The 60,948-nt window shown below is 35.5% G+C and overlaps 4 protein-coding genes and 2 long non-coding RNA genes across 7 annotated transcripts in view; 3 read left to right on the forward strand and 3 right to left on the reverse strand.

Moving 5' to 3' along the window:
* LOC113776740 (SNF1-related protein kinase regulatory subunit beta-3) overlaps positions 1 to 3,292 on the reverse strand; it is a 6,538-nt gene extending 3,246 nt beyond the window's left edge. The window contains exons 1-2 of one of the 2 annotated variants that reach the window (XM_027321812.1): positions 3,202 to 3,292; positions 2,737 to 2,794 (exon numbers count right to left, since the gene is read on the reverse strand). The gene's annotated coding sequence lies outside the window, so the exon portion shown is untranslated. Of the gene's footprint in view, positions 1 to 2,731; positions 2,795 to 3,201 lie in introns of both variants that reach the window. The other variant, XM_027321805.1, reaches the window with a different exon arrangement.
* Positions 3,293 to 20,050: 16,758 nt separating this feature from the next.
* LOC113761733 lies at positions 20,051 to 23,850 on the forward strand. The gene is made up of 2 exons (XR_003467153.1): positions 20,051 to 20,330; positions 20,476 to 23,850. It is a non-coding gene; the product is annotated as an uncharacterized LOC113761733 (long non-coding RNA).
* Positions 23,851 to 34,848: 10,998 nt separating this feature from the next.
* LOC113773211 (pentatricopeptide repeat-containing protein At2g28050) lies at positions 34,849 to 38,856 on the forward strand. Its single transcript, XM_027317808.1, has 2 exons — positions 34,849 to 37,069; positions 38,624 to 38,856. The coding sequence occupies exon 1, from the start codon at positions 34,849 to 34,851 to the stop codon at positions 36,559 to 36,561; it is 1,713 nt and encodes a 570-aa protein (XP_027173609.1). The 3' UTR covers positions 36,562 to 37,069; positions 38,624 to 38,856.
* Positions 38,857 to 39,021: 165 nt separating this feature from the next.
* LOC113751290 lies at positions 39,022 to 41,000 on the forward strand. The gene is made up of 3 exons (XR_003464808.1): positions 39,022 to 39,350; positions 40,543 to 40,601; positions 40,700 to 41,000. It is a non-coding gene; the product is annotated as an uncharacterized LOC113751290 (long non-coding RNA).
* Positions 41,001 to 42,945: 1,945 nt separating this feature from the next.
* LOC113764038 (NKAP family protein CG6066-like) lies at positions 42,946 to 46,510 on the reverse strand. The gene is made up of 2 exons (XM_027308078.1): positions 44,682 to 46,510; positions 42,946 to 43,286 (listed from the first exon to the last, which is right to left on the reverse strand). The coding sequence occupies exon 1, from the start codon at positions 46,438 to 46,440 to the stop codon at positions 44,689 to 44,691; it is 1,752 nt and encodes a 583-aa protein (XP_027163879.1). The 5' UTR covers positions 46,441 to 46,510; the 3' UTR covers positions 42,946 to 43,286; positions 44,682 to 44,688.
* Positions 46,511 to 52,874: 6,364 nt separating this feature from the next.
* Positions 52,875 to 58,394, reverse strand: LOC113751808 (P-loop NTPase domain-containing protein LPA1 homolog 1). Its single transcript, XM_027295957.1, has 8 exons — positions 58,084 to 58,394; positions 57,733 to 57,902; positions 56,305 to 56,633; positions 55,829 to 55,910; positions 54,865 to 55,284; positions 54,073 to 54,783; positions 53,744 to 53,851; positions 52,875 to 53,485 (listed from the first exon to the last, which is right to left on the reverse strand). Exons 2-8 carry the CDS (start codon positions 57,895 to 57,897, stop codon positions 53,096 to 53,098), a joined length of 2,205 nt encoding a protein of 734 aa, XP_027151758.1. The 5' UTR covers positions 57,898 to 57,902; positions 58,084 to 58,394; the 3' UTR covers positions 52,875 to 53,095.
* Positions 58,395 to 60,948: the final 2,554 nt, after the last annotated feature.

A 60,948-nucleotide genomic window follows, 5' to 3' on the forward strand; every position in this document is an offset into this window, starting at 1 on the left:
ATTATGTAATGTACATGATCAAGTGACCTCAAGGCACCTACTTATTTAGAGAAAATGTTGATCTAACCTACCCATACAACTCTCAAAAAATATTGTACTGGGGACAAAAATATCATAGCGCATTCTACTGCATTCAAGAAAAAAGAATCCAGCTTTGCAAATATAAAAAATCCTACATAATAGATCTTCAAGCTGTCTGATGCAGGTTAGAGCTCGTCAGGTGATATGACAGCATCATTGACATTGATATATTAATTCTAGATGCTCGTCCTAAAATTTCCAACAAGCCAAACATCTGATAATTTTCTTTTGAATGTCAGTAGATTGATGAAATCATGTTTTCTTCCCACAATTTTCACATAGTTAGAACTATCAGCATCTACAAATGCAGGTCACACAAAAGCCCCAGTAATGTTAAATGCCACCCTGTGTTATGTTCATTAGCATGACATATTGTCCTTTACTCTTCTAGTTTTGCAAAGTCCTATGCATAATGAAAAATGTGAGACAGGACAAGCATAACAGAAGCATTTATATTTGGTCCCCTTGTCAGAAAAATGACCAGGTAATAGGAACTAACCAAAAGCATGATAAGTTCCAAGCACTCAAATTTTCCACTTGTGTTAGCCACCTAAAAGCTTGGAAAAAATTAGAAGCATAGCCTATTGGGAGACCAAACAATGGACAAGAACCCAAGTGTCTAAATTTTTTAACCATATAAACTTAACACAATTCCTCAAAATGATTTTATGATCCAAATAGGGAAAAATGTTGAACTCATTTAGCAGTCAATTAATTTAATAAGCTAAAATACAATATTTAGCAGTTCCATTACACTTTGAAATGCCACAACTAATCTTCAAGGCACAAGCTATACAAATAAGACAAGCTCATTTAGCCCATCATAGTCCACTTTCCAAGATGGTCCAACATCATCCGCTACACAATCTTTTCAATTTACAACAGCTGAAAATGTTTATGCAATTAGACAATAGGACCATGTGCTAAACTTGGGTACCCCTCCCATTCCTAATATTTTGAACAGCCTATCCACCTGCAATCAGGAATTGATCTGTGTCTATCTATGAGCACTTTTCAAGTGCCATCATATGACTTAGGTAGGATGACAAAATTAGTCCAGTTCGGAAAGGCTAGATAGAAAGATTTGTGCTGACTTGTACAAATATATATGCAGGTAATCAGACACATGAAAGGCAGTAATAAAGTAATCAATAACCTTACTCGGCTTTCCTATTAAAGTTGCATAGAAAACAGAAGTCTATGATATTCCTCAAAAATCTGTCAGCCAGCCAGCCGTTCATATAATGAATACAAAACAATGGACTCCGTGAAAAGCTACATGTGTAACTCACATTTCAAATAAAGATATTCATCTTACATACAGGGCATCAGTTCTTGCAACACCTGGAAGAATTTACTTGATGCAAGTAATGGAATGTGTGTGATTCTTTATGACAGCTGTTTCGCCAAAAGCAAGAAATTGACACGTATTAATCAATTTGACAAGTCAGAAAATATATCTTGCTAACTTAGAAGAGATTCTCGCCGCATGGTACCACAACTCAGTTTTCATGCAACTCAAAACTGTCCTTGAAAAGAGTATAATAAGCCACTTCCACCTAGATAAGCATGTCATTCTAAAACACATGGAGCAGGCTAATATGCATAACCGACAATGCTTTAGAGAAGTTGACCAAGAGATCTAGGGAGACTAGGTACATGGCTTTATTTATATCAGCATTGTGTCAATCAGAATTAGAAGTTAATTAAAGCCATGTTTAGATATATGCTAAAATTGACAAACTAAACATCCAAAAATAATATATAACCAAAGAGTGACAAGCCAAAAATCACACCTAGTGGCAAGAATGGAGACTGGTAAGGATCACTAATACATCGAGTCAATGGTTGACATGGATCCTTGGAATTTTAAGTCTCCGAACAAGCAATTAGACTTGTAATATCAAACTTGATAAGTCCTAAAAGCTATCATCCGAACTTAGAAGCAATTCTCTACTTTTCTTGCCACATGGTACCAGAGCTCATTCTCCATGCAGGTTAATAACAGTCCTTGAAAGTACATTAAAGATACTTTCACCAACAGATGCTTCTAATCATAAAACATGTGCAATGAGCTAATGCAAGGTAACCAAAAATTATTTAACGATGGTTTACAAGGCTTTGGAATAGTGAACCTAACTGACATCACCATAAAAAACCAAAGAAGTGTTCCTACATTGCTTTAATTATCATTTTCAAATAAGAGAACTTAAACTATATCAATCTAATCCAAGTCTAGTTAAATGCCAAAGTTGACTACAAAAAAAAGGCCATAAACAATATAATAGCTGAAAATACACCAACTAGAAAGAATTAGAGACTGGTAAGGATCACTAAGATAGCAAGTCATGGTTGACAAGGACTTCAGCGTCTCCGTTTTCCTTTCCCTGTTCACAAGCACTTCTAGTAGTTCTTTTCCGCTTCCTAATTTATTCTCAGTTAGCAATTCCATCAACCAAATTATTCATTTCCGAGAATAGGAAGAAAAAAAAAAGTCCCACCACAACATTTTCAACAAGCACCGAAGACTGAGCAACATCAAAGAACTAAAAATCTCTTTGCATCAGGATATCAACAGTAAAACATTTAAAAAAAAAAAAGGACAACATTATCACCATAAATTTTACATAGACAAATTAGTACAGCTGACCTTACTAATATCTAGCCGGGCACCTCAGATGTCAGCAGCAGCTTCCCAAAACAATCCTCCTCTCTGAAAAATTGATAACATGGAAGAATCAAGAATCAATTTTGAAACCAATTATGGCAGGTCCAACAACTTATCTGTATAATTCAGGTTACTCTTAATTTTAGCCCATGTAAGATTTCCCAAAACTCATCCAATGAAAACATTCCTCCAACAAAAAAGACCCAAAAAAAGAAAACCTTGAAATCCCTATTAAGTAACAAAATTTTTTTTTGAGATATGGGCTAGGCGCGACCACGAATTGAAATCACTCAAAAGGTGAAAAGACGGTGAAGAGTTCAAAATAGAATTCCAAAACAAAACACAACTAACAAAACAAAAAAAAATGCTCAAGTGAAATGGAAGGGAAAAACGGAAAAGAAATTTTTAGTGTAGCTTACATGCAACTATGGGAAAGGAAGTAGCAAAAATACCTTGAAGATTCCGCCGAGAAGAATGAGAATCATTCATATAGACCTTGGTGTGTGCTTTAATGATATATGAATATATTTTTTAAATGAGGAAAAAGAAATAGAGCAAGTAAGCTGAAATTTATAGGGAAAAAAGTCTGGAACTTTGGCAGATGAGAATGTGAAAATGGGCCTGGAAATCAAAATGTACTACTTAGTTGGACTTTTCTGAGATCTGAGGCCTACATTCGTCATCATTTGTATGTTTTGGTTTTCTGAAGTGAGGATCTAAGGGCCCAATTTGGCTTAACCACTTGGTGGGAGGGATCGACGGAACTGGGAAGACATAAGTTGGCGAATATAGGAGTATAATATTTCACTTTTGGACATCGTTAATGGCACTTCAATTTTTTTTTCGCTGTCCCTATAACATTAGTTTTTTTTTTGTCATATTTTATGTAGGAGTAGTTGTTCTTTGTTCTTTTTGATTTTGTGATATGAGAGTAGATCAATTTAACTTTTAAGTGCTTATCTATGGAGTGTCTTTTGCAGTAAATAATAATAAAAGAGGAGGGTTGGCTTGGACGTTAAGGTAGAAGAGATTGTAAGGAAAGGGTCTTGAACATCTTGAATTTAAGATATTTTACTTTAATATAAAAAATAGTAAAATGCCAAAAAATAGTAAATAATGTGATTTTTTTTTTCTTTTGTTGAAGGGATAAAGAGACTAAAAAGAAATTTTTATTTTTTTTATCTTATTAATTTGAACACAAATACATACGCATGCACAAAATAAAGCAGCTGACTTGTAGATATTGAGTGATATCTGAAATGTAATTTTACATTAAGAAAAGAAAAAAAGAATTCCAAATTTAATCTCTTACGAAAAGAGTAGCTCACTTTTACTACTCTCTCCCTTTATACTCCTTTTTTTCTTTTAATATATAAGAGGATCAACAGTGATTTATCACCTATTTTCTCCATAACTCGAATCCTTAACCTCTTGATTAGAGATGAAGCGCCTTATCAGCTAATTTGCTTTCGTTGTCACATTGTACGTTGTAGGCTTGCTCACTTCTACTTCTCATTCCAACAAAAACAAACCCTATTAGAGGATGCTACTAAAATGTAAAAAGTCATACCTATTGATTTAATTGCCAATATTTTCGCAAGTATGAGTCACAAAGTTGGGTGCAGAGGGTCTTAATTAGCATCTTCTGCCTTGTTATTCCCCAGCTGACTCGACCACTCTGTGCTGTTTCTAATTTTCATTGCATGATTAGCAGATGGAAATCTTTTACTACTACTTTTCGAGGCGAGGCAAAGGCAATCCTCGAAGAAGTGCTTCCTTCAAACCACTTGTCAAAAAGCCAGTAGATGAGATGCCCAATAACGTATGCAATTTAACACCTTTTGAGGATGAAATGGATTAATTAACTCTGGTATTTTATTGTACGAATGGATACTACTAGTTGTGTATGATAAAACAAGAAGATTTATCCTGACTCATTGGTTTCTCAGTACTTTGGAAGAGATCATCATAGAAAAAGATGTGCCGTATAAATTTATAATATACAATAACAATTGGTCGCCTTTTGATGATGGATATGGATGAATTCCCATTAGTTTAATTATTGAAACGGATTAAGATCTGCAAATTCTTAATTAAAAAGGTTTGCTTCATTGCTCCACTGCTGGCATCTTGTTCTGTGTGCATTTGCTTTCTCTTCGACTGGCTACTAAAAACATTTTTAAATAGTAAACTAACGAATATTTAACCGGTTAATTAGTTTGGATCTAACTGATAGATTCCATCCTGGTCCTAGAGTACGAGAAATGTTGATTCAGGTGACAGCAATTGCAAAGCTCCAGCCATGTGTGAGTCTGTTTCTTTGCAGCATCTTTTTCCTTGAAAATGTGATCTTCAATTTAACTACAGTAGTTCCTTAATGCTAGTCATCAATCAACGCGGAATGTTAGTAGTCAAAATGGGATGGTGTCTCAGCACCTATAAATTTAGTAGTATTATGCTTCTAAAAAACTCTAGAGGTATAGGATGTCATAATTAAATAAGAGTAAATCTTATATATACTGATAGTGTATACACTTTCACTGTTGGATCCATGATACATATGTAATAATTGAAGTTCAAATTCAAATTTTGCATAGTTGTCATTCATCCAATGCTGACAGCGTATATACTGTCAGTGTAGGAAAAATTAATCCATTAAACAAATTAAAATAGACGATTTTGTAGCTGAATGTTTAAAATGTTTTGAAATAAATTCCTAATAAATTAATCTCCACTAAAAACATTCAGAGTGAGTGATGCATGTGAAATAAATTTTCGGTGACAGCTTAGTTAGTAATTAGTATCATCTTCTTGTCTGGAGATACCAAAGATACCACACTATTAATCAAAACAAAATACACGTTCAATTGTCGGACAAATTTATATTAATCTTTCACTGTTTTGCAGCATGGTGTCCAAGAATGTGCGTAACCCTAAAAATACACCTTGGGGGATCACCTACTTTCAAGAAACAGCCATGCTCTCTGGTCCTCCAACTACTCCCTCCTTTTCAATGGTGTAAAACTGGAAAGTTGTAAGGTACGCTGTACACTAATAGACGGCTTTGTTATCTACAAATAGACGATAAACTTTTCAATTTCTTAAAGGGTATCAATTGGTACAAATTTAATCATGGTAAATTAAAATATTTTAACTCACTACTGATTCTCCGATCCAATTTATCAAACTAAGGTTTGGACAGTAATTGTATATGGGTCTTAAAATCAATTCCCAAATTACCAAAAATTGTTTTACCGAATTTTCGATTATCGACCAATAAATACCCATAAATATAAGAGCCAGATTTGTTTGATTTTGCACGAACAAAAGGCCAAAAAAAATGCAATGGCAAGAATAGCAATGTCCAAAAAATATTAGCAAACTACTTGTCAAATTATTACGAAGCCACGTGACGAGCAAGGAGGCAAAGCACGAAAGTTCACTTCCCTTCTTTCTTATATAATAGATAGATAGAAATACGTGCCCGTATGCAGGTTTGTTTTCAACATGGTGATGTACACTTGAAGCATAGCATCTTGTTTGATTGAGTCTCTTCTGCTTTGACGTTTCAGGGCTTATCAGAGTCATGGTTTCCATTAAATCTCCTCAATTAGTCAATTATGTCTCTAACTACTCTGCAAATATTATTGATAATTGAACTCGTATTGTTCTTGACTTCTTTCCATATGTTTTAGAATTTAATTTTAGAAGATGTTTTAGATGATACGGTTGGGTTGGCAATTAACAGGAGGAGTACCCCCCCCCCCCCCCGCCCCCTTTTTTTTTTGGCACGGGTACAACTAGTCAATATATAGTATCTCTTTCAAACTAGTTCTCTGTGCATATGCTTTCCCCTCAACTAGCATCTAAAGCAATTTTAAATAGTAAGAATGAATATTTAACCGGTTAATTAGTTTGGATTTGACGAACGGAATCAACCCTAGTCCTACACTAGGAGAAATGTTGATTCAGGTGATAATAATTACCAAACTCCAGCCTTGTGTGAGTCTGTTTCTTTGCAGTATCTTTTTTCTTGATAATGTGATTTTCAATTTAACTGCATGAGTTCCTGAATGCTACTCATTCATCAAGGTTGCATGTTGGTTTCCTCAAAAAAAAAAAAAGTTGCACGTTAGTTGAAATGGGATGGTGTCAGTACCTATTTTTAAAAAAAAACACTATATTACTTTTTGTAAAATGAAGAATATGAAATTAAAAAAATAATTAAAAAACGTGTTTACGATACAATCAAATAATGCTTTTACAAATAAGCACCAATCCAAATACACTCACTATTACCCTTCTAAAAACACTAGAGGTATAGGATGTCTAAATTAAAAGAAAGGACGATTTTGTAGCTGAAATAGATTCCTCAATGACAAATAAATTATGTAATCTCCATTGGAAACAGTAATATTATCTCACAGATATCATAACACAAAAAGTGTTATAATAATTATTTCAAATAATATTTTCAATAATGCTCTATTCAAACAGTGGGTAACATCCCCTTGTCTGTAGATATGATTAATCAAAACAAAATACGCATCCAATTGTCGGACAGATTTATATTTAATCTTTCATCGTTTAGCAGCTAGGATGGTGTCCAAGAATGCGCGTAACCCTAAAACACCTTGTCGAAAACCTATTTTAAGAAACAATCATGCCCTCCAACTACTCCATCGCTTTCAAAGCTGTATAACTGGAAATCTATCTGATATCTAAGAATAAGACGGCTTCGTTACCTATAAATAGACGAAATAGTTTCGCTTTTCTACGGTATTTTTTGTACTTTAATGATGTATATAAATTTGATTCAAATAGAAAAAGTACAATTAATTTGAGGAGGGAGCATGCTAAAAATAGGTGCACATATGCAGGTTTTCAATATTGCGATGATGTACATTTGAAGTATAGCACCTTATTTGAGTCTTTTATGTTTTCTTATAGTTTACTAAATCAATTTGTACTGTTTCTTTCCGTATTTTAGAACTTAACTTAGTTGTAAAAGATGTTTTAGATGGTACGATTGGTTTGGTACTTCTAGTGCTTTTACGAGTACAACTACAATCAAATAGGTTTGTTTGGATAGTGGGTTATTTCCCTAAATATATTTGCTTACATCACTATTACAATTTTTAATATAGTTTTTTATCTTTTTAATTATCTTTTTATCTCACATATATCACATCACAAAAAGTGCTACAGTAAAAATATCTTAAATAATTTACAATCCAAAAATGTTGTATCTCTTTCAAACTAAACTAGTTCCTTTTTTCATATTTGGATAAAAGATTATTTGAAATAATTTTTTTAAAAAATATTGTAACACGTTTTTTATGTAATGTATATGAGATAAAAAATTGATGATGTATATAAATCAGTGTGTGTAAATAAGATGTAAAAAAGTTGCAACTCAAACAAATTTCTATGTGGAGGGTGGTACTAAAGGAGGATGGTACTAAAAGAGGTTGCGAGATTGGACCGCCTAGGCAGTTGACACTACTATTTACCTTCTTTAAATTCGTTCAAACTACTAATTCGGTCTTAGCATGTCTGGCTCCCATTGTTTTGGTTTGAGTCGTTTGACGAATTCTTTAACTATATGAAGTATGTAGACATCTAGTAAACTAGCTACAAAAATCTTTAATTTTTTCTGTTTTCTCTTTCTTTATTTTTTTGCTAGTAAAAATCTATTTTTTCATTTTGGAAAATGAATAATTTGGAGAACTAATTGACCATTTTCTTGAATTCGAGAAGGCTGGTGAGATACCAAATTTTGCATTTTGACACAATTATAAGAGTCGACTCTTCTGTTTGGATTATTATTTTTAGAAATTCTCGTAGAAAGAAGTATTATAATGATTTGATGTATATGAGATAAAAAATATGGTTCAAAAATCTGTTTACAATAAATGTAAAAAAAAATTTTGTTAGAAAACTACAATCCAAATATATATATATATTTTTGTCGAACACGATAGATTCTATTTTACACATATTCCTACTCAAAAGAATCAAGAGAAAAGTTGGAGGAATTAAATCACCATCGATCTAAATGGATGTTTACGCATTCGTTGACGAAATTTTTTTAAAAATCTTGAATTAGGACGCAGGCCAATGAAAGCCAAACATAGCTCCTTAGCCTCGTTTGGACAGCAATTTTTCGACGAAAAATTGTGTCATTTTTCATGATTATATTTCTCTATTATATTTTTTTTCTCACATACATCAAATCGCTACAATAATTTTTCTACAAAAAAATCCAAGAAAATGCAGCCCAAACAAACTTGGTACCATCATCGGGTGAGGTGAATTGATTTTGAGCAAAATGTTGCTAACCTCCAAATGAAAATGGACCGCAAAGTCCTTCAAGGACATGAATTAGTTGCAATAAATACATATAATCATTGTACTTTCTCCTTCAGTAGCTAGCTAGGCAGCTGCCCGGAAATGATTTGAGACGTTACCAAGAATTTTTTTTCTCAAAAAGTTTCCTTTCTTTATCTTTATTTAGAAAATGATTTGTAAGATACCAATATACCATATGAGGCAGACATTTAAGAAATCATTGAGTAGCAACTAGCAAACGGGACCAGGAGGAGAAGAAATACACAAGAGCCACCTGGTTACATTTCCGACCGCATACAATGAACTGATGATGATTCCAATTTCTAAGGCTTCTCTTTCTCTAGTTTTCATTGAAGTAACGCATGCCGGAATTTAATGCATATATAAAGTAGACGTAAAACTGATTGAGGGCCACAATATTTAGTTCCAATTACGTAACAATTCTTCCAAACCCTTACGTCACTAACAGTTGTGTTGAAATGCATAGATGCGTGGGCACATTACATGGAGATTAATGCAGCTACGTAAGACCTTTTACAAGTTATGGACTAAAGTGAAGGAAAGATTGCGGCAGATAGACGTTGGGTAGTACGTATTCTGACGAGAAAGCCATGCATCCATCATCCAGACATTTGTGCCACACCTTTCTTGAATTTCCCTTTTTTTTTTATCAAGAGATGGTTATACATCACAAGCCAAGTTCTTCTCCCCTAGCTAATATTGAGTTACATGCATGTTTGCTGAAAATTATTGTAAGTCATCAAAAGCCAATTTCCAAGTTGATTGGTCTCACTTTATGAAAGCTTGACCAATATGGATATACATACATTAATTTGGTACCAGTGATGAGTGAACTATTTTTGGGGAGTGGGTTTTTTTTTTTTTTTTTGGAGAAGGGGGGGGGGGGTTTACGTAGAATTGTATAGAATTTAATAGGGATTAAAGAATATAATTTTTGAAATTTCTTATATTTTTCGGATCTATTATAATTGTTAAATAATAGATTTGTAATTTTTAATGCATGTTTAACCTGCCACCAGAATAGTGATATAAATCAAATCGTGCTGGATGATTTTTAACGATCTGTTAACAAAATTTATTTTTTACAAAAAAATAATAATTAGATGCGATTGATTGATAGAGACTTCAAATTCCTTTTACTTGCTTACGATAGGTTTTGACACAACGGAATAATAAGAAATTAAATAGATTAATCAATGTTAGCCTTTATTGTAACCTAAAATTTCCCACTAGCCAATATTCTTTTTTCTGTTTCGCCTAATGTTTCTTAACTCATATTCTTGAAAATAAAAAAAATAAGAAAATTATATATTCAACTTTGTACTTGCTCAAGGGCCTGCACGTAATTTTCAAAAGAAAATTTGTATCCACAAACTAAAAAAGAGATCGATTGGACCGAACGTTTGTGCTCGAACTCAAGCTTAGGAAATCTAATTCGAGTTTTCTTCATCTTATATGTAGTATGGATCCTTCCCATTTCGAGTATATTTATGGTACATAGTACTTTGTGAAATAAAACTACCATTTGTCACTAAACTTGGAGTAGATGTTTCTTCACTCGTCTACAGCACCTTAAATTAGTAACAAAATTATCCAAAAGATCTCCGGGTTGAAAGATTACAATTCATCCTATGGGCTGCACTTGTAGCAAGTGATGCTCTCTCCGATCCTCCCCCATTTTTTCTATCCTCCAACCATAGTCGCATCGATATTTCGACTATGAAGTTCTAAGTTTATACAATTAGGTAATCATATGGAATCTTAATTATACTACCTTTTTAATATGTAAACTATGAGAGTACTAACCACATTCTGTATTTTAAGATTTGTATTTTTTTTCTTTAAGGGTAATCATGAGTCGAATTTCAAAGGGGAAATAATAAGTTATCTTGCCATTTAAATGTATGATGATAAAAATAACCAAGGGGAGAATAGATGTGTTCATTGGAGTTCAATCTTGAATGATAACAGTGACAGAAGAGGTCCTGCGTATAAGGCCTACCAAATGTTTTTTCGGCCAGCATCTAATTTCCAACTTATTCAGCAAAGCTTTACACGTAATAAAACAAAAGATGCAACTACTAGTCAAGAATCCTATTGATTGAAAATCGCTAAATCCAGGATACCCTGTCCCAACTTTTATACTTCGAAGTCGGATCGTTTGATATTATAAAGTTCTTGTGTGTGTGTGAGTGTGTGTGTGTGGGGGGGGGGGGTGGGTTGGGGACTATGACTCCATCATAGTTATTAAACCCTTCACATGTCAACCCTGCAAGCTCGTTGGTTTAATGGGTTAGCGGTTTAATTGTAGGTTCATCGGTTGAACCAATAGTTATATAATGTTGTAACATTATTAAAAATAATAGGGTAAAATGCCAAAAAACTCTATTTAGTTTGCCAAATATTCAATTTAACTCCCTCTGATTTGAAACCTTACACTATAGTTCCCTGTGGTTTCAACTAAATTGAAAATTGGACGGAAAGCATCAAATCTAACTATTGTCTATGAAATGTCAATATTGTCCCTACATAAATGAACTCCCTGTGATTTGTTAAGTGTTCAATTTAACTCCTTCTGATTCGAAAACTACACTATAACTCCTTACGATTTTGATTAAATTGAAAATTGAACGAAAAGCATTTCGCATATAACATGCGTAATATTGACATTTCACGTATAACTGTTAAAATTGATGCTCTCCGTCCAATTTTTAATTTAGCTGAAACCACAGAAAGTTGTAGTGTATGTTTCCAAATCAATGTGAGTTAAATTGAACATTTAGCAAATTACAGGGAATATTTTGATATTTTACCCAAAATAATATAGTTGTTTAATTGGTAGTTGAAGCATCAAGTTTATGAGATTTTATCAGTTAAACCTACAGGTTATTGATTGGTCAACAGATTCCTCCCTGATTCGGTCTAACTACTAACCTAGCTTAATTACATGATCAGTCCACCAAATTGATCGGTTGAACCGCTAGCTTGGGTTTAATAACAATGCTCTCCATCTAACAAAATTACGAGAATTAGATGTCTTATTACAAAATCTTATTGTACTTATTTCGAAATGATCATAAGTATTGAATCATTTGAGGTTTAAAACAATTTCGAGCCGTAAAAAAAACTTCATCCATTCATTGAAATATAAATTTGTCAAATTTAATTATCTTAATTTAGTGATAGAAGAATGTTAAAAAAACAAAACCAAGTGTTACAAAGATTCAAAAGTGTATGAAAGTACAGTTTCACTAAAATGTATAAAGTAAAAGGTATTGTATACACATTACACTATCATAACTGAGAGATTTGCGCCAAAATAAAAATGCAATTCATGAGGAGAACACCTCCCCTGGTTTAGATAACACAAATTATTATACTAATTATACGAATGAACAGATAAATAACACCAATTATTGTCTTTTTAATCTACCACTGTCACGAGTTGTTGGGGGGAGCATGCCATATGCGGTTGGATGGTTTGGTTATGAAACGAAGACAAAAGTGGTCGTGGGCATATCGTCCGGGCCCTGCCGCCGCCCCCTCCCACGCGTCCCCGCACAATCACGTGGCACCCCATGGGCCATTGCCACGAGCTCACCGGCCTAATCCAACAGCTCCCCGTGCCTCCCATGTGAACCCCCTTCCCCACAAGATCTCTAACCGTCCGTCCTTAGGTATCGGTTTTAGCTATCTCCTTTACATTTGGCGTGTTTTATTATATCTAGGTAGTTAAGGTTGTTTAATGTCCATTAATTTTCTTTTTTAATAAAGGAGAGTTAATAAATCCAAAATTTCTTTCTTACAATTTCTCTCACGTTATTACCCAACTTAACCCTCCATCATGTCCATTAAATTTAATTTTACCTATTCTGCAAAAGTTATTTCAATCATTTTCTTTATTTGGCTCATGTCCTACCCTTGATTTTAAATGATTTTAAGTTGGAAAATCCATATTTCCATCAAGTTGTCCTTTTACAAATAAGTTTTCTATAAGTATCCCATTTGGATTGTTATTTTTAGAAGTTTTTGTAAAAACATATATTGTAGCGATTTGATATATGTGAGATAAAAAGGTAATTGAAAAATTTGTTCATAAAAAACGTAAAATTTTTTTTATGAAAACCGACAATGCAAACAAATTAAATATACAAAGTAAATCTAGTTGAAGTTATTGTTGTTTATTCTTCAATTTAGCTTTAAGATGATTCTAAGCTTTTTAAAAACAGGAGGAGCATTATTCAAGCTAGGTTTTTATTTCCAAACTATTAACAAAAGCAAACAACTTTTCCAATGTTTATAATTTTTTAAAAAACTTCAAATTTTAAACAACATAGAGGTCCATAGAAGTAATATAGTAGTACGACTAAATGTATGTGTAATGGACCCCATTTCTGCCTCCTTCACCGTCTTAATTCCGGCAATTAATGATGAGCTGTGTCTTCTCATGAAACTATGGGTCCAAAAGAAAAAGTCAAGATATTTCAATATTCCACTCCAAGAACAAAAGATGCAGTTGTAGAGAAATAATTGAGATCATTTGTGCATATGTAGGAGATTCTTCATCGTGGAATGGTTAAGGGAAAAAATTATCGTTATTTGTTGGTAAATATCGTTACTTGTAGCACAATAATTCTACCCTTTGACCGAAGAAACTTTACTCCAATAGTTATATAGTTAAGTCTCGAAGAATTAGAAGTCATAAGTTATTTGTAAATTTAATTGTGTCACGTTAAGCTCTTATCACTTGTTTATAAAGATTTTAGCTTGGTTCTTGAAACTCAATTCAGCTAATATAAATATTTATCATGTGACTTTGAGGTTTCTGATTCAACTCTCAAACCCTTCGTTTAGAATCTCCCCTGGAAATAAGAAAGATTCTAGGTTGGTGTATCTCTATTTTGCTAATTACGCTGATGGTTCTTGTTTTTCGTGTTGCCCACAAAACAAACAATAGACATTTCAACATCTTGCATGAAATTGTTTGCTTGTGAAATTTATAGGATTGGAAAGTCCACAAGTTAAACAAAGGATAGTACTTTATTTGCTACACATGCCTTCATGGGCATGAGGAATAAAATTGAAAAAGAATGGTCTCAAGTTAAATAAGCTCACAATCCTAGGCATAATTGAACGAAATTGCCCTCATAATTAAAATTTCAAACAACTCGCCTAGCTGGGAACAAAATATCACACAACTAACAATATAAAGATTAAAAGTTCCTTGAACCTAATCGCTTGTATCTCAACAATGAAATGGTTGTGTCATTAGGGAAGAGTAAACAGTTGAGTGATATCTAAGTGAAGAATAAGAAGTAAGCACATGGAGTTCAAAATTCTCAGGTTTTAACTTACAACATATTCCAACTCAACTTCTCTTTTGCTTGGTTGACTATAATTATGGAGACGAGAGCGCTGGATTGCATTTTTTTAGATTTTTTTTTTTTGTAGAAAAATTATTGTAGCAATTTGATAAATGTGAAATAAACAAGTAATTGAAAAATGTATTTACAGAAAATATAATAATTTTTCTTTGAAAAATTGCAATCCAAACAAAGCCATGGTTTTCTGGGACTATTCATTTTTCAAGCGTAGACCTACTCATAAACCTTAAATATATGAGTAACTCAATTGATCGATAATGATGATTGATTTATCCATAGCAATTTCAAATTTGGACAAGAATATCCTTTTTTTTTTATCAAATTTCAAGCATTGATGATTCAAAAACTTGCACCATTATATTACAATCAAACCAAAAAAAAAAAGAAATAAATTACACATACACGAATACGTGCATATGTATATATATATATATATATATATATTCCCTCCCCCCCCCCCCCAAAAAAAAAAAGAAACATTAGATGCATGACTAGAAAATTTGAGACAACAGAACCATGCAAGATGCAACTCATCTATCCTAAGTTATGCCACAAAAGAGATGTACAAATGATGTAGAAGTTATAGAATCGATGCAGAACACTTAGAAAGAAAAGGGGCACCAGCTTTTTGTTTTAGATATAAAAAGGTAAAGAAAAAGTTAATTGACGCAGATGGTGGTGATGTAGCTGGCGCTAACTGATAGAATAATTTCATTAGACTTGAAAATGAAGAAATATATTATTGTCAAAAAGAAAAAGAAAATGAAGAAATATGGAAAATAAATGCAATAATGGACAGAAGAGAACGATACAGATACTGGAAAACCACGCAACAGTAGAGACCCACCAAACCTAAAAATAAAAGGTTGGAAGAAAAAATAGAAAGAAATTGTTGGTGTGATCTGACCAACAAAACAATCAAGAGTTACTGACAGATATTTTTTTTTTAAAAAAAACAGAGTTACTGACAGAAGGCACATCAGAGTGTACGGAAATGGGACCAACCTTCAGGTGGAGAATCTAACGCCAATAATAATTTTCTACTTTCTTCTTCTCGGTCCAGAGTCCAGACGCAAGCAATCGCCAGTCGGTTATGTTATATTCAGGGTTTCGCTGTCACATTCAAGCCTTCATCTCCCATCATCATTCACAAAGTATATATATATAATATATAAAATAGTGCTCTGATAAAATTCTATTAAGCCTTTTTTCCATTTTTCAATCACCTGTCCTTAACTTAGCTTGGGAGCTAAGGTAGGCACTATATGGTGCAGTAACATTCTTCCCGTTTGCTGAAATTTTTCTTAGCGAAATAGAAGATTATTTGAAAAAATTATTTAAAATAATACTATAATATTTTTTTGATGTAATATATATGAGATAAAAAAAATAATTAAAATTATATTTATAATATAAACAGAACAAAATTTAATTTAATTTTTTTTATTTTGCAAATCTTGATAACCAAACAGACTCAGATCTGTTATCCAACATTTAAGGGCATTCAAGTTCAAAACAACCTAGCCTTAATTTCTTGTTGATGCTATAATTGTTTCATGTCCATAAATCTCTATCATTATTAACCGATTTTTTTTTTTTTTGTCGCTGTCTCCGGTCCTTTTTTTTTTTTTTCCCTACATAACAAAAATAGAATATATGACATATTTCATATGAAGTAATTTCCCACACTATCAATGTAAATTTTTTTTACACTTGTAGCTGTTGATGCAAGACACATAACTTCTATTCAATATTATAGCCTTTTTCATATACGGCATGCATAATAACACTTGCATTTATATTTTCAAAGAAAAGGGTGAAAGGGATTTATATTTTCAAAGAAAATTAGAAAGCCAAAAAAACACTTGCATTTATCAAGTAAGACAATAGATCGAAAAATTATTTACTTGCATTACAAACGCATTTTTTAACACATCTTTTTGATCTTTTTAACAAACTTTTTTAACTTACATACATCACATCGTAAAAGCACTATAATAATTATTTCAAATAAACTCCCATCTAAATACACTCAATAATGTTGGTGTACTAGAACATCATTTAACTAAGATCCATAGTTAAATCATGTGCTAATACATGGAATTATAGAAACGAGTCTTCCTGTTTGCCCAATTGGTAGAGTTGCTCTCTTTTGCATTTATCATTTTCTTTTAACAGCACTAAGTTTTAGATTCTGTATCCTTGGGCATCTACTTTCTTGGAATACGCTACTGAGAAACAAGGCAACCCAGAGAAATAAGAATAAGGAATACCCTATCCGAAACAAGAGAACCCAAAGAAATAGAAATAAGCTATTACTTTTTTTTTAAAAAAAGAATAAGCTATATTGCTGGTAATTTCCAATCTGTCCATTTGAGAAACTGGAATTTTTTACATAGCAATTGCGAAGTACAGAAGTAGAAGGAAGAATGAAGACGGGAGAAGCATTAATTATGAACACTGACGCGCTTGAACCTGAGAGTAGGAACGGGCACGGCAACAAGGGAGAAGAGCGACCAGCAGCAGCAGTAGGAGGCAACTAAGTGACTGGTCGGCACTGAGCACACTAACCTCAAGAGCTCATGGAAGTGAGAAAGTCCGACATGCACAAATATTTGCTGATTAGTGAAAATAATTTTTTTTCCATTTTTTTTGGTGAATTTGCAGAGACACCATTTAGCAATATATATATATATATATATATATATTTTTTGGGTATATACACATAAACTACAAAGTCCCAGAACTTTAACCCAGGATTTGGGTTCCGTTAGAAGAGTCAAAGTTACTACTATATTTTACTGCTACGCTTTTTCCCCTTTTCCTCCCTTTTCTGTGAAGTGTTGATTGCAAAGTGGAACCCTTCCCCTCCAAACTCAAGAATCTAGAGAGTCAACTGCGTTAAGTTTGCCATGATTTCTCCCACGTTGCAACAAAAAAAATTTCGAGGATCCAACACTCCTGTAGCCTCTGACTCTGAGTACTAATAACTTTTAGTGAGATTGGACAAAATAAGAGTTTCCCAGTAGGTAAGGATACGATAAATTAGGCACCATGTCATCTTTTTTCAATCTTGCAATGAGTATGCTTGATCGCATTAAGACTTGTTTGGAGAAACACGAATGAGCCATCAAAGTTTCATCACCTTACCACGGTATTTTTTTTTTGAACATTTTACGTTTTTACAGTGCATGGACTTGTTGGGTAGAAATGCACATACTATGGTTCACAAACATCCTTTTTTTTTTTTTTGGTAAAATCCCTAGGACGGTTGCCAATTCAACTGTTTTGAAACGATTTTTTTTGAATGTACATTCATATTTTTTTAAGATGCAAATCACTTTATAAAACACAAAGTAAATATAAAATAAATTTTTTGTGTGACCCATATATATACATATATCATTAAAAATGATATGACACACAATTTTTTTGGGGCCAATCTTAGCCCTTGACATTTCAAAGATAGTTATTGTAGCCACAGTCCCTGTCCCGCTTTTTCCCTGTCCACGTTCCACTTCACTTGTGTAATTGTTTCGGACACTTGATTTGACCATGATTGAGAATCCTGGTCCATGCTTAATGTAGACGTCAAATTTTGTGGTTAACCAGGAACTTTGTTACCTGGATTTAAGCCAACGAACAAATTTTACGACATTTGTCACCGACTACACGGAAACATGAAGAAGAACCCTAATCAATCCATATGCCTTGTACCAAATCAAAATTGCATATTGTAAATTGACAATGAAGAATTTGATCTCATCAGGTATAAGGCAAGAGGGCTAGCTTTTTACTGTCCAACGTATGGCTAGCATTTTACTATCCAATAAAATTAGAACTCTGTCTTAGACTGATTTACTAAGTTTGAAACAAAAATACTAGGATGGATATTGCGTGAAATACTTGTACAACTTGCCTTTAAGAAATTGAAATATAGGACTAGACAAGCCAAACAAGAATATTCACTTTTGGTGTGGAGAAAATCCCATCACTGTGTTGTGTTTGGATTGCATTTTTCTAGATTTTTTGTAGAAAAATTACTGTAGCGATTTGATATATGTGAGGTAAAAAAGTGATTGGGAAATGTGTTTACAGAAAACGTAGTAATTTTTCTTTAGAAAATTGCTGTCCAAACAAATTATGCAACATTTAAAACTGGATATGGAGTGGCAAGAATGAACAATCAGAAGTTTACACTAAAGCTACCATATTCCTAATTTTGATCATAAGAAAATTAGGGTTTGGAGGAGATGGTGATGTATAACTAAAGTCATATTGTAGCCTCATAATACAACTAAGCACTGGCCAATCAGAATTAGAATTCAGACCGAAAATATGGAAAACAATAAACAAAAATTGATAAAGAAACCTTAAAAACAGTAATGTACTAATAGAAATTATTAGATTACCATATCCATGTGGAGAAGGTTGAATTAGATGTCAAGTTAGGAGAACTGTAACTAAGAGGTCACCTGTCAAAAAAACTAAGAGGTCCTGGTTTCAGATCTTCTGCTTACCCTAGAAAAAGAAAAAGAAAAAGAAAAAAGAAAAAATATTAAAGGAACCACACACATCATCTTATGCCATCTGTGTACTATATATATCTCTCTCCCTCCCTTCAACTAAAGTACCCGTCGCCATTGACATGAGGTCTCTAACTCCGCCCGCAACACATCCTCCCCGCCCTGCCCAAAATTCCCCCCTTTTTCGTTCCTTCTACTTCATACGCTGTCTGTATATTTCTCTCCCACGCAGCACACGCGCACAAGAGGGAAAGCCATCCCTCAACAGACACGCACAGATAGGCAAACTTGCGGAACAGAAAGTTGGACGGATGGCCGGAAAGATTGCTAGATCATTGTTTTTGCTCAAAATTTTCTTCTTGTTAACTTTTGCTGTTTTATTCTACTTATTGATGATTTTTCAACAGCTTTCTTACTTCCTTCTTGTCTTAAAACTTGGTCTAGAAAAGCAAGATTTCAGTCTTTTCCAAATCTACTAGAGTTAGTTTAATAACAACCTTTCTTCCTTCTTTTTTGGCTTTTTGCTTTTTGGATAGGCTGTTGAGCTTAGCTATCCAGTTGGTTTATGGATAGAATCTGTCTGGAAAATCCAATCAGTGGTCTGAACTAAAAACGGCAGCTCCTGCTGATGTTGATTCTGTGTTTGTTTTTCTTCTGGGATTTACTAAAACTTACCACGATCTGCAACAAAACTTTTTTTTATTTAGAGGGGGAAAATAGGGTTTTGTCTTGTTCCCGATCTTCTTAGTCTTCTGCTGCAGTGGTAGGAAAATGAGTTTCAGACAGTGGATTCTTGTTACTATTTGGTACCATCACGTCCACTACCAACTGGCCACATCAGCTCATACTCGTGGACTATTGATGACTTTCCTACTTCTTCACTACATTTCCTCTACACATTGACATACTCTCCTCTATGTCTGCTGAACAAATTGATTTCAGGGGTTTTTTTTTTTGGGGCCGATTTTTTTTTTTTTTGGGGGGGCGGGGGGGGGGGGGGGTTGTGTTAGGGCCGAGGTCCTAATAGGGCTTAAACTATTTAGATGATTTAGCTATGCATGGATGGATCGATTGACAGTTGTTGTTTGCGGGTGTAGCATCATCAAGATTCACATGCAAAGCCCAGGTGGTAAGCTGTGTTTTTAATTAAGTGTATTAGTCTATGTATAATCTTACTGCTAAAGCTTTTTGGAGGTGAGAATCTTGATGATGCTGCATCGGCAATAAACGACTACATAAACATCAGGAAAAATCATGGTCACCAATATTACAGATCCCAGTTTGCATTGGATGAATAAGGTGTCCTACCACTTCTTTAATTGGAGTATAAATTTTTCCCAAAGTCGGCTTTTGCTATTTCTCGGTTGAATAGTATCGTCTTATTACAAATTAATGAACAGATTCTGGAATTCTGATTTATCCTCTTTGCTGTTCTCTTTTGCAGTTGTTGATAAAGGACTAGTGAAAGATCTAGATGGTCTATCAGTTGATGAATGTAGCATAGATCTGTGATTATTCTTTTTCCGTGCAGACAATGTGGAACAGTAAAAGTGATAATGGAAAGGAGTAGTTGAACATAAGTGTACTATGCTTCTTTGAGATGGGGAGAGATGGTGAGAGAGTGGTCTTGTTGAAGAAGCTGATTTATTGTACAAGGTACGAAATTTCTTAATTTTAAGTTTCTTTTTTAATTTTCTTTTCCTTTTTTGGCATGTTTGGCATAGACTCTCACTTGAACTCATTGTCCTGTTGCCAGTTAACACTTTTGCAATCTTCCTAGCTTCTAAGGGTTTTCTGAATATGCAATTGCTATTAGTACACCAAAACTGGCCTTGGAGAAGAAAGCTGCTTTTTCTATATATGTGTGTTCTTCTCACAGGACTTAAATAGCAAAAAAAAGTTTTGAGTTTCTAAGTTTGGAGGTCTATTTCAGAGCTCAAACAGTTCAGCTTCAGTTATTTAATGGAGATTTTGCAAGTGGATTTTGTCCAATATACTCTTTGAAAATTGTAACTGATCTTCAAACTGTTCAATGTGCAAATCGTGGTGGGACTTGGAAGGACTATGTCATAATATTGTCACTGGGACTGCATGGGTTGGGTTTCTTTAACATCAATTCATGTAGGTGGACCAAGTCCTAGTGACATCTTGCAACTTGGCCACTCTTAAAATGGTACTCTCTTCTGAAAAATATTCAGTGCAACCCTTCCTCCTCACCACCCTCTTGAATAATACACACTGTTAGTACTAGTACCCGAAATCTTCCCAATAATGTCTTCCCTTTCGATTGATCGCCACCCTTGAGTCTTGATAATGATGATTCAGACAATTCCATCAACTATATGAAGATTTGAGTGGTTCTAACACTATCAAACCACTGACTCATTGTACTTAGTGTCTAAATGAGCATATGTCCTTGCATGAAGCAATAAAGTCTACTACGTTTTAAATCTGATTTAAGCTAATAATACTATGATGATGAATGTAGTCATGGAATAATTTTTTTAAAATCATTTTAAGTCTTTAAGCTTCTTCTTTATAGCTGAGGATAGTCCAATGTCAAAGCGTACATACCATGCTTATGTTTAATGGAGTATTAGCAAGAAGTAGGGGGACTGTAAAGTTTCTGTTTCCTGTGATCAATTAACCATTATAGCAGCCTACAACAATGTGTTCAAGTAGGTGCGTCACACTAAGTAGCTGTCTTCTCTCGTGCATTCTTTGAGTTACACTTATCTTTAATTGCCTTTGCACCAAACTCTTGTTTCTTAATTTTGTATTTGGGGGCCAAATTCATTTTAGATGGAGTCCGATTGCAAACATGGAGTTAATCATTTTCTGAGTTTCAGTTCTCCCCAAAAGTTTATTGTAATTGTAATTTGTTTCTATGTATCTGATTTTGCAAAAATAATTCTTGATCAGTCGTATTTTCACTTTGTCTGGTTCCAAAATTTCAACAATGCTCTAGTTGGCTAGTGACATTTCCGACTTGTCGGTGATGATTGTTGGTAAACAACAAAATCTCGTTACACTCAACTTTTCCTCCTAAAATAATTCGAATTGTAGTGACTTGTGAAGCATTCTTGTTTAAGATTCCTGACATTATTGACTTGCACAAAATTACTATTCCCGTGGGTGTTGTTTGATTCTCCTTGTGTTCAGTGTTGACAACCATCGGAATAGTAAATAAAACCAGCTCTTCCATGACATTATAATGTCAATTACGAATTTATTGCCCTTGTTTTGTTCTTATTCGAGCAGTATTATCCTCTTGAATCTTTATTGAATTCCACATAAACGTGTAGTGTTGAAAACTTAACCTCCCTAGCTACTTACCATGATTGAGCAACTTTTTTACGTTTCCAGATAAGGTATGGTGCTTTACATGTATGCCATCTCAAGGTACCTTCAAAAATTTCCAATTCATTATTTTGTGTTTCTGCTTGATGTTATTTGGTTAAACTGCCTCCAGATTCTAAGCTGGGTAAAACTTGGAAAAGATGAATAAAGGTGACTTTTTTTTTTTCTTTTTTTAACTACATCACTTTTGTTTCCAACTCTTGGCATTACATATCGAAAGTAAAACAACATTTGCAGAACAGATGACTGTATTACTAGCCTTCTTTCATGATGAATTGCATTTCAGCTGGAAACCTATAGATTCTGGTAATAAAGTTGGAAAATCCTTGGAGTGCAATTTTGTAAGACTAGAATACTTGGATTATGATATACATCTCTTTTATCTATACGCTGACTCGTGATTATATGTATGAATGCATTAGGTGGTACGTCATGTAAATACTGCCAACCCTTTTTTTTTTTTGTCTCCCTGGAAATAGAATACTTCGATTATGATATGTATCCTTCCTCATGAATATATTGTTAAAACAGATTCATTTGAATGTAAATAGCTTGCGTGATTTCTGTTTTTGGCATAATAATGGTATTTGATCAACTTTGCATTTGTCCAACTTGCTTCCACTATTTGTTCTGAATGAATGACAGTGGAAGTTAGTGCACAACTCCAAAGAGTGTTGATCGCCTATGCCATTTTTCCCCCACTTTCAAACAAGGATAGAGATTTTCAACCTACGACCTGTTTCATTGCCACTCCAACTGATCACTAATGACATGAAAATTTCCTTCACCAATCGTACAAATCTCACTTTAGTCGTAGTTGGCTATGGAGGAACTTCCGTTGTGTAGCGGAAAAGAGAACAGCAGAAAGTAATAGCCCACGCTTTACAATATGGGTTTCACCTGTGAAGCATCCAAACAATCTTGATGTACTAATCCAGAGATTTTCAGGCTAATTCCTGGGACTAATAGTTTGCTTGCTAGTATTTTATTCCGTTTCCCAGTACTAGTATTGGCATATATTTTCTTCATCTGTCATAACCTACATTTTATGGGACAAATATTTTCGTTACGGGGGAACAAATTGGCATGCACTTCAGATATAAAGATCCTTGGAAATGATTTGATCGTTAAGTGAAACGGATGATGCAATCATTGTAAAGATCGTCTTATGACACATTATGAGCTTGACAGGTTTTTAGAACGATATCTGGGTAAGTTGGAGCATTTCCATTCATGAACCAAAAACCTAGCATTCGTTATCGATGGTTATCAGTTGTTGAGAAGACTGGGGAAATTTAACAGAAACTGAAGTAGGTTTGTATCTTGTTCTCTGCTTCACCAAAACCTTGTTAGTCATTTTTGGTGTTAGTATTTGCTGAAGGGGAACTACTTCAATGCTGAAAAAACAAGTATTTGTACTTTTTAAGCAGAAAATGAGGATCTTTAGTTCTTGGATTTCTGTAAATTGTATCACTTTAGTGTCTTTCTTTCTTCTTCATTGCATGGAATGTGACTCTCATCATTCGACTCCGGTAAACATGGGTCAATTCAGTGGTTAGGAGGAAGTCCTAAAAGTTTTTTGTCATGGCTAAATTCAGAGTTTGAATTGCAATTAGGGATGAAAAGGGTACGAGAAGGGATGATTCAGTGGTTAAGAGGAAGTCCTAAAAGTTTTTTGTCATTGCTAAATTCAGAGTTTGAATTGCAATTAGGGATGAAAAGGGTACGAGAAGGGATGGGAGGGTTAACAAATAGAAAATCAACTATAGTGCAACATTAGTGTATAGAATAATTTCAATTTATTAAAGAATTACTATTCTATCACAGTTCCAAGTTTCAGGATTTAAGGTTGTTTAATTTAAACTTGTTTAAAATGGGCTTACAAAACAAAATAATCATTCGAGATGCATATATAAAATTTCTTGACAACTGTTCCAAGTATTTACCCCATGTGAAATTTGCAAATTACGTTTCTGGGATTCGATTATTTTCAGTGTTTTCATGTGATCAATTTCATTCCATTAGGAGTGCGTAGGGATCAATTTGATTCATTTCAACTTGATGATTTGGTCCTTTCATGAGAATGTAAGAATTGGAAACCACATCAAGAAAGAAACTGAAGAAGGGTTTCAACAAGAAGGAATAACATACTGAAGGACCAATTTCTTATTTGACCAAACTAATTCTTTTACTCCAATCGGGAATATTCTTCTCCTACACTAAACAAGGAATTTTTTTTTTTTAAAAAAACACACACACACACACACACAGAGGGGTCAAGATTCATTTCGATTGTTTTGAAAATGTGATGATTTCTTTTTAAAAGGTGAAAGCGCCATAAACTGTCCAAAAGCAACAAAAGCGAAAATACATTGTAAATCGTACATTACATTCTGCCAAAAAAATCTATACATTTACATACATACATACATATATATATGACTACTTTATTTATCTATAAATCTTCTCATAATATTTGAAAATTATTGATTAATATTCTTTCAAATCGTTCCTTGACTTGATATCACTCCTTAACTTAGAACAACCTACTCCACTTATAAATGTAGGAACACTTGCTCTATTTGGAAGACAATCGAATAGTTTTAGCATGAACATTGGATCCAGTAATATTGGTTCTTATCTTTATTTAGGCATGGCGACCAATCACTGATATGCTTTTTGTTACCATCCCTAGTTTAAAACAAAGCTATCATTTGTTACATGTAACTGGAAACAGAAGTTAATCATCCTGTTTCTGCTTGCCCTAAAGACATTATGCATTTTCTATCACCCTGTTGATCTTGAGATGATATTACCGAAGTTATTAAGAGATGCCAAGAAAGAGTTCAAGTTCTGGTATTCAGTATCATTTCCATCAATTCATTCTGCTGACTATCACGTCCAAAGAGCAGTCAACAAATCTGTTCAAGTCCAAGGTGAAAGGAAAGTAGTAGATAGGCCATTGTCGCATTGTTAAAGAAGACGGGCAAGAGGAATAACATCGCAGAGCTCAGATGGGATTTAAAGGCTAAGAAACCAAGGGGTAGCCACGTTACTGGTCTGCATCCTGATGAATGAAAGGGGGTTCTCTCTGAAAGATGACCATTCGCCTGAGAAATTATAGCCAATCAAGAATCTATTTTACTTGAGAAAATAATTAATTTCATATGTGAAACAAAAAAAAAAAAAAAGGTAAAGCTATATGATCTCATCGACAACTTTGAAATGAAAGCTAATAGTAGTAGTACTACAACTGGTCCTGCTATTCTCAGTGGTCCTAGATGCCATGCAATGTGCGTATAAATGGCAAGTGAATGACCATTTGAGTCATAGTCAAGAAATCTAATGGTACAAACAAGATAAAATCTAGCAGGGGTCTGGTGAAAATTAGAGAGAAAAGAAGAGAAGATGAATGTGATTTTGGACAAAGAGCATCTTCTCCACCACTTATCACAAAGTTGTTTTGACTCCAGCCAAAAGAATGGCAAAACGATTACCCTCCATCCATACAAGGGCCATCTTTAATTAGTCAGTTTGTCATCACCGTCATTATGTCTAACCACATTATATTGGTTCGATCCAACTCCCAAGATTAACTGAAGTCCAACACCACTCCTTGTTTGGCTACTATTTCCAACATAAGATTCAGCTACAGATTAAGAGCTCTAAGGACATGAATGGTGTTCAAATTTGTCCTAATTAAGGGGTTAAGCCAGCTGATATCATGTTGCATATATTGTATATCTATTGTATTTGTGTATTTGCTAAAAATGGTGCATCCATGTCATGCTCCATTAGTTGCAAAACTGTGTTGTACAGAAGCTGACTGCATTTCGGTGGCTCCTGACCGAGGAGGATTCTTGAAGATATATATAGTAGACAAATAGCAACAAAAACCGATTTAGTTTCTATTTTGGGGTGAAGATGGTAATTAACCTATTTTGTTTTTAAAGAGATAAAAGCTTGAGGCATCTATTCATTTGGAGATTTGATTAGTGAACCAATAAAAATTAAGCTGATGTTTCAGAAAGATGAAGCATGAATAATTTCCCCCAAAAAAAATAAAAAAAAATGAAGCGCTTCAAAGGGAAAAATTTAGAGTCTAATTTGTAAGTCACTATGTTGCTCCAAAACTAGCTATTTTGTTTTCTCTTAGTCCAAAAAAAAAATTAGTGCACATTACCAATTCTCTTCCAGGAATTTTTTTGTTTTAAAAAAAATGCATTGCATGGTTCAAATTCTGATGAAGAGTACAATCACAGAACGAAGTTCAAAAGTATGTATTAGAAGTTCACCATTGCAAAGATACAGATTAAAACATGTTTAGAGACGTGTTTTTCCAAATGTGCAAATTCGCTACAAAGCGAGTTAAAAAAGATATTACAAATTTTTGAAGTATGTAAATTTTTTAATATTTCGAAGTGTATAGTTTAAAATTTTTGAGAAGTTTTTTTGAAATTACTGTAGATAAAGTTGTTAAAAAACTTATAGCAGACAAATTTGATCAAAAACTTGCTTGCTAAATAAGACCTTATTTAGAGACGTGTTTTTCCAAATGTGCAAATTCGCTACAAAGCGCGTTAAAAAATATACTACAAAACATGTCTAGAGTGTTTTCCAAATGGGGGAATTAGCTTTGTATAAAGCATCTTCTTAAACATTTGGCGTGAAGGAAAGCAGAAGTACAAATTGACACATTTGTAACGTTGTTCATAATATGCATCACAGGAAAAAAGCCTTTTTGTGGGGCACAAAAGAAGCTAGGACCAAACAACTTGAACCTCCATGCCCACTCACCAGTCACCATCTTACAAGCCTTTTCTCCCCATTATTTAACCCTAAGGCTCGAGGAGAGTAGAATACTGCAAAAAAGGACCCTAATATTCTTTCCCACTTTTATACCATGCCTCTCCGATCTTCTATTGTGCTGCCATGTCTCATTCATAAGAATTCCATTTTAACTCAAACTTTTATTAAGAAAAAGGTTCCCATAACTAGTCCTAGGTTTACAAAAAAAAAAGAGTATATAATTCACTGAAAAAACAAAATATAGCAATTTGCGCTGTACTTTTTTCTTATTGTCGTTTTTTGTTTTTTAACTTTGAAAAAATTTAAATGGAATATTACAAAAAAAAAAACTTGGCAACGTAATAAAAGGTGGGATAAAAAGTGGGAAAAAAGATGAGTTGGACGGTACGGAGAGAGAGAGAGAGAGTATAACTGAGAGATTTCGAGTTCAAAACCTTCCACTTATACTAAAAAAATGTGGAATAAAAGATCCATTATATATGAAAAAAGGGGGAGGAATAATTTTAGAAACCTCCCATGAGATTTCTAACAATTTCACTAAACTCTTTTGAGATTTGTAAAATTACACTAACCTCCCATGAAATTAAAGTTTTGGTAACCAAATCAAGGAGGAAATCGTAAAATTCTCCCACATTCTTTAGCATCAAGAACAAATATTGCAAGTGTAATTGCAAGGCAACTATGAACATTTTTTAGAGTACAAAAAGTCCAGATAAATTACTTTTGGTGTATCAATTTTTGGGAGTGAACAAATATTTAGTACATCAATTAACACCATTTTGTAATTGCAAGTTACTGTTCATCATTTAAAAAAATCTCCAACAGTTATTTTCATTAATTAATTACTAACAGTTAATTGGTGCCCTAATTACTTAATTGCCAAATGTTAATTTCCAATAGGACGTAATATGTCAGGGTATATGACTAATTTTTCCCTAATACGACACTATAGGGGAGGTTAGTGTTATTTTACAAACCTTAGGAGAAGCGAATGAAATTGTTAGAAACCTCAAGAGAGCTTTCTAAAATTACTGTTAAAACAGATGCAACGGAAAGGAAGAACAAGCAAGAACAAATTTGGGGGAAATAAGATTTTATTAGGGTTCAGAATGTATCAGATATTTTGTACAGAATGGATATAAGATATATATATACAACCAAATAACCAAAACGGATTGGACCCAAAAATTAGGCCCAAAACCCCGAACAGCTCAGTGGAGGTCGAAGATCTGATTCAAGACATTTCAACAAATCTCCACCTTGACTTTAATCTTCTCAAAAATAGATGTAACAGACGCACTAATGAAGTGCCAAACGTACTCAGAGTCTTCTTTTACCATCAGAATTGTCTCTAAGTACCATCAGGATGCCCATAAGGGGTATCAGAAACTTAGGACATTTAGCAAGTCCAAACAATGTTTGAACTTACTATGAGGAACCGGCTTGGTGAACATGTCTGTAGGATTGTCAGCAGTGCCAATTTTCTTCACCTTGATCCTTGTCTCAGATCTCAAGAAGTGATATCGGACATCAATGTGTTTAGTCCTCTCATGATGAACTTGATCCTTGGCGAGACATATTGTACTGAGACTATCACAATATATATTAGTCTAATCCTGATGTAGGCCAAGATCTCCAACCAGCCCCTTTAACCAAATTCCTCTTTAGCAGCCTCCGTCAGTGCCATATACTCTGCCTCAGTAGTGGACAGAGTCACTGTAGGTTGTAGAGTTGCTTTCCAACTAACTACAGAATGCCCAAGAGTGAAAACATAACTAGTCATCGACCTCCTACTATCAACATCTCCAGCATAATCAGAATCTGAATAGCCTGTGACCAAACACTCTGTATCACCTCCATAGATGAGACCAACATCAGATGTACCCCTCAAGTACCGAAAAATTCGTTTCACGGCCAGTGATAAGTGAATATTTAACGCATATTTTGTACAAATTTGGTATGAACTTGTGGTATGTTTTGAGGAAATTAAAATCATATTTGAACTCTTTTGATGATAATTGATTAAATATTATTTAATTGCTCAAAACTTGATAAATAAGTGGATTAATGTGTTAATTTTGTGAAAATATGAAGGATATGGATATATGAAATTCATGCACAAGATGAAGGAATTGTAAGAATTGACCTGAGGATAAAGTACAAGTGAAACTAGGAGCAAAAATAAAAAAAAGGAAAGAAATGAAAAACTGAAAATTCAATGGCACGGATCCGAGCTCGGATCCGTGAGATCAAAGAGAGATTCGAGCCATCGTTTGTACTTCTGGAGGAGTGTATTCGAGATCAAACAATCCGACCTCGGATCCATCATAGGAAGTCCTTGGATCCTGAAGATCCGAGTTCGGATCCATTTTCACCCCTCGGTCCGAATCTCGGATCTGGATCTGTCTCTCTCTTCATCAAGTGGCATAGCCGTTTTTCTCTACCTTTCTCACAACTTTTTCAGCTATTTTGAGGGACAGAAATTGGTGGCACATGCTTCTGCAACAAAAGAGAAGACCAAATGAGTTGTAGACAAAAGAAAATATCATATCTTTGACTTCTTTTTACAAAATCTGAGTGCAGGAAATTATGAAGTGAGAGGAATAGACTTTCTACCATCTTTTATGCAGAAACACAGGGAAGAAGCAGAGAAGACCTTACGTAGTTAGTTTTCGTTCTTGTAACTAGTTTCTCTCTAGTTAGGAGTTCTTGAAGAAGCATTTGGAGTTTTCACTTCTAATCATCTTGTACAAGAACATAGCAGAAATTGGAGGGTTTCACCATCAATTGGCTAAGCTTTCTTTTATCTTTCTTGTACTTGTACTTTATGATATTTTGCATTAATAAACTTGTGAGTTTGATTGTTAAATCATTCATGAGTAGCTAATTTTCTTTATCTAGGGAGTAGATGAAACTTATGGCTAAATAATATGAATTGAATGTGATTTACACTTGTTATATCTTATATTAACTTGTCTACTTGTGTAGCTGTGATTACTTGTTATTGATTGATCACCAATAGCATGTTTATAGTTGTTATTGTTCAATGAGAATTGATAGTAACAATGGAAACACATGAGTAGAGCTTGAGTTGTATGTTCATAAAAATAAAGATACACTTAAGTTGATTTCTTAGCATTTCATGAAAGAAAACAGAGGAGTATTAGTATTTCACCATGAAAATAGGGAAAACTAAACTACTCTAGGCCATTTCATCATGAGAATGAGATTTGGTAATTTTGGAAATGAATCTCTGGTTAAACAAGAATAATAACAAGAGATAAATCCATTCATTGGTGTTGTTTATGCCATAAGTGGAATCTACATCCCTAGATTCTTTCTTGAGTGAAATTTCACCATTAGCAATTAGCATTTATTAAATTAGAATTGCAGAACAGATTTGTAGACATTTGTAAAATGATTTCTCTGCTCAAATTCATTCAATAGTCTAAATAATAGAGAAAATAAGTGCTTAATAATTGTTTAAATTGCTTCTCGTGGGATAGACCCGATACATACCCTACATTACAATTTTGGCCTGTATACTTGCAGCTAACGGGTATAAAAATCAAATTTAAATTTGCATTGATATAAAAATCCCGTCAGCCAGCCAATGTTCCTTCCTAGGATTAGCCATAAATCTGCTAACAACACTGACTGCATGTGCCAGATCAGGTCTAGTGCAGACCATGACATACATCAAACTGCCCATTGCACTAGAATAGGGAACCTTAGCCATATACTCTATCTCGACTTCTGATTGTGGTGCGAGTGTAACTAATAGTTGAGCATTCGTGCACTCAGAGTATTCAAGAACTTTGCTGTAGACATGTCAAATCTGGATAGTACCTTTTCAATATAGCTCTTCTGTGATAAGAAAAGTTTCTTCAGACTTCTATCCCTGAAAATCTCCATTCCCAGAATTTTCTGTACTGCACCCAAATCTTTCATCTCAAACTCTGCACTGAGAAGATTTTTCAACTTCTGTATATCAGCTATGAGCATATCATCTACATACAGAATCAAGTAGATCATCGAACCATCTTCAACTTTGTTGTGATATACGCAGCAATCATACTGACTTCTGTTGTAGCCGAGCTCAATCATGTAGCCATCAAATCTTTTGTACCACTGCCTTGAAAACTGCTTTAATCCATACAATGATTTCTTCAACTTGCATACATAATTTTCTTTTTTCGGAACAAGGAATCCATTTGGTTGAGTCATATAAATTTCTTCATCTAACTCTCCATGAAGGAAAGCTGTCTTCATGTCTAGCTGCTCAAGTTCTAAGTCCTGATGTGCAACCATTGCTAGTAGCACCCTGATAGAAGTGTGTCTAACCACTGGTGAGAAAATCTCATTGTAGTCTACTCCTTCTCTTTGAGGGAACTCTCTTGCAATAGCACGTGCTTTATACTTGATGCCCTCAGCTGGAAAAATTCCTTCCTTCCTTTTAAAGACCCATTTGCAAGTCACAACCTTTCTCTCTGCTGGCCGTTTGACCAATTCCCAAGTGCCGTTCTTGTGTAACGACTCCATTTCATCACCCATTGCAGCAAGCCATTGAGCTGACTCACTGCCTGAAATAGCTTCTCTATAGGTAGAGGGCTCAGGGGAATCCACTTCCTCAGCAACCTGAAATGCATAACCTACAAAATCCCAATACCTGCTGGGAGGTCGTACTCCCACTCTCCTTGCACGATCATAAGCAATATCGTGCTACTGAGTTTCTGACGTAGTATGGGATATAGGTGCCAACCTTTCTGCTAATGCAGGTTTTGGAGACTACTTTTGCAGGAGGTTCAGTTTCAAAGGATAGCTGTTAATGATCATCAAATTGCTGTTGTGATTCAAAACCATTTTGAATGATTTGTAACTCCACCTGTTTATCAACACCTGCACTTTCTTCAATAAAGGTCTTCACAAGAGGGTTAAGTATAGAGTTTTTATCAAAAATTACACTTCTGCTAAGTATAACTTTCTTTTCTGAGGGTGACCAGATTCTATACCCTATAAGCCCTTCTCCATATCCCAGAAACACTCCCTTTTTAGCCTTTGATTCTAGTTTGCCCTCACTGACATGATAATATCCAGTACAATCAAAAGCCTTCAAATTTGAGTAAGTAGGGGACATACCAGACCACACTTCGTAAGGTATCTTGTAGTCTATACCTGTATGAGGTGCACGATTGATCAAGAAGTAGGCTGTGCTCATTACTTTTGCCCAGAACCTCATTGGCAATCCAGCATTGAAGAGCATACACCGTGCTCTCTCTAGAAGTGTCTGATTCATGCGTTCTGCTACACCGTTTTGTTGTGGTGTGTGTCGAACTGTGCGATGTCGAACAATTCCTTCATGTTTGCAGAACTCATCAAATTCCTTTGAATAGAATTCCAGACCATTATCAGTTCACAGCCTTTTGATCTTCTTTCCAGTTTAATTCTCCATTAAGGCCTTCCATTGTTTGAAGTTCTTGAAAGTTTCACATTTTTCCTTCATAACGATTACCCAAGTCATCCTTGAATAATCATCAATCATGGATAAAAAATACCAACAGCCTCCCAAAGACTCAACTCGTGAAGGATCCCAACAGTCAGAATGGATGTAATCAAGTGTGCCTTTTGTCCTGTGAATTGCCTTCCCAAACTTTCTGCGATGTAGTTTACCGAAAGTACAATGTTCACAGAATCCAAGATCGGTGACCTTGTGGCCTTCTAGAAGATCACGTTTAGACAAAATCTGCATCCCCCTTTCGCTCATATGACCAAGCCTAATGTGCCACAGCTTGGTCATATCAGACCTGCGATCTTCAGAAGATGTAACAGCAGCGGCGGCAGAACCTGTTAGCGTAGAACCCTATAAGATGTACAGGGTGCCATGCTTAACTCCTTTGAGAACCACTAATGAACCTTTACTGATGCACAACTCTCCACTTCCTCTGTTGAACCTGAAACCCTTACTGTCAAGAGTACTAAGTGATATCAGATTCTTTGTCATTTTGGGAACGTGTCTGACTTCGTTCAGTGTGGCAATTTTCCCAACATGTGTCCTGATCTTAATCGAACCGATCCCAATAGCCTTGCAGACAGTGCTATTAGCCATCACGACATTTTCGCCATCTATCTGCTCATATGTTGTAAACCATTCCCTATTTGGACACATGTGATAGGACGCCCCAGAATCAAGAACCCACACATTAGAGTGATGTGTTGGTTCGTTTGCAATTAGGGCCAGGTCTTCTTCTGAATTTTCCGCTTCCTTTTCTGCAACTGAAGCTGAAGTGTGTTGTTTTTCCTGCTTTTTCTTCTTCTTGGGACAATCAGATTTCCAATGACCATTTTCCTTGCAGTAGTTACAGACATCATCCAGCTTGGGACCTTTAAAGAACTGCTTCTTGTTTCCGAACTTCTTTTTTCCTAATTTTCCTTTACCACTGCTGACAACTAGCCTAGCAGCCTGATTATCTGTAACATTACCAGCCGCCTTATGGCGCAACTCTCTACTATGCAGCGCTGATCTTACTTCTTCTAAAGTCACTGTATTTTTACCGCCAATAAAAGACTGAACAAAATTCTCATACGATAACAGTAGAGACACTAACAGAATCAACGCGGCATCCTCATCCTCAATTTAACATCAATATTACGCAACTCAAGAAAAATCGTATTTAATTGATCTAAATGTTCTCGAAGAGGAGTACCTTTCTGCATACGCAGACCGAACAGACGTTACTTTAGGAGCAACTTGTTGGTTAAAGATTTCGTCATATAGAGACTCTCAAGTTTAACTCACAAACCCCCAGCAGTTTCTTCACCGGCGACCTCAGTGATGACATCATCTGCCAGGCATAGCATGATTGTCGAGTGAGCCTTTTCCTCCAAACTCATTGACTCTGCATCAACGGAATCCGATTTCTTCTTCGTTAGCGGACTCCATAAACCCTGTTGCTTTAACAGAGCCCGCATCTTGATCTGCCATAGACTGAAACTATTTCTCCCGGTGAACTTGTCGATCTTGATATTCAAAGCAGACATGTTGTTGCGTGATCTGAGCCCTAGGACGAACCTAGAACTCTGATACCAGTTTGTTAAAACAGATACAGCGGAACGGAAGAACAAACAAGAACAAGCAAGAACAAATTTGGGAAAAATCAGATTTTATTAGGGTTAAGAATATATCAGATATTTTGTATAGAATGGATATAAGGTATATATATACAACCAAATAATCAAAACGGATTGGACCCAAAAATTAGGCCCAAAATCCCAGCTCAGCGAAGGTCGAAGATCTGATTCAAGACATTTTAATAATTACTCCCCCTCCCCAACCACAACACCACACAAAAACAAAAGGATCATCATCTACAAAAGACGCAGTAAAGTCCATCAATCAAATTCTCACAAATCCTTCATTACTATCACATCCGTACATGAGTCTGGGTACTTAATAAAATTTATATGATTAAATATAATGAATCCAAAGGAACCGTGGGATCATATGAGATCTGACCAAGTCAAGTATTTTGTCATCTGAACATGAATTTCTCTTTGGGTTATCATTTGAATGTAAAGTGGGCTCTGCTTCCTAACAAGTCACGGATATAAGCAAACAAGCCCATCCATTGCACAGTTGAAAAAAATGAAAATGGCAATTGAGGCCCACCAAATTCATTCACCTCCTCCTACAAAATCCAACCAGGAATACTGGGGAGGACGGAGGAGGATGTCACTCCAAAAACTCCTCCAGAACCTCAGAACTGTTAAAAAATGCCAACTCCCAAACCCTTCTCAAAACCCCAAAGCCAAAATTGCAGACACCATTATTTCCGCAATTCTGATCACCTCAACTTTTCAACCCATCCCAGCAACCACCACCAATCTCCTCTCCAAGCTTACCTCCAACTTTGTCCACCTCATTCTCTCTGACCCTCGTATACAAATTCCCAAATGCCTTGATTTCTTCAATTGCCTTGTGAAAAACCAAGCTTTACTTTCTTTTCAGCTCAGTATTGAGACCCATTTGACCCTTCTTTGCAGGCTTGTCAAATCAAGAAAGTTTGAGGATGCTGAGGATCTTTTGAGGGCATTCTTGATTCTTCATGAGAATGGCAGGTGCCCATTTTCTGCTATTGCTTCATTCTTTCAGAATAACTGTTATAAGCCTTTTATTCGTGCTAAAGTTTTCAATCTGATGATTAAAGTTTACTCTGATAACCAAGAGTTCAATAAGGCTACGCAGACATTTGATTATATGAGAAATAATGGTGTTGAGATAAATGAGAGAACTTGCACTATACTTTTGATCGAAATAACGAGATGTGATCAGTTGGAGTTGGGAATCGAGTTTTTTTATCGAATAGTAGAGTCTGGAATTGAGATTTCGGTGTTTTCGTTGACAGTTGTTGTTGATGGCCTGTGTAAGAGTGGTGAGATTAGAAGGGCTAGAGAATTAGTTGAGAAAATGGTCGGTTATGGAATAAGGCCTAATATAATTACGTGTAATACATTGGTGGATGCTTGTGCCAAGAGGTGGAATTTTGACGAATTGGATAAGACGTTGGAGTTAATGAGAAGAGAAGGCGTGGAATTCAGTGTTGAGACTTACAAATTTTTAGTTGATGGATTTTCAAGTTCCGGTAGAGTTAAAGATTCTGAAAGGATGGTTTTTGAGATGCTTGATAAGGGATTCAAGATGGATGTGTACACATGTAATTTGATTATAGCAGGCTATTGTAGATTGGATAATGTACAACGAGCATTTTCGTTCTTCTGTATTATGGATAAGAGGGGTATTGGTTCAAATGCTGACACATACAGGATTTTGGTTTGTGGTTTCTGTAAGGTTGGAAAAATTGAGGTGGTACAAGAACTAGTCACTCAAATGAACCATAAAGGATTTGAAATTGACCGTGGCACGTTCAATACTTTGATTGATGCATATTGTAAACAAGGAAAAGTAGGTGAAGCCTTCTCATTTTTAAAACTTATGGAGGAGAAAGGAGTTATTGCCGATTTTGCTGTGCATGAGATGGTTCTGAGTGGCTTATGTGAGTCAGGTCGAACTGAAGAGTCCAAGTTGCTATTCAGTACTTTGATGAAAAGGGGCCTAGCTTCTAAGGGCTCGAGATTCGTTCCATTGGCTGAGTCATCAACAAGTCAAGAAAATCAAAAGCAGGTTCACGGAGATGAAGAAATGGAAATTAGCCCAAGTTCTGATCTGTTGAGGTCTGTTCCTTTAATTGAGTCATCAAGAAATCAGGAACATCAGGGGCTGGTTTCTACAGATGAAGAGATGCAAATTTGCTCTAGTTCTGATTTATATTCAGATCTGATAGCCATATTGCGAGATGGAAACTAGATGACGTGTGGAAGTTGGACGCTTTTGCAAGAGCTAGACCCGGACACAGACTTGTCAGATGGGTTTGATAGATGCTTGACATGAAGAGGAGGATGGCATTACTACTGGTATGCAGAACTTTGAGATAAATTGCCTAATTGACAAGGCCATTGGTTCGTTTAGTATATCAGATTCCAAATCCCTAACTTGCACAAACTCACCCAATGATTAGGCTTCCTATGCTCCTTTTGTCGGCTGTCAGAAAGAAAGATTCATCTGATGTAAAGTACACGGAGTTACACTTGTAATTTTTTTTCCCTGCATCTGGCAGTTAAGAAGCTGGAATTACTGCAGGTATGGTGTAAAATAGTTTACATCAGATCCTTTGAATGGCCTTATCGGGGAGCTGTAGAGAGAACTGTGCTAAACCTAGAAAGACATCAAGATTCTATAAAACACAATGTTTATGATTTTTTGCTGGTAGCACATGCGTCCTGTGATCAAGCATCTGGGGACACAGCCTGGAAAGGTATGTGGACGATCTCATCATGTACTATTTTGGACGTGCTGAGCTACCTTTTTTTTCCCCTCTCCTTTTGGTAGAAATGCTCATGAAGCTGCAATGCAAGATTTTAAATTCGTACATGTATAATATGAAATGTATTAGCACTTGCTAATCACTTCCTTAAGTGTTTCCTGCAATTTTCTGCTGAAAATTATCAATGATTTTTCTGAAATATGAAAGATCCTTCTTTGTGCAGAAATACTACCAATCTTATCTTTTGGACAAAACAGCACTTAACTCTGGGCAACTGAACATTTTGAATGTTTTAGGATAATTCTGAAAGTTCTGGTTTTGCTTACATGTATTTCTGACATACATCATAAGCGTGCTTAAAAATGCTGTGATTTCTTTTCTCTTCTTTCTCTGGTGGTTAATTTTGATTTTTTTTCTTATCATGAAATTGCAATTATTAGTATTCGATTCTTTCGCTGACTTGCCGATGACTTTATAATTTATGAAAATTTGTGTTAGTTACATATTACTTTGATCTATAAGCCACAAGGCGGACTATACATATTGTTTTTAACTGCTTGTACGATTTAGTTTAAAGTGACACTATAAGCAAATTACTGCTGTCCATCAGGGATGGTGTTTTGTGAATTATAATGCCTGAGGAAGAATGGATGATACACTTGGACTCAACCACAAGTAAATTTCACTATTTCTGATTTGTATATGAGATTGATTTGTACTTTGTTAACTCTTTGAGACTTTGTTGGAAGGATTAATTGCATGTTACACCAAACTGATAAGGTTCTTCAGTTGTTATGTTGTGCCAAGAATTCGCATAATAAGTCACGACATATCTGATTACCAGATGACATAAGTGCACAACCAATAATAGATCAGTTGCATTAGCGTGATGGTGATATATATGATCTAACTCACTCGCAGAAAATTCTATCACATTATTAGTTCTTTAAAGAAGGCATAAGGAACAAAGAATGATAAGCTGTAGTTCTTACTTGTCTTACAAGCAGTTGGCAGTCAGGATGTTGTTTTCATCTCTATAAGTCGTGGGTTTAAGGACCATCCCAGTTCCAGGTATAAGGTATTCTTGGATTCCTTCAAATCCTCACATTACATTATCAGAACCAGACGTCTGCTCTTTTATTATCTACATTTCCGCATTAGTATGTTTAGACTTCTAGTCCCAATAGTAAAGCTGCATCAATTGTGCTACATCTGTGGTTTTTGATATGATCCAGTCAAGCCTGAATTAGTCCTCCGAGGTTAATTTTAGTGGCTGAAAACAACTTTTGATGCTTGGAGGCTTCTCTTTATTGAACAGAATAGTCAAGACATCTTCCAAACAAAATCCACTTGTTAACATAAAAACCACTGATTGCCACTACCATGTGCTTTTGTGTTTAATACCCAAGTGTCCTCGAGAAGAAGTCACTCTTAAATTTGGTTGCCTGTTTTAATGTGTGTGAACCAAAAGAGAGAGGGAGCTGCATATACTACTAATACACCCAACGTGAACTTCTTTGCTAAATGTCTTGTCCTACTATGCAGGAACACAATCTTGCATTATGATCTCCTGGACCAAGATATCTGGACAGGTGTTTGAAATTGGCAGTGGCAGATGATGAATTGTTCAGATTATGAAGCGGAGGAGTTCAAGCTTAGGGGTGTCAACGAATCGAGCTGCTCATGAATAGTTCACGAGCAGCTCGTTAAAATGATCGGCTCGAGCTCGGTCAAATCGAGCTCGAGTCAATCTCGAACTATTCGAATATGCCAACGAATCGAATTCGAGCCTAAAAATGTTATGCTCGATAAGCTCGTGAGCTTTTCGAGCTTAAAGTATATTTAAATATATATAATTTTATATTTATAAAATTACTTAGATATATATTGTTGTAAGCTTAATTACATGTTTTACCTATTAAAATTCAAAATATAATAGGGCTATTCTTGTCTTTTCAGATAATTCTAAAAAAAAAAAATTCACATATTAGAGTCTAATACTCTAATTAGGTCAAGCCGTCAAGCAGCTTCAATCTTTGTCCGCCGTCTTCTTTCTTTCAGAATCGAGAGCTTCCTCACCCCCATTCCTCAATCCCCATTCCTCACCTCAATCCCTAATTCCAATTCGAAATCAAACCCATTTGGGTTGCTAACACCAGCCGTTTCATTTTGCTGTTGTCATAATCCGCCGATTGGAAGTGGTTGTGCGGCAGGTGCAGCCGTGCAGCGAGCGGAAGCTTGGATCTTGGAAGCAGGTGCAGGCGTGCAGCAGGTAAGATGTGATCCTTAAGTAACTACACTTTCTTTTTCGTTTGCTTCAATGTGACCTGAGCTGTCGTGCATTTTAGCTTTTACCTTATGAATACTAATTGAGAGTTGAGACTGCCTATGGTTAAAGAATTATCTGAAATAGCTCGAAGTGAGAAACTCCGCACTTATAAAATTTGTAGCTTTCTGAAAAAAAAAAAAAAAAAAAAAAATTCTGATTCACTTCTTGTTTAGGAAAGTTAGAAATGGGAAATTATCTGTTCATTTCAGTAAATATTTAGAAGTAAACGAATTTATGGTGGTGTGATAAATTCTTATTACCGTAATCTGTGGGCAATGGTTAGTAAGTCCAGTATGCTAATTGCCTAAATCATATAAAGGCAGTGGGCTAGAATAATAATAATTTTATTGAAGTGCATTTAAAGTGTATGACATCGCTTGATATTGGGGATAGTGTTATAGCACAAGGTCCATAAAAACCCAAGCCTAAACGCAGAAAGTTTAACACAAGGGCTCATACAAATATGGCAAATGATGTACCCACAGCACATGTTTAATAGCTCCTGTAAATTTGTAGTTCGACATGTAGGTTCCCTTTTGTCCTTAGATGCTCTGTTAGGCAAAATGGTTATGTTCTAACTGTAACAATCGAAGCTACGCTTGTATTGTGCTGAATTAGTCAAAATGCAACTTGTGTTAATTTTATTCTCAATCTTTATTAACTCTTGGAAGAAAAAGAAAAGAAACCAACTTAAAATGATCTATGACTGGTGCAATGCCTGCTATAGCTCTTTTTTAACCCTCTTGATTATTTTCAGGTTTGTTAAGTATAACTTTTTTTTATCTTCATTATTGAATTTCCTTGTATTATAGGAATTTGCTGTACTAGTTAAAAATGTTCAACTACTGGGATGAACTAACTACAGGCTGCAATTAATTCAGCAATTTAATAAGCTGTGGCAAGAGGATTGTACATTATAGTTTTGAAGAAGTGAAAAAAAAATGAAAACCTGTATGAAGAATTGAAGGGTACTGCTGACAATGAGTATGAAAGTATTCTGGTCGCATAGTATTAGAACTGTGCCAAGTTTGTATCATTGCAAACTATACAGTTCTGATTTCATTGAGAAACTATACAGTTCTGATTTCATGTGCCAAGTAGATCATCTTCCATTATTATTATTATTATTTTGCAGAAAGTGAAGGCAGCAAAAGAGATTCTACTTCCCATAAATTGAATGTGATAATTGGAAAGGTACATTGTTTGTGTTTAATACTTCGATTCCTCTTCAAATATCTTATTTTAGATTTTACCACTACTATTTAACTACTTAAATTATTTATGTTATGTAGGGCCTGGAGTTGAAAATTTGGAATCCATAAGCAAAAGCTGGAAAGGATTATTGTGGAATGGACAACATGCTACTGTTTTAGTGCTTTAATTGCAAAATTTGTTTCACTTTTTTAACTTGAATGGACACTTTGTCTTTGTTTTTTCTGTTTGTGTGACGTGGTGGATGTTGGTCGTGTGACTTATCTCTGAATTTAGATGTTAGTTTTGATGTTAAAATACGGATGAATTTGGATATTGGTTGGCATATCGGCTGAAAAGTGTTGACAGTTTGATGCTTTGGACTTTAAATTGATATTTTTAAGACTGGTTTGTCTCAAACTCTCAATCATATGGATGAGTTTGGATTTTGAAATTTTTGATTTTGTACATTTCCGTGGGAATGCATGAATTTTCGAATCCAAATGACAGATGAAAAGACTGATTGAAAGAGCAAATTCTGCTTACTAAGAGAATTGCAGATTGTTTGGTTCAGCTTAGCCTTTTATAAACGGGCACAGTATTTAATAGAGCTCGAGTTCGAGCTCGAGTTCGAATTCGAGCAATTTCGAGCACGAGCTCGAGCCTCACGATTGTCTTACGAATCGAATTCGAGCATGCAACATTGATATTCGTCGATCGCGAGCTTTAGACACTTCGTCGAACTCGAACTCGATCAGCCTACTATTTGAGCTCGATTCGATTCGTTGACACCCCTATTCAAGCTACTCGCCAAGTTGATAGAGTTGCACCCTTTAAGAGCAATTTTTGCAACACTTACATGAGCCCATAACGTGTGCTTTTCTTGAAATTGCTGCTGCCTAATGTATTGCATAAGAAACTGGGTGCTCTTACCTTATGAAACCCAGGTGCCAATTTCAAATGTAAGCTTTGCTGTTATCACTCTTTGAGTCCGCTTATCACTGTGAAATAAAGGGGGTGCTGGGATATTTCTTGTGTGTTGAGTTTGATCAAAGCTATGACTTCAAGTCCTTAAGCTTTCTTAATTCTCTTGATTTTATTTTGTTTCCTATCTTTGTATACAGGCTTCCTAAAATCAATGTCCAGCAAATTATGGTATGAATGAAACTGATTTTCAAGCTTCACTTGCTTGAACTTTAAACAACCTGTCACTCCTTTACGATTTACAAGTAACTATTTGTCCAACTACTAGGATTAGCGTAAACAAGAAAATTTGAATAATAGTTAGTCACCTATGGAGTACAAGTGTAGTGTAAGTATATTAGACCCCAAAAAAAAAAGAAATCAGAAAATTTGGATAAGTTTCAAGACGAAGAGAAAAACAAATGTTTCTTTTTTTTCCCCTCCTGTTTAAATTCCCTAATAACGTGGGAAATTATCAATCCCAAAATATTAGCAACATTCTAGTCCGAACTATGATTTTTTTTCCCCTCCTGCTTAAATTTTTTAAATTCCCTAATATTAGCAATCCCAAGATATTATCAATTAGCAATCCCAAAATATTAGCAACATTCCAGTCCGGAAAACGAGTTGGGACAGAGCCGGTGATCACTGCAAGTTTCACTATTTTAAGAGGCTTGAGAACCACATTCCCATCCATCATCCATCAGTGTTTCGCTCATTGTCCTCTGCTTTTTCAGAAACCCAAACCTCCCAGCTCTCATAGTCAAAAAAAAAATAATAATAATCTTACGTCGTTGCTTTGGAGAATAGGAAATGGGTAGAATAACAAGTTGGTTGAAGCCCTGTTTTGGGCTTAACAAGAAGGAAAAGGAGAATGAAGAGAACACCATGATCTCCAGTACCAAATCTGGTGATGGCAGAAGAGATGGTGAAAGGTTGAGAGGAAGAGAAACTTCTTCCCATATGCCCACTACTCCATCATCTCTTAATGCTGAGCAATGCAAGGAGGCAATTGCAATGGTAGCCTCCACCGTTGCAGCTGCTAACGCTGTCATTGCCACCGCAGATGCTGCAGTAGCAATGTGTAGAAGGCTCATCACTGAACCCAGGGACCTCCAAACCTCGGCTGCCATGAAGATTCAGAGCGTGTATCGCGGTCACTTGGTAATCAATTCAGAGTTGTAATTGTAGTAGTAGTAATGTTTTCCTGTTTCTCATGTGTAACTATGAATACATTGTGACAAATGGGAAGTTGTTGCGAATCAGGCAAGGCGGGCTCGCAGGGCGTTGAAATCGCTAGTGAGGGTACAAGCCCTGTTTAGAGGATACATGGTACGTAAAAGGATGCAAGCATTCATGAGAGCAAAACAGTACTACGTCCATGCCAATATGACTTATGGCCTGGCACATCAATCTGAAAGAAGCAAGCAGAGGTTATCACAACATTCCAGACGCCAATCACTATCCTCGGAATGCCAATGTCCCCATGGGTATAAATGTTGTTGTAATTTTGGTTTTCTATTCATTTACATCACCACCACCAGTTAGTTAATCATTCCTTAATATATTACTGGTCCTTTAATTCTGAATTCAGCTCTTCTTCTGCAGGTTCTCCGAGCCTCGTGACGGAGAGTTTCATGTTGCATCTCTTCCTTGCAATCCTGACTTGAAAGTCATGTCTGATCTTCGGGATGCCACAACTGGAGACCCTAATGTGGTCCATTCCGAAGTATCCATGAAGGAATGTGAGAAGTACAACAAAATGAAGGTAAGCTTGTAACCTGAACTTTTGCCTCGGCAATCGAATACTAGGATCTAACATGTAAAAAAATGAAAATAAAAAGAGAGTAGTTGGACCTCCCAAATGTTGAAAATGGGTGGAACTAGTAACACAAGCCTACAAAACTCTGTGTACGAGGGAATGAATCTCTACCATTTCTCATATTGAAGAAGCACTTTTTGAATTCAACGCAAAGATTATCTTGTCATTCCAGAGTCAAGGTTGATTTTCTATGAATCTGTTACTCAATTTTTATCACTCTTCATGCGTGATTTATTTTGCTTGGATCTTACAGATGGCTAAGGGGATTACTCGCCATAAACACTGCCTGAGGCAGCCATCTGAAGGATGGAGCTCCATAGTCAACGAACTAAGATCACGGAGGGAGGGTAAAAATGCGGGCAGCATCCAAGATGGTTCTACCAGACCTCCTAACCCGTACGAGAAAATGTCTGTAAGGAGAGAGACTCCTCGCCAATGCCGGAGAATTCTGCCTTTGTTTTAGTTGGAGATGAATGAAAAGTCATCTAATGATTCTTTTTGAAATTAAGATGGTAGTCAAGGAACGATTACATTATTATATGTCCATTTTTCCTTTTCCAATTTCCCGTTGGACTTCTCCATCAGCTCAGGGAAGCTAACCTCACGTTTATGAGCGTAATCTTCTGTATAGATTCATTAACCTTTTTATACTAGTGAAGAGTAGAGTAGTTAATGTCTAATAGCTTAGTTCCTGTTACTCAACTCCATAGCAGCAGTGTTCTAATCCTATATCTCAAATTAAAAGTACCTACCAAAAACCTACAGCTGGTTTTTCTGCTCTCTGTAAATGCGACATTTCCATCAGTTTAAACTTCGGTGATGTAATTGTTTAAGCATGCATTAAAGCTTTTACCTCAACAATATGGTTTGAGATTATGGTTGTTAAAGTCATCTTTCTACACGTCAAGCTAAATAGCCAGCCGCTAGCACCTTTAGGTATGTAGCATCTTGAGGTTAGATGCGAGTACACTACTGTCAAATTTCTTCTCAAACACATTCAACCATCCTAATCTTTATCCTTAAGCATGAAAGCACCGGATTTTGGCGCAATGGTAAATACGGATTCATATATTTGTTTAGCATGAATGCACCAAAGTAACTGATATATAGATAAAATTTAATTTCCACAATGGTACAAGTATACATTACGTGCTAAATTAAGACAATCCCACAACTCTGATGCCCAGGTAAGTACCAAAAACAACTCATTATTTCAAATCCAAGCAAACATAATAAAAGGAAAGGAAGACGAAGCCAAGACTAGAGTTTAGTTCAATGAGATAGATAAAACATCATACATTCGAATCAAGCTTCAGCCCCCTCAGTGGACCTCCCGCCAAAAGGATCGTGAGATGGACCAGCATCCTGCCCAATGTGGCGCTGCACCAGACGCTGTAGATCAGACATAACCTTCTGTTCACGCTTGGACTTCTCCTCATAGTTAAACATGGCCAATGCACGCTTGTCCTCAGCACTATAAACCTGGTTTTCCTTTCTAATACGAATAGCATTCATCCTCTGATGCCTACTACCACTCATCACATATCCAAGAGTCTCAAACTTCTGAATCTCCTCAGCTGATAAACCCACTTCACCTCTTCGTGGGATACGCTTCCCCTGCTGAACATACTGTGCAATGGCATCACCTTCACCTGGCCTAAGTGCCCCACCATAACTAATATGCCCTTCAGCCCTTGGCAACGGCATCGGCCCAACCACTGGCTCATTCTCTAATGCAGCTCTCTTCCTCGACTCAATAAGCTCCTTAAACTGAAGCACCTCACTATCAACTTCATTCAACATCGCCTTTTCCTCTGCAGGCTTAGGTTTACTCTTAGCATCAATTGCAGAATCAGAACTCTTCTCTGATAATGAGGCCTCGTCATCGGATTCTGTTTTCCTCTTCTTCTTGCTACGTTTGGACATTGCGCTCTTCTGCTTTGTAGACTTCACACGATCTCCTGATGATGGACTAGCATCAGAATCCTCACTCCCACTCTCATCTTCGCTTTCGCTTTCATCTGAATGACTTTTCCTCTGCTTCTCCTTGTTATGTTTGGACCTGGAAGAGGAAGAGCTCTTCTGCTTTTTAGACTTCACCCGATCTCCTGATGATAGACTAGCATCAGAATCCTCACTTCCACTCTCATCTTCGCTTTCACTTTCATCTGAGTAACTTCTCCTCCTACTACTCCTCCTCCTCCTACTTCTCCTGCTGCTCTTCTTTCGCCTAGTCTGATTTCTGCTAGAAGATTTCCTCCTTCCCCTCGTACGATGATCTTCTTCTGAGCCTTCACTAGACTCATCTGATTCACTCTCAGTCTCAGAAACCGACTTTGAGCTCCTACTCTTACGCCTAGAACTCGATTTCTTCCCCTTCCCCTTCTCCTTCCTCTTGGACCTCGAATCATCCGATTCAGAGTCAGTAGACCCCGATGCTGACTCAGATTCAGACTCGCTTTTAGCATCCGATTTCAAAATATCCCGATTTTTTGCATCTTTCTCGCTAAGTTCCTTTTCCACTTCGCTGTTTTCCGCGATTTCATCCTCCTCAGGATCGTTCGGATTCCTGGGAGGACTAGGAGTACAATTCCAAATACAATTCTTCAGCATCTTTCTCAATTTCTGGCGCTTGAGGCTCCTGTAGTCTTCGAAGCTCAAGCCTCTCAGCTCCTCGTCAGATTCCGACTCCGCATACCGCCCGTTCCTATAATCGCGATCGAGGTAGGAATTCTTCCGGGTATCGCTGTAGTTGTTGTATTTCTTCTCCAACTTTAGGGTTTCAGACCTAGGGCTTCTGGTAGGGTAGGAATAATCCGGAGAGGCTCGTAGGTCACGGCGCCTGTCGTGCTTTGAGTACTGGTTGTAGATTGGGCTCCGACTACGACTACGGCTCCGGCTAAAACTTCTGCTGCGGCTTCGGCTAGGGCTGGGGCTGCGATTGCGGGTACGATGGCGAGGCCATGAATCTTCGAAAACGTAGCGGTCCGGGGAATATTCTCTACCGCTACGACGCCGTTCATGGGGGATTTCTACAGCGGACGACGGTCGGCCCATTTGGGAATTGGCTATAGAGGGCAAGAAATTGGAGCTAGACCCTCTTATTAATAAAGGTTACCTGAGGCGGTTGTCGAAATAAAGCCGGTAGTTTAAACGTCGTCGTTCTGATTGTTTTTCATATCAAAGCATGGCATAAATTGTTCCATATGCTCTAATGTTCGGTAAGGAGCTCGACAGAGGGATTGGATCACCGAATCACTGGTGAGTATTAATTCAATATTTATAAATAAAAAATAATAGTTTTAATATATATAAAAAATATAATAAAGTGCTTCTAGATATTAATTATTATACTTAGAAAGATATATAATAAATGCATAGACATTAATAGAAGATTTAATTTCATTTTATCGTACTTTTAAATAAATAAATAATATAGTCAAGTATAAAACAAAATTTATATTGCTTGTTTTAAAAAATATAGCATTATTATTTTATTTTAAAATAAAGTAATTTTCTAACTAATCAAATATTGTCGATTTAAAAGTTAAAGGGATTACTTGTATAATAAAAAAATAAATAAGTTTATTAAAAAAATATTTAGTTATCAAATAAAAACTAAGCAAGTGGTAAAGTCTATATATATATATATGATCCAATTTATAAATCTTATCAAAGGCATATACTCCTATACATTTTGTTTCAAAAACAAAAACCCACAATTAAAAAAAAAAGTGTAAATCGGATCAATTGAAAAATTGGACGGGTCTCGATTGAAACACCGGATCAATTACTTGTCCGGTCAAATTAGAGACTCGACCCGATCTAATTCTCAGGTCACCAGGTCAATCGGTTCAACCGCCGGGTCGGATCGAGTTTAATAACTATGGTTCTAATTACATATCTAAATGCTTACTAACCTAGCAAATACCATAATATCTATAACCATACTTTTAATGATACTCAACTTTTGTAAGTGCTTAGTTTCCTTCTCTCAACCTGACTTCACACTCAAGTGCACCTCAAATTATAGCTCTCTGTTCTTAATATTCTTTGTTCCTTTCACAAGCAATTGGTTGCAACCAAATATCACTTTCATGAAAATTAGTGTAGATTTATTAGCTCACAACCAAATACATTATATTCTTCTTTTAAATTTACAAATTTTAATAGTTTACTACTCATCCAATGTTAAAACATTTTAAGCACTACAGTGCTTTATATTGTATTTGGCACACATTCAATCCGCTCACCAAGTCATATGTATCCTTGTGTTTTAAACTCTGTACAATTATTCTGCAAAAATAAACTGCACCAATGGTATTTATATCCATTATTATATTAACAACAATTAGAACATGTAAGGTTACTTTATAAAATATTTATACAGCACCTAATATAACAAAGTTCAAAAAATTTGTCAAATTTTCACCCAATATCAAATTGTGTACCTGTTAATTCCGCCTACTTTTGCAGATTATATTTTTTTCATATATTATGCTACAACTTTCACCTCTTGTACCATTGTATTTCTGCATTTTCTATCCAATCGCATACTTCCCCGACCCGCGGTGCTTAATACATTACTTCTTATTTGAATTAACTAATATTAAAAAAAATTAAACTTAAATTGGGCATTACTGGTATTAAATTTTGTATAGAATGTTTTAGAACCAAGTGTAGAGAATTAGTATGTAAAAGTTTCTAGAGTTATATAAAGACTTTTTGGCTAGCATTCCTCCATTTGTGAACACATTGTATAACTCTTTAAGTGCGATATAAGAATTTTCCTTAATCTTTAACCTTTCTCTTCTTTGATTACTTTTTTCGCTTCTGCACAACCACGCATTTGAGTGTTAGACTGAACTAACAATCATTCATTACTTAAGTTTTGAAACTTGTTAGTGTCGTGTTAATAAGGATTTTTAACCAACCCGTGACACAAGGATCTCACAAATTTGCAAAATGAAATAGAAAGTACCTAAATAAGAATCTATTACAAATTTCAACATGCATCGACTATGAACAGTATGGAAAGTACCTAAATTATCTTATGAAGTATAGTTTCATCTGTATCCCTAGAAAATAGCTACTCCCCGGCTAAGATCTCAGCCAAAAATGCAGCCGATCGACCACATGGCCATATTCGTAGAAATTGAGTTATCATCCAAAAGCCCTTAAAGAAACTCAGAAAAGAACAAGATATTGCTATAGTATCATGATCATTTCAAGAGAAGTTATTAAATCCTATCTCTATAATTTGCAACAATTTGCTTACGAATAAGGTGAATGTATCAACGAGGAAGGCTGCTAATGCAACGACATAGGAGGCCATGCTTTTCTTGGATGGGCAGAGGAGAATTCAGAAATTTTAATTTCTTTGCCATCAAACAGCGAACTATGGTCTTCAAATCATGGCGTGCAATGCTTCTACTGTGGAGGCACATATACCTCCCTCTAGCAGTTGGCCCATAAAAAATCTGACTTTGTTTTCGGGGAAGTGCCTTTCATTCTTCTCCATGAAACTTTTCAAATTATACTCCCCGTGTAATCGGTCCATATTCCATAGCTTTCAGATTTCGAATCCTAAAAACCACCATCTCGATAATTCTTTGGTTATCTAAGTGATGCAGAAGTTCAGCCTCCTTTCTCACAAAGTGTGGTAAAGGCTTCCCATTAGTAGCTTTTAATTTCTTTAACATTTATTCCTCACTAGCATCCTTCTTCTTCGCCTTATATATGCTGAAAATACCATCATCCTCTACAAATTGCATCTGGAAATCATCAAAGTCCACAGAAACATATATACTTCAGTAATGTTTCTACCTCTTTTCTCACCATCAGCTTTAGGTTCCATTCCTCGCGCCGTTCTTTACAAACATGGCAAAATGGACGACTTTTATGCCCAGTATAATGTTTTCATCTCACATAATGATAGGTACATATTCTCATGTATGTCATGTATTTCATAACTAGATGGAAGTATTTCACTTGAATGAGAAATAGTAAACAAGGCAAATTATACTAACAATCTTAACCACATAACCAAATGGCTGAGCAGGTGGGAAAAAAAAAAAGCAACAAACAAACAAATGAAAAATCAAGGAACATTCTTAGCAAACAAACAAAAATTTGTAAAGCTACTAGTAAAAATAAACCAAGGAATATCATAAAGAACGTCGCTTTTGTTCTACTCATTAAACCAAATAGAACAATAATTAGTAACAACAGTGAAACCAGTAGAAATCTGCAATACTGAACCTAGAACAATCAAGGAGATCATGAAGCACGACTCAATCGAAATGTATTAGTCAATGATAATGTAAAGGCTTCTTTCATTCGTATTATGTAATCCATGGAGGTGGAAAAATTGTGACCCGTGAGAAATCTAAGAAACTAACAGCAGTACTAATAGACATGGAAAACACCTCAAATCGTAGTTTTACTGATTACTGAAATATGGAAGTTAAGGGGAAAAGCCGATAGGTTCATGTAAATACAGAATTCAAGTTTCTCTCTAATATACTTATCTCTACCTTTCGGCTTCTCCTTTTTGGGTTTCAGGACAAATAATACACTACACATATGCTGCTTCTGTAGACAATTGATAAATTTGACCTAATTTCAAGAACCAATAAAATTCACTCAAAATTCAATAATAATAGCCATACACAACCCCAAAAAAAAAGTAGAAAAGTCGAAGAAGTGTCTAGATTTTTTTTCCAGCGAGCTCACATCAAATGTTGAAAAATGAAATAAAAGAACCTAATCATCTCCTTACATTTATTCATCTAATTAAAATAAAGCTGAAAAAGATACAAGAAATCCAAAAGATCAAGATGAAGAAATCCTAAAACAAAAAATCAACAAATCGGGTATCAAAAAGGAAGAAATTTCAACAAAATATTAGATAAAATAAAGATTTAAGTAGTGAAAATGAATAACTTGATTGTATTTTTTTCACTTCATCTTCTCCGACTCTCTGCCTAGGAAACGGGAACAGGGAGGAAAGAATACGACTAATATTAAGGGTGATCAAGAAACTAAGAGTGGCAAACTGTTCTTTTCACTGGGAAAATTTTGAAAATGTGGAATGACCTAATGGGAAGAATAATAAAGGCGGGAGTTCCCCGCAGCTACAATAGCGAATTCGTGCCCTTTGCAATTTGGGAATTTTTTGATTTGAGAGGGGTATGGCTGTCTTTTGACCTATTTTGTTTGTTGTGTGTTGTGTTTAATTAACCTGTTCACGCTTCACACTTTCTTGATCTCCTCCCTCAATTGTCGATAGTATCAGAACCCTAGGAGGTTTCCTTAATATCATTTAGCACTCCTAAAATTTTAAAAATATCACTTATTTTCTTTACTTTTATATTTATGTAACAAAATTTTGAAAAACCCTAAACTACTCTTTGCTTGCTAAACAAAAATACTCCTAAACCACTTTATTTACTCTAAGAAAATTATCACTTAAAAAACAATCTCTAGCAATATTACCACATCATAGTGTGCTATAGTCCATAAAATATAAATTTGAAAAGTAAAAACTATATTTGCAAAGAAATACACTAGCACCAATTTAACTTTATATGTTCAAAATTGATTTCTTATGAACCTTATATTTTTCTCCAACTTCTTTTTATCCCATGTCCAAAATTTTAAATTGCATTGATTCATTATAAAAATCAATTCAAAATAAATAAAGAAATCATACCCACTCTATCACAATCACAAAAAGTAAAAGATAAATAAATTTAAGTTACTATAATTTACAAATAAAAAATCGGATAGTCATAAAAAAAAAATGAGTAAGAGAGAGAGATGGAGAAAGGAGAAAGAAAAGAAAATGATTTTTTTTAAAAAAATTTTGAATTCCATTTATTTGATATGTGAATTATGTATTAAGTGAGGCTTAATGTAGTCTTTTTACAATTAGTAAGGGAGGTAAGTGATATTTTTAAAACTTTAAAGGTCCCAAGTGATATTAGAAAAAACCACAATAGAGGTTTTTTGATAATGTCACGTGCAATCAGCTGGGGTAAACTAACTCCTATTACATCTTGAAACAAAATATTAGCAATAATATTAGTATAGTGTGTTTGGATAGTAAATACTTCAGATAATTTTTTTCAAAAGCTACTATAACACGTTTTTTTATGTGATATATGTAAAATAAAAAATTAATTTTAAAAATGTGTCTTCGATCTTTCCCTTCCCACCGCACAGCTCCTCATTAGCCAGTCTCACTCGTTTTTCAGTCTCAAAAAGCACTTACAACAGCCCAGTGATGAACCAAAAAAATGCCAATTGCCATTTTCATTTTGCTACCTTCGTGCTTCAAAAAGTACTCTGCAGGTGTATCTGTGTGGTCTGAAATTCTGTTGTACTAGTTGCCTTGAAATTCTGCAGCACTATTCATCAAATGATTGTAAACTGGACCTGCAAATCATATAGCTAATGTAAGCTATGATTTGCAGGTATGTGTTCTAGAGTTTCTGCGGTACTAGATTATTGTTGGAATCAATAAGTGTGTATATTATTATTATTGTGTACGTTCGATTTGTAAGTTGCAGACTTGCCTTGTATGTTACAGACTTGCCTTGTATGTTGCTTTCTGCTTGGGTATTAATAAATTCTTATTTACCAAAAAAAAAAAAAAAAGAAAGAAAGAAAACGTACTCTGCAAAGACCATGCTGTTCATGCTGTTGTTGCTGTTTATCCCATTGTTTCCTTCTTTACCGATGCATGAAGCCTTGCATAAATCATGATAAACACTGGAATGTCTTAAAATATATATATATTTTAAATGTTACGTTGTATTAAATTATTAATTACATATAAGAAGCAGGCAGATTATGCTGCATATGAAACACCGTGTAAACAAACCTACCTTCCCCATTTGTTAGTGTATTTTGTTGTCTTGAATCTCCCTTTTGTACTGGACCACGGGCAGGAACGGTTGCATGTACAATGTGTAACTTTAGAATAAATTTTTGTGAATTCCACATATGTTGTTAAAAATGAAATACAAGAAGTGATATAAACCGTACAATTTTTTTTTTATCAAATCTTGGCCGTGAACAGCTCACGTCCATCTGATGACCGTTCCTACCCGTCAGCCCTTTTGTACTTCTCTTGACTGATACCGATCGCCAAATGCTGCGTGGAGCTCGCTTGTAGCGCTATTTTGTCTCTGACTCTAGTTTATATTCTCTACGAAAATTTTTTTAATATCTGGCTTTTTTGTTGTCTCTTCAACCAGCAGCTATGTAGTTTCACTGACACACAAAAACAAAGGTTCATTCTCGACAGTTTTCTCGTCATCTCTACATCTAATATTAATTTATTGTAACTCACTGTAATATAATATAACGATTATGACTTTTGAGATTCTCGTCATCTTTTACATCCACTAGTTCTTTTGAGATACAGCCCAGGATGAAGAATCTCCTTTGGCTTTCCCCCACTTCCCACAAAAGACGATGAAGAATGAAAGAAGCTTTCTCTGATATAAATATATCGAAGAAGCTCAGGTATATAACAAGACTCGATACATCCCCTCGAACAAAGAGTTTATGTGCAAATCTCTATACAAAAATTAGAGGCTATTTGTCACCTCGTAGAGGTTGAAGAGAACAAAAAGACTAAACTACTACTACAAGAAAACGAGTTTTTGATCCATTAACAGGAAAATTGGAAAAACCCACAACATTATCGCAGTAGTGATCCTGAAAGGGTAGCCGGTATACTCAGTGACCGTTTCCTTATTTTTACATTACCAGAAGCTGGCACTTTCCTCTCATTCTTTTCCCTGAAGAGAGACGAATATGATCGTGCAGGTGGCTCCAACGGACGTTCACCCTCATCTCTCAAGAAAAGAGAGAGATTTTGTTTGTATTTCTCTTCAAGCAGATTGTTGTTAGCTCCTTTGGTTGGTTGATTTCCTGAATTATCCATCACATTCGTTTTCGACCCTTGCTTTTTAAAGAGCGTTTCATCATCATCATCAGACAAATAACCAGTCTGCTGGATATCTTGCATGGCAAGGTCATCATACTCCTCGTCTGTCTTGGTTGACCCCTCATCTACAGAGCCTTCCATCTGCGAAAGTTAACAATGGATTAGAAAACAAACTTCAGCTCTATACCATAGGCATATAGTTGTTAGCATCACTATCGGGTCATGACTAGTAAAAGACATTTCCTTCTACTTTGGGTTTACCATTTTTACACTTAAAAAAGTCGAGAGGCTACAGCATAACGTCCTAGATATTTGCCCTACATACACTGATGAGATTTTAGACAATCTGTACTTAGCTTAAAATTGCTTACAGCAGAAACAAAATACAAGTATCCATACCTCTTCATGATTCACTTTCTCGCCATCACTGAGATCCTCATCGCTTCCTGCTTCAGGTGACTCATCAACTTCTTCATCACTACCATGCACGGATTCTTCCTCCTTAAGCTGAAAGAAGAGGTAAAAACCCAACAAATATTAGAATCTACCAACAGATATAAATGGAAGACTTGCCAAAACAAGAGCCCCAGTGGACAACAGTTGGGAGGAGAATATGCAATAACAGACAATGAAGCAAAAAAAATTACCACTCAATTATAACTGTCTTAATAATATTTAGCTTCCCAAATGAAAAATTAATCACATGTTTGAAATGGACACGAACTGACCTCCTTTGCAGGTCCCTCAGAGAACCTCGGTGAGCTGCAGCAGGAAGAATGATATCTGCTACCAGTGTCAGTCAGTTCACCCCTAGACTCATCCACACTGCTGGCACGACTAGTGGCACCAGTATCACTATGCCATGCACTGATGCCGAAGTGGCCAAACTGCAGATTAACTGGTTCAGCCCTGCCAATCTGCAAAGGCCCATACATAGCCAGCACGGGCTTTCCATTCTCATCTCTTAAGTTAACCGGCCAAGCCTTTGCCACGGATCCATCATTATTGAGGAGAGCCATCAGATGCCTAGAAGAACCTTTGCGCTGAATCAATTGAAACATTCCTTTAGAACTCAAGGAATTGGCAGCACACTGATTTTTGTACTCCTCAGCAACAATAGCAACTGTATTTGTAACTGGATCATAAAGCTGCTCTCCTGCCTCACGCCTTCTTAGACAACTGAAAACCGTTGCATGAATGGCTGCAACACTTTTGTCAACATTGGTATTATTTATCTTAGGCACCAAATGCTTGTCTGCTCGGTTGCACAGATACTCTTGGATTGTTCTGATATTCCGGATATACTTAACATACTTGTTCTTTGCAGGATCCAGTGTCATGTACTTTGCCCGGACTGCAAATCGTTCCAGGTGCTTCTCCTCATTTGAAATGTAAATCATGAAAGGTATGATTGAAGGATGTTTCTTCATAAGCCCCATCTGCATGACAAAATTAAGTTGCAGTGACGTTGACAAGAGGAGGAAAGCAATCGAATATTCATGCAAGAAAAAGCAATTTACCACAAAATTAAGGCTTAAGTGAACACCCTCAACCACTACAGATTCTTTCCTCTCTTCCCATGTAGTGATAAGGCGATCTAGGCTATCAATGACCATCTCACTTTGGGCCTTGAATCCTTGAATTGCCATCTGCTTTGGACTGATAAAGTCAACCATGCCAGAATTCCCCTCAAGTGTTGATTTTTTTACAGCAGGCCCATCAACTGCATCATCCTTTGATAATGGAGGGGTTAAAATACCAGCTGAGTTTTTCGCTTTCTTCTTAGCTGTTGCTTCAGCAATAGCTTCTCGATCTAAGTGTTCGCCAGCATGGTAAGTAGAAGCCCAAAGCAGAGGGTTTTCCTGTTCACTTACGAAACTCCTCATCATATGCCTAATAGAGTCAGTAGAAATTACTGTTGTGATTCCCAACCTGCTAGCCTGCAGAAATGATTATAAAGAATGTAAGTCAAAAGTTTTCTTAGTTGGAAAAACAGCATGGTCTGTACCAGTAAAACATCATATTGCAACTGCAACAAAAGCCTAAGTAACTATGTCTACATTCAGAAACTCTAACAGGTGACAGCGCTCCAGTACAACCCCTTGAAGCATATTAAATTTGTTAACACAATCCTACATAAAATACATATGAGCAACAGGTATCAATTTTCAGATGTCACAACAAGACCGACTAATAAAGAAACAATGAAAATAAAATAAACAAAAACAGCCAAAATATGGACGCTCCCAAATAAAGGTGAGAAACAAATCCACAATATCCAATATGAGATGTGGTATAATAGATTGTGGAGATATCATTAATTGTGAAAACCTTTTGAACCTTTTGAAAGAACTAGGAACACAAAAACATGCAAACTCCACATAAAACTACCCCCATTGCAGAACAGAAAAGGCATGGAACTAAAATGTGTCAAGGATGTCAACACTAGACATGCAAGTATAGGTTAGAAAAGGAGATACATACCAGTAAAGCAGACAAAGTAGATTTGCCACATCCACTAGTGCCACACAATAACACTGTAACAGATTCCTTTTTTTCTCGGATTCTGTATCCACAAATTGCTAGTTAGAGAGACAGTTATGACAGACAAGAAGGTACTCAATGACAGGCTAATGCAAAGAATATAAAGGTGCAGCATTGATAAACAGGAACTTAGTGCAATCAATATATAGAAGTAGATTGCTTGAATTGCATGATTAACTAAAGATGTTAACTGTTTAGAGGTAGACATGTAACTTTATCTTAATTTTAATTGCTAACCGTGTATAAAATGATGCCTCAAAAGAAGGAAGAACACAATACATCAAGCAAATTGCAGGCAAGCTTAAGCAAATATACAATGTGCTATCTAATAAAAGATGTTCTTTTCATCCCATACAAAAACTCCATCTACTTTTACTACACAATTGTCTCAATTGAGCATGGGAAGCAAAGTATACCTGCAAGCTAATGCCAGATCAGCCCTCTGATTTAGACCCACATATTTGTACTCTGCAAGAGCATCGCAGACAACATCTAGAAAAATCTTTCTTTTAATAACTATGGTTGTGCGCTTTTTGTACAATTCAAATGGTTGGCCATTATTATCATCATCCTTTAGAACAGTATGGGTAACTCCACTTGCATTATCCAAAATCCCACTGTAGATATCAAACTCCTTCTGAGAGTGTACCTTTGAATCACCCAATCCTGAAATCTCTGTAACACATGTACCTAAATTCTCACCAAAACACCCACCTCTAATCATCTCAAAAGCACGTTGACTAATCTGATCACAGAAGAAAAATATAAACTCAGTAAAGCATAAATAGAATTAAGCAAAACCACAAGTTAAAAGTGGATAGAATATGCAGAATCCCTTAATAAATGAAAAAGAAACTCTAATAATCAGTTTCAACCATAAGACTGTCCATATCAACATGGCAAGCTTGAAGCAGTGCATCAGAAGGTCCTGATAAATGCTTTTAACTCATAAAAGCCTCGCTCAAAACGTGGAGGACAAGGCACGCCAGGAAATTGATGGACAAAACATAAACACTTACCGTATGCATATAACCAGATAGATCATTGCACTAAATAAACTACCTAAATTTAATCCATGAACTGACAGACAATTTGCTGCCTTGCTAGGGTAACATAAAATACACCATAGGCACACCAAACCTCATAATGGTGGAGTCTTTACACATTAGGTTTGCTATAAGAAAAACAACTAGGTAGCACCTCAAACTTCACAATACAAAGAATATACAATCAAAGGGTGCAAGATTTTACACAAATATTATGCTAAGACAAAGCTTCAACCATCAGCATTACCAAACATGATTAACTTCATGCATTGACAAGCTACAACTTAATTAGATCCATTGGGTTTGATTTATATCTTGCCCCATAAATCCTCAATAGATGTTTCTATGGAAGCGCAAAATGCTTAACATCACCAAGCAATTGAAATAAGTAAATTAAATATTTTCGATATTGCTAGTCCTCAGTAGATGTGTCTAGCCCCAGCACCGATGTGTGCCTTCTAGGCATTTCAGACAAAACATAGCAAAAACCAGTCGAGAAGACAGCTGGGATAAATAACGACAACTCCAATACCACCGACTCAAGTTAAGGAAGAGTCCACTGTCAGCACTGACAAATTGGGAAAATAAACGAACCCCACGAACCGATCATACAGATCATAACCGTTTTCAGACAGATAATCTTGCATGCAACAAGTCAAATTTTACCTACTATAAGCGGATCACGAAGCTGCAATGAGACGTACAACGAAATCGGAAAATAGAGAATAAAACAAAATAAAAATCACAATCCACAAAAAGCAAATTCAGAAAAAAGAGAAAAAAAGCAAAAGATTAAACCTTGAAAGCATGTCTAGACTTGCATCCCATGAGTTGCAGAGTGCTCTGCAAAATCGACCGCGTATACCGATACGAAGAACGTTTACCGTCCTCCGTTTTCTTCTTCACCTCCGCGTCATCGTCCACCACCTTTAAATACATCACCTTCGCCACCTCCACCGCCATTTTTCCTACCAAATAGAAAATTCCACGATCTCCGTAAAAAAGTCCACATGCAAACGGAAAAAAAATTTCCAAAAGAAAAGGAGAAAAAAAAAAGCATTCACAATATTCCTCACAACTCAACCAAAAAAATACTATCAAAATCACAAACATAATGCAGTAATACAGATGATCATAACAGCGATATACCTTAAAAATGCAAATTAAGGGAACTTTTTCGGTGAATATATATTATATCATTCGTTCCGAAAGGAGAGATACGGGAACGAATTCACCTCCGGCTAGGGTTTATATAGCGATGAAACTGAAATTGAAGATAAAAATTGAGCTAACAACGAGAAATTTCGCCATTTACAGCAGCGTGATCTCGCCATTTTTATTGTCAGCAGCTTACACGCATCAGAGCTCGAAAGCGTCCACGGGTCGCTTTATTTGATGGAAAAAAACAACAAAACTTAGAGACACCGCACTGCACTTTCTCTCCCTACAAAAGTTATACTACTACTAAACTAACCCCAACAAAAAAAAAAAATTTAAAAAAAAAAAGAGAGAGGGGGAGAGATTCTCTCTATATGTATCTCTCTATATATATTTTTTCCGTATTTCTCGAAAGACTAGTAGCGCGCATTGACGGTTTTAGGCCTTTGAGCATTTATAGCGGTGGGGAAAGATGTGGGATCGGGGAAATTGGAGGGGCAGGATTCGTAATTTCGGGGAAAGGAATGGGTTGATTTGTGAAAACGAAGTGCGGTTTCCATCTACCATCGCACTACAGAATTAATTTTTTTGGCACCCAAAAAATGTGTTTCGTGCGACTGCAGGGGCCCACTATAGTTTTTCTTTTTACCTTTTAAATAAAGAGAGTAGTCATGCCATACTTTAATGCAAAAAATTTAGGTAATATTTGGATTGCATTTTTCTAAATTTTTTTTAGAAAAATTACTGTAGATATTTGATATATATAAAATAAAAAAATAATTAGAATATGCATTCACTGGAAATATAGCAATTTTTCTTTCCAAACAAGGTTTTACGATTGTACTATGGTCCATGACTCCGATTAGTTTTCCATTCGATCCCATAAAAGTGAGAAAATTCCATAATTGATTAAATCTTGATGCATAATCTAACCAATTAATAATTTGTCGATAATAAGGGTTCATGAGTTAATTAAGAAATTTATCCTTTCTATTTGGGGTCCTATCTATGCCTCATGGACACCATTATGATGGAGATTAGATGTTGATTTTAAGTAAAATTAAATAAAAAACTATATAAATATGTGATATGGTAATAATTGTCAGTTTTGTATCCACATGATAAGTTGAATGTAATTTAGGTATATTATGTCGTCTGTACACTCGTTTAAAAAAATGCCCCTTTTAATTTTATAACAATTGCATATCCACAAAATAACTTATTTTTTTCCTATTTAATATCGCATTTCTGTAGTCAAAATCAGGTTAAAATCATTGATATGGTTATGATATCAATGGTAGGATCTTTTTTTTTTTTTTTTTTTTTTTGGGAGTGGGGCAATCAATGGTAGGATCTCCGATTTGGCAATAAGATCAATTATGTGTTTGACGAAATAAATTAACGGAGCGCATGAATCATGAAGAGTTATTTCTTTTGCTTTTCGGGATGATTTTGTTTACTTATAAGTCTACTATTTACTAAAAGTAGAGATTATGATTATCCATAGCAAATAAACGACGAAGATTTGGCAGTAAAACCAAGGAAAGTGCTTAATTATTCTCGTGAAAATTTCCAAATATGCAATTGTATGTCATTTACATTTATGACACCTTCTAACCCTTATTAATATTTTGAACTAAGTTATTCTATTTTTTTTTAATAACAAAACATATTTCATTGACGGATTGCTGGAAATTGTCCAGCACGATTGATATATATTGTTGCTTTAATGACAGATAAAACATGCACTAAAATTGTAGATTTGTAATTTAACAGATACAAAATATTTGAAAAATTAAAAACAGATTCTGAACTAAGTTATTAGTCTATACGTGCATGTATCGTAAATCAGTATTACATCAATGTTCTTCTTAAGTCAATTCATGCATGGCTACTATCATATTTGACAACTACTACTTAATATTATTCATTCCTCAGGTCCCGTCTAACCGTAAACTGTTTTTTTTTTTCTTTTTGATCTGTTTGAGGATCAAACAAGAAATGACAAAATTGAAAATAAAACGGAAAAGAAAAGGTAACCCATTACCAGTTTTGGCACAATATTATAAAGTACTCTATCCAAAAAAGAAACAAGGAACTAGTCATCGAAAAGTACATCTTTAGAATTTAAAATTTGCAAGTGTGAACATCAAGAGGAGGAGTTGATTTTAATTGAATAACCAACACAGGCAAAGCCATTAAAATACTGTGCTTGAAAAATGGATAGCCAATCAGAATATTGCAATAGAGAAAAGAAAAGCAGGTAATGGGAAGTCAATTGCCCCTGTATGCAAGTTGATGGACCATATCCAAGGGCCAAATAGACGCGCGTTAGCCATGATAGTAATTGACATGTTCAAATTTGATGTTACAAAACTTCTTCAAACTTGCGTTTTAAGTAGCAGTATAACAAAAAACAACAGCCGGAGGGCGCATGACGCAATGGTTGAGGGGTCGGACTTAAGTTGCTGATTTTTTCATTAATCGGGATTCGATTCGTATTCACTGCACTGCACATCCTGACTCACTCGAAAAAACTGTATGAAATTATCGACTTCCCTTCGATTTGGTGTGTCGACTCGGATCCAAAGAACTCGGATCGGGGCATGTTCCGGTTACCAAAACAAAAAACAACAAATCTTTCCCCATAAACAAATTGAAAAAAACAACAAAAGACAGTTCTTGGTTGAAGTCTTGAGATTAGGGTCCGAAACAGCCTTTTGTTCTTGGGATTTGTCAAGAAGACTTTTTTGAATGGGACCTGGTTGCGTTACTGTTGATTAGAGTTTTGAGTTGACCCAATCAATTAAAGTCCCCAATGAGCGGCGCAATCCCAACAATTTTTAACTAAATTTT

The sequence above is a fragment of the Coffea eugenioides genome, chromosome 1, assembly GCF_003713205.1.
Source record: "Coffea eugenioides isolate CCC68of chromosome 1, Ceug_1.0, whole genome shotgun sequence".
In the NCBI taxonomy this organism is placed as follows: Eukaryota; Viridiplantae; Streptophyta; class Magnoliopsida; order Gentianales; family Rubiaceae; genus Coffea; species Coffea eugenioides.

Bases quoted from the DNA above. Each gene is read 5' to 3' on its own strand.
- LOC113773211 (XM_027317808.1), top strand. From the start codon at position 34,849: ATGGCAATTGAGGCCCACCAAATTCATTCACCTCCTCCTACAAAATCC.
- LOC113764038 (XM_027308078.1), bottom strand. From the start codon at position 46,440: ATGGGCCGACCGTCGTCCGCTGTAGAAATCCCCCATGAACGGCGTCGT.
- LOC113751808 (XM_027295957.1), bottom strand. From the start codon at position 57,897: ATGGCGGTGGAGGTGGCGAAGGTGATGTATTTAAAGGTGGTGGACGAT. The intron at 53,852-54,072 runs GTCAGTTCGTGT...CTCTTCTTTCAG, and splicing joins CTGAGGGACCTGCAAAGGAG to CTTAAGGAGGAAGAATCCGT. The intron at 53,486-53,743 runs GTATGGATACTT...TAACTTTCGCAG, and splicing joins AGAAAGTGAATCATGAAGAG to ATGGAAGGCTCTGTAGATGA.